The 62,965-nt window shown below is 44.2% G+C and overlaps 3 protein-coding genes across 4 annotated transcripts; all 3 read right to left on the bottom strand.

The window, feature by feature from the left end:
* Nucleotides 1–13,678: 13,678 nt before the first annotated feature.
* On the bottom strand, nucleotides 13,679–15,109 carry si:dkey-6n21.13 (P2Y purinoceptor 3). The gene has a single exon (XM_056443091.1). It carries the CDS (start codon nucleotides 15,089–15,091, stop codon nucleotides 13,679–13,681), a length of 1,413 nt encoding a protein of 470 aa, XP_056299066.1. The 5' UTR covers nucleotides 15,092–15,109.
* Nucleotides 15,110–19,744: 4,635 nt separating this feature from the next.
* On the bottom strand, nucleotides 19,745–25,449 carry si:dkey-6n21.12 (schwannomin-interacting protein 1). 2 transcript variants are annotated; one of them, XM_056442694.1, is made up of 7 exons: nucleotides 25,142–25,449; nucleotides 23,880–24,187; nucleotides 23,656–23,780; nucleotides 22,949–23,036; nucleotides 22,182–22,292; nucleotides 21,341–21,455; nucleotides 19,745–21,206 (listed from the first exon to the last, which is right to left on the bottom strand). In XM_056442694.1, exons 2-7 carry the CDS (start codon nucleotides 24,135–24,137, stop codon nucleotides 21,106–21,108), a joined length of 798 nt encoding a protein of 265 aa, XP_056298669.1. In that variant the 5' UTR covers nucleotides 24,138–24,187; nucleotides 25,142–25,449; the 3' UTR covers nucleotides 19,745–21,105. The 2 variants fall into 2 exon arrangements, with proteins under 2 accessions (XP_056298669.1, XP_056298670.1); XM_056442695.1 differs by having other exon boundaries at nucleotides 25,216–25,449.
* Nucleotides 25,450–28,578: 3,129 nt separating this feature from the next.
* Nucleotides 28,579–54,053, bottom strand: ache (acetylcholinesterase). Its single transcript, XM_056442992.1, has 9 exons — nucleotides 53,418–54,053; nucleotides 36,554–37,071; nucleotides 35,131–35,354; nucleotides 34,778–35,038; nucleotides 33,910–34,132; nucleotides 33,458–33,661; nucleotides 32,336–32,528; nucleotides 31,483–31,661; nucleotides 28,579–30,739 (listed from the first exon to the last, which is right to left on the bottom strand). Exons 2-9 carry the CDS (start codon nucleotides 36,987–36,989, stop codon nucleotides 30,618–30,620), a joined length of 1,842 nt encoding a protein of 613 aa, XP_056298967.1. The 5' UTR covers nucleotides 36,990–37,071; nucleotides 53,418–54,053; the 3' UTR covers nucleotides 28,579–30,617.
* Nucleotides 54,054–62,965: the final 8,912 nt, after the last annotated feature.

The following is a 62,965-nucleotide window of genomic DNA, read 5'->3' as shown; positions in this document are numbered from 1 at the left end:
GTGTGCGCGCACATACTTATGTGACTATTTATACATGTCAAGAAAAAACGTTTTACATATTAATACTGTAATATCATAGTGATATTGAACAAAAAGTCCTTCTAACATGACGTTTTAAGTTGATCTCAGAAGATATTCAACCTCTATTAACCATGTATTAACAGGGTCATTGCCAAGATTTGAGCACTACTGTAAGTAATGAGTACCGTAAGTAATGTAATGAAGCGAGACAGAGACAGATGTGAAGAAAGCAGGATGATGTACACAATGTCCATTTTATTTTATTCATCAAATATGTCACAGCCCTATTCTGCCTCGTCGGCCTAATACTTGAGCAAGACCTCACAGCATCCTCAGTGATTGCTACAGCCTTGATCGTAAAGTGTGGTAACTCTAGTCTACACAGTATCAGTACAGCAAAAAGAAAAGTATTTTAATGACCCTATTAAGACAAATGATGCAACAAACCCACTTTTTTTTACACAAGTTAAATGTTGAATCTCAGTCAAAGAATAGGCCATGTCACATTTCTCAAATACACAATAACATGTTGTGTTTTCTTTATTGTAAAAGTTGAAAATCAGATATGTTATACTGTTTTGTACAGTGTTCTGTTATATCAGTATGTTAAACTAGATAAAAGCCCTCTCTTCATATATTGTGCACCAGCAGGGGGCGCCAGAAACACCACCAACAAATAAATAATGGTCAAAGGGAGTTTAACGCTAACTGACTGTGTTAACCTGAGTCTAACAGGTGAATGCCATTGTTGTATTTAGCACTCATTGGCTCCGGCCCACAGCTGGCATTAGTCCCGCTTCTGGTGTTGATTGGTTAATTCTTAGTCTAAATCCTTTGCGTATTGGTCGAATACTTTTAAATAAGGGGACCGCTGTTTCATGTCATGATTGCAGACGGTGGAGTGGGCTGATTTAAAAGTCATGACCCAGGCAAGCAAAATACATACGATGTAAAACCCATACACACAAAATCATAAATTACAAATGTTTCAACCAGAAACTGAACTTAAAGCGAAAATCACACTCTTAACTCTCAATAAATACAATGATAGCACCCGGTAAATAGTACCTGGCAATGAGCTGTACATCTGTACATTACTATCCTTCATTGGAACTACAGAGGTAAAAAACCAATGTGCACTATATTACATTATAGAACTACCATCTATTACCAATATCTACTAATTTGGTAGAATCATCTTTTATTAATTCAGAAAACCATATGACTAGTTAGTTCACACAACACGCCTAGTCTCTCTGAATCCATACATGAATTTTCTGCCCCGGTGATTTTTTTTGATGCAACCACCGTATATATTCTCCATTTTAGTCTGTCATCTTAGTTTGTGTCATACATTTATATCTACTGGTTTCAATCTTGGAAACATTCAGAATTCATCACTGATCTCCAATAGTTCCAGTAACAGAACAATAATCTTTAACTTGAGTTTTAGTACAGAATGTTGAAATGTATGGTGAGCATTATTGTATCGTTAAAATGCTCTTAAAGGACTTTTAATTTGAGACATTCAGAGCCATAATATAGTGGAGTCATGTCTACCTGAGCAGGGAATGCAGTCCCCCCCCCCCCCCTCTCTGTCTTCTCACAGAAAGACCAGGATCGGGATTCACCGGGGTGCACTTCCCGTGTTCATGTACTGTCGGTTCCCTCCTGGTAGTTTGGAGACTTCCTCTTTGCCGGTACAATTTCCATTCGTCCTACAATTCAGTGTGAGTCAAGTCCAGATTCATTTGAGTGCATTATCACACAAAGGTGACTCATATTTACAAAAAGAAGAACACATTAGAATAACTACTAAAACCGCCACATTAGTAGATCAATAAGAGTAAATAGTAACAGGTAGAACAAGTAAGTGATACAGTAATAACAGAAATAGTAGGTAAAACCACTGAATTAATGAAGAGTAGTTACAGACATGTCATGAAGCAGCCACAGATGATGCTGTGGGCTACATGTGTTGAGTTTCAATTAGTAGCAAACAACCACAGTGATAAACAACTATAAGCTGTTACCGCTGATAATGGCATCCCGAACCATAGACCGTATGTAAGAAGTGGGCGTAGTCATCATGACGTTACAGGTTGGTTTGTGAACCACGACTTTGAAGCCTTCGAGTTCGGCAATTTTGCTGTCGCCATCTTGAATTGCAGCCGTCGCCATGTTGTTGTTGTTGTTGTTTTGCATCCATGCATGAACACATGTTTGCAATGTTTAAGGAGGGAATTAATTAAGAGAGAAGTAGTCATTTTCCCATAGACTTTTATACAATCAGACTTATTTTTGCAACCAGAGGAGTCGCTCCCTGATGGCCATTAGAGAGAATGTAGTGTTTAAGACACTTTGGCTTCACTCAGCAGAACTGGAGGTTGCAACCTGGTTCCGACCCCTGGTTAACACCGTTAGCTCTCTCAGCACCAATGCCATTGTTTGCACTGTTCGCATTGTTTGCGCTGTTTGCATTGTATGCGCTGTTTGCATTGTTTGTAATGTTGGAATTGTTTGCACTGTTTGCGCTGTTTGCACTATTTACATTGTTTGCACTCTTTACATTGTTTGCGCTGTTTGCACTATTTGCGCTGTTAGTACTGTTTGCACTGTTTGCATTGTTAGGTTCTAGATGCCGACTCAGCCGTCACCTTGTTGAGATTCATTTGGAGGCAATCTTAGAATTATAGATATGGTCTGAATTTTGAATTTAGTGTGAGCGATGTGGGTGTGTGCGCAGGAATAACTCAGTCCAAGCCGTTCTGGGTTTTACTCATAACTTTAGTTCTCACTCCACTTCCAACTGTACCCCCAAGTTCCCCTCCTCTCTTCTTCTCTCCTTCTACCCTCACCCCTGCCGGCGCCTGAACAGCGCTGACTAGTGGTCATAACTCCTACATGTAATTAGGTTTATATCATAGAATCTACTCTTACACATCTCCCCCCCTTACAAAAGAAGCGTCCTTGCTTCAACATAGCTGAATGGATACTTTAGGCACACATACCAACCTATACTAAATATGAATATAAACAGGTGATGGTAATAAACAGGAGTAACAGTGAGGACTATAACAAGTAGTAGAACAGCATACTTTCCCCATTCATGTTAACATGCTCGTTAATCCAACAGAAGAAAAGAAAAAACAACAGTTCAGACAACAGTTCCATAGCGTACTGGGGGACGCACACAGCGACCAGACTTGGTCCTTACTCCATCAAAAACTGGATACAGTTCACCGGCAGATCCTGTGGCAGCACTGTGTCCTACAGGTGTGAGGGCAGTGGCAGCCCCTTGCGTTGGAGGACAACCATTAGTCTGACCCCTATCTGGAGTAGGGTTGGGTACCGAAACCCGGTGCCAATATGGTACCGGTTCCAATACAACCGGTATTACCCGGACCGAAACGCAACGCACATTTCGATGCTTCTTTCCGGTGCCTGAGCCGATTAAAATTGAAAAAAACTATTGTTGTGAACTTCTCTGGTGACTCCGCCCTGTCAGCAGGTTATGATAGCCTATCATTTAACTTTGACAGCGGAGGCTGCGCCGTGTGCAGTGTTGCCAGGTCCGCGGTTTTCCCGCGGAATTGGGCTACTTTTGAAGTGTTGCCGCAGGTTGATTTTTTTGTCCGCTGGTTCGGGTAGACCTATTTTGCATGCAAATTACATGGATATCTTTAAATAAAAATCCATATTTTAAATGAAATAATTTATTTATACCCAAATCCTACCAAACTGACTCCAGATCAGCACGTACACGCCGACACATACGCGCAGTGCCTTCGATCTCCGCGACCTTGTCCGTCACCATGGAAACATTGTCACGTGACATCTAATCAGAATCAGAATCAGAATCAGAAACAGTTTTATTGCCAGGAATGTTTACACAAACGAGGAATTTTTTTTGGTGGAAGGTGCAACATTTGGACATGACAAACAAACAACAATCAACACGACAGAAAGACAACAAATAATGTGAAAGTGTTTGGGTGTGTGCTTCAAGTGGTGTGTTTTAGTTAAAAGTGTATGCAAATAAAGTGGCATGTGTGTGGAGGAGGCCTCAAGTTAAAGTGCATGTTAAAGTGACGTGTGTGGAGGAGGGAAGAAGAAGGAGGAGGGAGGAGGGGTGGGAGGAAGAGGGAGGAGGAGGAAGAGGAAGGAGCGGGAAGAAGGAGGAGAGAGGAAGGTGGAAGAAGAGGTGGTAGTCCTGGGGGTGACAGTCAGTCAGTCCCGGGTTCCATTGATGAGCCCGACTGCCGACGGGAAAACACTTTTGGTGTGGCGGGTGGTCTTTGTCATGATGGACGCAGCCTCCTCCCGAGGAGGGACTCGAACAGGAGTGTCCAGGGTGGGAGGGTCAGCGACAATCTTTCTGGCCCGCTTGAGTGACCTGGAAGTGAACAGGACCTGGAGGGAAGGCAGATTGCAGCCGATAACCCTCTCGGCCGAGCGGATGATGCTCTGCAGCCTGCACTTGTCTTTGGCCGTGGCTGCAGGGTGCCAGACGGTGATGGAGGAGCAGATGATGGACTCAACGATGGCCGTGTAGAATTGTACCATCATTCTCCCTGGCAGGTTGAATTTCCTCAGCTGCCTCAGGAAGAACATCCTCTGCTGGGCCTTCTTGGTGATGGAGCCGATGTTCAGCTCCCACTTGAGGTCCTGGGTGATGATGGAGCCCAGGAAGCGGAAGGACTCCACAGCGTCGACGGGGGAGTCACACAGGATGAGAGGGGCGGGTGGGGCTGCATTCCTCCTGAAATCCACAACCATCTCCACTGTCTTTAGAGCGTTGAGCTCCAGGTTGTTCTGGCTGCACCAGGTCACCAGGTGGTCAGTCTCCCACCTGTGGCGGTCTCGTCCCCACCAGAGATGAGCCCAATGAGGGTGGTGTCATCCATGAACTTTAGGAGCTTGACGGACTGGTGACTGGAGGTGCAGCTGTTGGTGTACAGGGAGAACAGCAGAGGGAAAGAACACAGCCTTGGCGGGAACCTGTGCTGGTGGTCCGGGAGCCTGAGACGTGTTTCCCCAGCCTCACGTGCTGCTTCCTGTCGGTCAGGAAGTCTGTGATCCACCTGCAGGTGGAGTCGGGCACGTGCAGCTGGGAGAGCTTGTCCTGCAGCAGGGACGGGATGATTGTATTGAAAGCAGAGCTGAAGTCCACAAACAGGATCCTGGCGTAGGTTCCTCGGGAGTCCAGATGCTGGAGGATGTAGTGAAGGGCCATGTTGACTGCATCGTCTACAGACCTGTTGGCTCTGTAGGCGAACTGCAGGGGGTCCAGGAGTGGGTCTGTGATGGTCTTAAGGTGTGACAGGACCAAGCGTTCAAAGGACTTCATGACCACAGAGGTCAGGGCGACGGGCCTGTAGTCATTGAGTCCTGTGATCTTGGAATTTTTTGGGGACGGGGATGATGGTGGAGGCCTTGAAGCAGGCTGGAACGTGGCATGTCTCCAGGGAGGTGTTGAAGATGTCGGTGAACACCGGAGACAGCTGGTCAGCACAGTGCTTCAGGGTGGAGGGGGAGACGGAGTCCGGGCCCGCTGCTTTGCGGGGGTTCTGCTTTTTGAACAGCCTTTGGTGCTAGTGACGTCACGGAGCCCCGAACCAGAGTCTGTAAGTAGAAGTGATTTCCAGCAAAGCAGCAGGGATTTGTGAATCTCACAGGAGCGGTGGGCGATAGGCGGTTCAGAACCGCCTACACGGGAGGAGCGATTCATAGGCGAGTATGATTATGAATCGCCTACCTCCCCAACGGGGTGGGACGGTTTGGCGAGAATCACCTCGTGTGATTACTCCTACACCCCATCCCGGGGTGGGTTTGGTTCTGTGGGATTCACAAATGGGGCCCTTTTAACCCCTTAGTTTAGTTTAGTTTATTTCGATCAGCAAAATATACAACAATCAGAATTCAACAAAAGAAGAAAGTGGCTGACCGAAAGGGTCGAGGCTGAAGCTATCTAGCTTATAAGTGCCCTAACCTATGATTTCTCAAAAAAACTTATTTCAAAGAACCATATATATATATATATTAGTGCTGTGAAAAATAACGCGTTAACGCGTTATGATTAAATTACAGGATTAATTAGTTACTTTTTTTTAACGCATTTAACGCATGTGCAGAATGAGCTTCCAATCCGTCTGTTGTTAGTCGTCTCTACAGCAGCATGTCATTCTGTCTCTACGTGTCGCGTTAACACGACTCCGATCTCCGTCTCGCGCGCGCCGCAGAGATCCGGTGCCGGCGCCTGACGAAAAAAAGTCACTTGCGCCCCCCCTGCCCCCCCCCCCCCATCATGAAGGAGTTATGCTTAGGACACCAACATGGTTAGCAGCGGTACTGGACATGGACTTTAAAAGCAGTGTATATGGTTTGGCACGGGCATATTTTGAGTTCTGATATTGGGCTGGTTTTTGGGCTGGTTTTGTCACACAGACCTGGCAACCCTGGCCGTGTGTGACTACGTGAGCCCGTGTCGAGCACACCAGCGTCAGGCTGGGCGCGATGGGGAGACCGTCACCGGTCCCCCTGAACACGTGGAGACCGATTATGACGAGCAGCCTGAACTCAGATTAGTACCGTAACGTTGACTGCAAGTCTTGCATTCATAAAAGTAGGCCAAGAAATAATAAATTAGCCATTATAACCATGCTTAAGCTAGCTCGTAGCTAGCGCTAGCTCGTAGCTAGCACGAGCTACCAGCGTGACAGTCTGCTAGCAGATGTGTTGATGTCCAGCGGTCCCGGCTGTATACCCGGTGTTACCGGGAATATAATGACGGAGGAATAAAGACCGTGGGGAGTCACTTTGTTTCAGTGGAACTCTCTCTGTCAGAAGCAAAACTTTATTTGTCACGTGTCATCTTCAGTACCTCTGATTGGTTGTTCTCTTTGCCCATCAAAACAGTGACAGGATTAACCCTATAATGTCTGCACATGACAATACATATCACATCATATAATGGAGAACATATATTGTGTATGTTAACAGTCTGATATCTGTTGTTTGTCAGTGCTCCATGATAACGGCTTCTACAGGGAATATGGCCAAAGAGGTTTTTAATGTCCTCATTGTGCGTTTAAAAAAAAGAAGTATCGGTTCAGGCACCGTTTTGGCACCGGTATCGTTTTAAAAGTACCGGTTTAGCACTGGTATCGGAAAAAACCCAAACTATACCCATCCCTAATCTGGAGGCACAGAGCATCTCGGTGTGGCTGGGCTCTTGTAAACATACGGCCTGGAGCCTGAGAGTGCAGTAGGCCGTGAGGCAGCTGGACTGTTTGTTGTTGCAGCGCCTCCCACAGGTAAAGGCGTATCTTTTCCAGTTGACCAGGCAGAGCGATAAGGTTTCAGGCGGTTGTAGTGAATGACCTTAGGCTTTGCTCTCGGATCCCGCTGGTCCAGCAGTTTATAGTCCACTCCAATGTCACCCCCGTCTGAGCCCAACCGTTGCAGTATTTTGAACGGGCCCGACCACTTTGGTGACAACTTTTGTCGAGCAAGGGCTGGAAGGTCAACCCACACCAAGTCACCTGGCTCATAGGCTGTGTGTTTCATCCGACGATCGTAGTAGTGCTTTTGTTGAGCACCTGCTGCTTCAATGTTGTGTGCAACAGAGTGAAACGCACCACATAGTCTCCTTAATACAGAATTGGCATATTCACTCGACGTACCTCGAGTGGCATTTGAAACTGTTGGGGAGTCTCCAAGTCGGACATCAGCAGGTAGACGGGCTTCTCTACCATGTGCCAGGGAGAACGGTGTGTGTTTGGTGGACGAGTGAACACTTGTGTTATATGCAAATTCAACCTGTCTCAGGTGGTCGTCCCATTCACCTCCTCTAGTGTACAGGTATTTTGCCAACTGGTCCTTGATGGTCCTGTTTGCCCGTTCCACCATGCCATCTGACATAGCATGATAGGGGGATGTCCGTGTCTTGTGTATTCCCAAGCGGGAACATAGGTCTTTGACAAGATCCGAGTCAAACTGACGGCCTTGATCAGTATGCAAACTTTGAGGGACACCGTGGTGGCTGATGTAATCTTCAAACAAACATTTAGCTACAGTGGTTGCTCGTTGATCAGGAAGTGCATACAAGTTGAGGTACTTAGTGAAATAGTCCATTACCACAAGCACAAAGCGATTATTACGGCGAGTAAGTGGCAACTCAGTCAAGTCCGCTGCAATCTTCTCAAAAGGCCTGGATGTGATTCTGTTCTGCATTGGGGCCCGTTGGTGTGGCGTTTGTGGTCACCGTGCTTCACAGGCTGTACATTCGAGACACCATTGAGTTATGTCACGCGTTATGTGAGGCCAATAGTATCTGGCGTGTGCCCCTTGCAATGTCTTCTGCGCACTGAAGTGTACAGAGATTGAATGACCATGTAATGTTTGAAATACCTCTTTCTGCACACTACTGGGGACTACAGTCTGTAAAACAGGGTCACCTGGTGGGGGTCTGACCCTGCGACATAACAGACCATCAACAAGATGAAGTTTCGGAAACTCTCTCCAATACTCTCTCATTTCAGATGAGGCTGCTTTAATCTTTGAAAATGGCGGCCGACTGTCAGTCAACACCCAGTTCATGATTATTTGCAACACAGGATCCGCTTCTTGAGCCTGGATGAGGTACTGTCTGTTCACATTCAGGAGTGAAGTGTCCGTTGATTCCACAGCAATACCTGGTGAAGCAGACTGCACATGTGATATTATATCTGCAGCAGGTGAGATCATGTGGGCAGACTGAGCGCAATGCCAGATCAGTGGTTGAAAGGTGTGACTCTGCTGAGTCGGTTTGAGTGTGAATGGAAACACATCTCACTTGATCGGCTGTATCTACAAGGGTCTCTGCGGCTGTCATAGGACGACGGGACATAGAATCAGCATTGGCATGTTTAGTTCCTTGTCTGTATTCCACTGTCCAGTCGTAGGGGTCAATCTCCAGAGCCCACCTAGCCCTGCGTCCCGTAGGATCACAATCCAGAGGCATCTTCCTCAAGGAAAGAAGAGGCTTGTGGTCTGTGATGATGCGAAAAGGCTGACCTGTCAAATACTGGCGAAAATGCCGGATGGACCATACAATAGCCCACAGTTCCCTGTCATATGTAGACCAACGTTTCTCTGTCTTTGTTAACACACGACTGCCATAAGCAATGACATTTTCCATGTTTTCCGCATTCACCTGAGACAGAACGCATCCAATGGCTGTGCTGGATGCATCTGTGAAAAGTAGAAACTCATGTGAGAAATCTGGATAGGAGAGGATGGGTGTGTCACACAGAGTATGACGGAGGCTTTCAAATGTGCTCTGTTCAACCTCAGTCCATAGGAATACTTTTCCTTTCTGAGTGAGAGCATGCAGGGGCTCTGACATTTTTGCAAACTCATAAATGAAATGGCGATAATAAGAGCACAGCCCAAGGAACGCTCTGACTTCAGTAGGGTTTTTGGGAGCAGGCCAGTTTCTCACTTTTTCAATGTTCTTTGGGTCAGGTTTTAGTCCTGCAGGTGAGACAACGTGTCCCAAGAATGTCACTTCCTGTCCTGCAAAACTGCATTTTGAGGGTTTGAGTTTGAGATTAGCGGCTCTGAGGCGATCAAACACCTCTCTCAAATGCTGAAGGTGGACAGCAAAACTGGGGCTATACACAATAATGTCATCAAGGACATGTTTTCCATGAGAGACCTTGTAACACCAGTTGCATTAGATGTTGGAAAGTGGGGGGTGCATTTACCAAGCCCATGGGCATCATACAGAACTGGTAAAGTCCTCGGCCTGTGGTGAAAGCTGTCTTGGCTATGTCCTGTTCCTCGAGCTGCACTTGCCAATAGCCCGATGAGAGATCCATCGTGCTGAACACCGAAGAGCCTCTGAGTGCATCCAAGGTGTCGTCTGTCCTGGGCAAAGGGTGTGCATCTTTTACTGTGACTGCATTCAAGCCTCTGTAGTCGACACAAAACCGCCATGTGCCATCCTTTTTCCTGACCATAACCACAGGTGCTGCCCAGGGGCTGTGACTCATTTCCACGATTCCTTTTTCCAACATCTCATCGACATGTGATTGAATCAATGTTTGCATTTTTGGAGAAGTACGATATGCACGCTTCCTAACTGGGGGTGCACCTTGTGTGTGGATGCTATGTTTGACAATGTCTGTATTACCAAAGTCTGTGCTGGTTTTACTGAAGACATCATGGTAAGACGAGAGCAAGTTGTGTTGGTCGGAATTCTCTGCTTTTGTCAGATTTCCACACTTGACATCAATAGGCAGCTTGGTCGACTGGATGACATTAGTTGGCCGACTGGATGACTGTACTGGGCAGGTGGAAACATTACATACAGGAGCTGAATCCTCACTTATGTCAGTGTCTGACACTGGAGTAAAATGTCCCAACTGCAAACCTGAATGCAGTACCATAGGAGTGTGTGTGGGGTTGATGATACGTGCAACAGTACATCCATTTTCAGCAGTAGACAGCGTTCGGGCAACCGCCATACCATCCATCTCTGGTTGCCGGGGTTCAAGGCAGCCGCTGTAACTGCCTGGGATGCCTGCATTGATTACAGGGGGAATTAGGGCAACTTTACAAATCATTTCACAGCGTGGGGGGACAGTCATGTTCTCCATTATTTGTGCTGTACACCTAGCAGGTGCTAGATCCCTTTTTCTAAGAAGGGGCAGGACCTCATCACCTAAATAGCACAGCCCACTCCCCATATCTAAAATAACACTGTGAGGAATGAGAAAGTCACACCCTAATATGAAGCCTTGATTTACATTTCTGATGACTTGTACTTCATGTTGCAGAGTTTGTGACCCTAGCCTAAAGGTGACATCTACCATACCTAATGTATCTAAGCTTTGGCCAGTCACAGCTTGTGACATGACAAATTTCTTTTTTATGGGTCTTCTTGCCAGAGAAGGTATTGACATTTTGGTCTGCTCACTTATAAATGAGATTGTAGAGCCTGTATCTAGCATGATGTGCATATCAGTGCCCTCAACAATTCCATTTACATAGGAGGTGACATCTTTACTTACAGTGGCGTAATTTTTTTGCATTTCAGCCGGGGGAATTTTCATATCTTTAACACCACTAGGGGTTGCCTGTTGACGGACGTTGTCTGGTATTTCAGTGAGGCCAACCTCTGGGACTTCCAGGGGAGTAGCTGATGATTGCCCCGCATCATCAGCTAGTGTCCGTTTCCCTGTTCAAATCTGCCACGATCTTTGTACTCAGCGTTGGTGGAGCTCCGCTGACCTTTGTCCTCATACTCTTGGAATGACACATATTTGGGACTTGGGCTTCGGTGACGTGAATCATAGCGGTGTCTTCTGGGAGAAGGTTGTCTCCATCTTCTCTCTTTGTGGGGGTCCCAGGCATGGGCTGAGTAGTGAGTATCTCTGTCAGGCTGTCAGTACCTGTCAGATTCTCTGTGGGCGAAATCCTGATTGTGATGCTTTACATGAGGGAAGCGTTCTGGAGAGACATTATGGGAATGTGAATATCTGGATGGGGAATGCCCATAACCTGAGCTCCATGCCTTTGTGGGTCTATCTGGACTCCTCCCATGAGGTGAGGGAGATCGACCAGGACGCACCTGCATGCTCCTTTCACGGTGGTGCCCACTACTCTGATCATCAAGCTTCAGTTTCAGAGCACCCAGATCATTACTTAAATATTGTACAGTAGTAGTCAGATTCTGGACAGCTTTTCTGAGTTCAGAGTCATTTTCCCGTACTGAATTTACGGACTGTGTTTGATCAACATCTCTGAGAGTGACATTAGCTGGGGAAACTGGCATTACCAATCTTGCTGCTTGGCGAGCCCTCTCAGCTTGGGTAGCAACTTCGCAAGCTTCGGTGAAAGTTTTCACTCCTCTTTCATGACACTTCACTTGAAGTTCTTGATCCAGACCAGCAATGAAGCGAGACATTTTCATATATTCAGAAGCGTTATGCTCAAACTCGGGGAACGCTTCTTTGACCAGCCTGCAAACATCAGCAGCATAAACTTCCATTGCTTCATGAGGCAATCTTGGACGGGCATTAGGGAATGCTTGAAATGATGCAATTATATCTTTCTGTCCAAAAGCTGTCTGCAAATGTCTTTTTGTTTCAGCATAGGAGCTCTGAGTTTCCCGAGGCAGATTATCCCAAACAATGAACAGTTCTGCCGGTAGTCTAGTGGGTAGCTCCGCTGCAAACACGGTGCTCAAGTCCACACCAGTGTCCTTGTAATGGGCTTCTTGAATTACCTCGTAGCGGCGAACCCACAGTTGAAAAGACTCACGGCCATCGTTGTTGATAAATAACACAAGAAGTAACACACACCAAGGGAATCACTGTGTAAAGTAGGCGGGAATGTTACAAGACTTGTCTGACACGGTGAAGTGATCCATATCAACGTCATCGGGTCATAGCACCAAGTCAAAGAAACATAACTGAGGAAACCAGAAACATCTTAGTCGTGGATTCCATTAACTGTGAATCATAATTTGAGTAATTTGCTTTTATTTCTACATACCGTATCTTCATGATATAAATGGAGAGTCAGATCTATATATACAGGACTGTCTCAGAAAATTAGAATATTGTGATAAAGTTCTTTATTTTCTGTAATGCAATTAAAAAAACAAAAATGTCATGCATTCTGGATTCATTACAAATCAACTGAAATATTGCAAGCCTTTTATTCTTTTAATATTGCTGATTATGGCTTACAGCTTAAGAAAACTCAAATATCCTATCTCTAAATATTAGAATATCATGAAAAAGTATACTAGTAGGGTATTAAACAAATCACTTGAATCGTCTAATTAACTCGAAACACCTGGAAACACATTTTCAAATGTTTGATTTTGTTTTGCTGTTATAAATCTTTTTTTTTACTTGGTTTGAGGAAATATTCAAATTTTATGAGATAGGATTTTAGAGTTTTCTTAAGCTGTAAGCCATAATCAGCAATATTAAAAGAATAAAAGGCTTGCAATATTTCAGTTGATTTGTAATGAATCCAGAATGCATGACATTTTTGTTTTTTTAATTGCATTACAGAAAATAAAGAACTTTATCACAATATTCTAATTTTCTGAGACAGTCCTGTATATGTATCCTTGCAGACTAAAATGCATTTTATTTTGCCATCTCTGGTTCTCCAAAAGTAGTGTAAGTCAAAAGTAACCAGCACAGTCAACAGCTGGTTCCTAAACACGTACATATGGAATGTCACACCACAACCCCCTTACCAAACACCCTGCTGACTTCCTAAAACCTGCAAGCCGACTTACAAACACACTTTACAGTAATTGGTGAGGTGTGAAAAGGTGTGAAGGTAGGCCTTCATGGAGAGGCGTTTTTTGCTGGGTTTAATCTGAAATACATTGTACATATAAACCCCTTAAAACAAGATAACAGATTATCACCGCCATGAGCCGTCACATTCAGTGGGTCACTTTCAAAGCATGTCTGGTAGCAGACCAGCAATAAGACACATGCAATTAGAAATTAAAGGCATATTAGAATTCTTTAATCATTGCTTTTGTTACAGTGATCATATTATATAACATATATTTAGTTATCCAGTAAAAGTCAACCTACAGTTCATTTCAAATGATTTACTTAATTCCTTGTGGAAACATTCATTCAACTATATATTTGACTTTAGCTCTCTTCGTGTATGACGGACTGTGAAACGCTCTATTCTCCTTAATGTCCATTCTGTCCTCCAGCCCTCCCTCCTCTGCGTCCTCTCCTTTTCCCACCATTCTCAGAGGCAATAGAAGCCCAGCGTGTGGTTGGGTGGAGGTGTTCACCGCCTGGCAGCAGTGGGCTCCCCCCTTGTCTTTAGTCAGGAAGTAAAGGAGGGCGTTGAGCCACGCGTTGAATGACGCCAACGGCCTCGTGATCTTATAGCACATGGAGACCATGGTCATCGTGTGGCAGGGGACGCCCTTGGTCACTTTGAGCAGGAGGAAGATGGTTCTGGTAACATGGAAGGGGAAGAAGCACAGGGCAAAGAGAAGGGTGATGGTGATGATGGTCTTGATAGATTTACGTCTGCGGTTGGCGTACGGTGAGTGGGCACCAAGGAAGATGGACATCCCTTTATCTCTTCTCAATGTCCTCGACAGTCCATTGCTTCCTCTCGCAACTATTGCAGGGCTACTTCTCTCGCTCCTTGCTAGTCCTTCGCGCCCCCCCTCTCGCTGACCTCTGCGGGATGAGGGCTGAGAATGCAAAGTCCTAAATATGGTCAGAACAACGTGAGAGTAACACCAAGCAATGATAGAAAAAGGCAGAAAAAATCCCAGCAAATGGAGTATGATGCCGTAGGGTACGTAATCAGGGAACTCTTTGTCTATCGCATCGTCCCAACAGTTCTGGTACACTTCAATGACCCCTACCATGTTACCGTAGCTGGCGTTACCATTTATCGACGACACCTCATGTCTCAGGTGGTCGATACCGCTTGCGTTGCCGCCAAGCCCTCCCAATCTCGTCATGTGACCAGTCTGAGCAAACCGGAAGATGGGGCAGGTCAAAGCAAACACTACGATCCAAACCACGACGCAAGTGCTCTTGACAGCCTTCTTAGTCTCTAGGGTGATAACTTTCATCGGGTGGCAGATCCCGAGGTACCTGTGGACGGAGATGCACGTGAGGAAGAAGATGGAACAGTAGAGGTTAAAGTAGAAGAGGAAACGGACAAGGCGGCACATGAAGTCCCCGAAGACCCAGCGGTCACGCATGACGTAGCTCGCCACCAGGAACGGCAGAGACAGGCCGTACATGAAGTCCGTCGAGGCCAGGTTCACCATGTAGATCAGCGAGGAGTTCCAGCGCCTGGTTTGGCGAAAGGAGCGGTAGAGGATGACCGAGTTCAGGGAGATGCTGAAGAGGAACGTGAACGAGTAGCAGATGGGCAGGAAAATGTACTTGTAGGACTCGTCTATGCTGCAGGACGGAGATGGAGTGGCGGCGGAGGGAGAGGAGGAGCTGAGCAAGTCGTGGAGTACGCTGATGTTGGGAGGAACTCCACGTCTGGACGACATTGCGAGGGACGAAGCGACTTTCACGTGAGGGAGAAGTTGAACGAGGCGTGGACGTTTGCGGATCTGTCGAGCTTCCTCTCGGTCATCCTCGTACTCTTGGTACCGTTTAATGTCGTTTTGTATGATGCCGTTCGGTAGAGTATCAGACGGTCAGATCCATGAGTAGTTCACCTAGAGATAAAGACACAAAGCAGTCAGCCATCCACACTCGTATAGAATCAAAAATGATCTGATAGACTTCCTGCGCTTCCCTTACAAGTCTAGAAATGGTTGATGCGTCCTTCGGTGGTCCCTTAACTTCTTTTAGGTCCAAATTGAAATTGTCCAGTACTTGTGCTTTACTTTTCACGTAGCTAAGCGTAGAATGCGAAAAGGCGGGAATAAGATTGCACACAAGGTGAAGGTTGCCTCGTAAACAGCAGCGTGTCAACACTGAGAGCATGTTGGCACGATGATGGTAGTATTGTCTCGGATCGTATTAAAGAACCCTGCGACGGTTTGGGGGGCGTTTGCGTAATCACCTTGACCTCCTGTCCAATGCTGCTGATTCTTAGTGCTTGTTTGCCTTCCTGTGTACAAGGGTATGCTGCTGATTCAGGCCCTTCTCACCCCATTAACTCAGCAATAAGTAACCACACTTCCCCTCGGTGTCTCCGTGCACCCTTCTGTATCTCGGTCTTCTGCTCTCACTCCATTGGCTACACCTCGTCTTCACGATCCTAAATGTTTTTGTTTTTCTGTGCCACATATAGACGGGGGCTGCGGCATCATCAAAGTCAACACGACTAGATTCAGTCAGGCGACGCTCCAGCTCTCAGCTGAAAGCCTCACGGGCAAGAAGTGGACGTGTTAAGTGAGCCATCTGCAGGTTGCACCGCCACTTCAGAGTTCAACTAAATACGGGTAATGTGTCAGCTAGTGTCGTGACATATTAACTGTACGGCACGAATAGGATGTAAAAGGTCCACGGGCTGCCACCTAAACATGAAATTACATCCTGGGCTCGTCAATGTGCTCACGTTTAGCCATTATGAAAACAAAAATAAAGTCACCTTATTAATGCAGCGAACCATTCAGACAATCATTAGCCTCAGGCCTCCTTTTAAATGACTAATACTGTGAGGGATTATGTAAGTCAAGCAACTTACTTGTGGTTATACATTTTATAATGTATATAAATGACATGAATGAAATTCGCAAACTATTAAAAGATAATGCATGGATTACATTACAGCGGACTATTTAGTAAACAATGGTGCAGGGCTTTGGAGATGTAAATATTTGTTTCCATTCATTTTTTATGCAATTAAAAAAAAAATTCAGGACAGGCAATGTAGAGACATATATGTGAACTTCACAAATACTATAAATAACTTATTTAGACAAGTTGAAGTTTTTTGTCTGACTTTTAATTAAATGATTTTGAATATAAATAAGCACTGCTGTGTGTGACGATCCCTCCTCCCACCTTATTTTCCCCGTGATAGGTCTTTGTGATGCTCATGTGAGTTAAGAAACCGCTTTACAATCTTTACATATTTTATAAGCTTCCTCTGGGTTTGGAGCCATTGAAGAAAAACACACAACCGTAACCTAGTTGCATCTACACACACTGATTATCATAAATGAATGCAGACTTGATGTATACTGTGATGATTGCATGACTCAAACAAGAGTCTGCTAATAGATTTGATCCCGCACAGAAATAAATGAAAATCAACCGGCTCCCTGAAATGGTAGAAAACCCATTTAGACATTTATTTATTTGACTTTGAGAGATTTTCTCTCTTCAGTTTGCTGAGTTTATAAAAGACGAAGATTTTAAGAGCAGAACATGTGAAGTTCAGAAGAGATGTCCATTCAGCGGAGAGGTTAGCGCTAGATTTAAACAAATGAGATGCAACTGTATTGTTAAAATGTGTCTTAAATACAGTTTAAAGACATTCTGAGGATTTCTTTCCTGGGCTTATGTTTGTGAAACTGGATTGAAGAGTTTTTAAGGATGTACCTTGTTTTTCTTGACAAAATAACAACAAGTCACAATTGCCGCGTTGCTAAAAGTCCTATCGGCTGGCTATCGGTTGGAGTGCACATGTTCTTGAAGAGGTTGTTTTCCAGGAGCAGCTAATAGCTTCTGAGAAAACCCACTCCAGCCTGATGTATCGCGGGCCTCTGAATTCATAATCCATCTCATTAACAAATGTCCTTGTGCAGGTTTTTTTTCTTTTAACTCAATTAAAGTGAGTTACAAAAATGGATCTGGATGTACGCTAGATGATTTACTGCTCCGGCAAATCCCCTGGACTAAAAATAACCCCTCGGTGGTGCATTAGGAGGTCAGTGTTTGTGCATCCAACTCATAAATACCTGCATCGCTGCAATCTGACGCCACACAGAGAGCTTACCTGTGCCGGCGATGACTCCATATGGCTCCTGTTCCGTCAGCCATCAGAATAATCACAAGAAAATAGGAAAACATCCAAAAGGCTTCGTGCAGCTGTATGAAAACTGAGAAGCTTCAAAATAAACCTTTTTTTTCTTCTTCTCGTGGTTATATTTAAAGCTCGGAAACATCAGCGTGGACCGGCGTGGCGGCGGTGTGGTCGACCGGTGACCTTGGCGGGTTGGCGGTTGGAGCTTTCACCTTTTTCTGCCGCTTCTCTGAACAGTACCGGCGGTTTCTATGGTGATTGAGTCCCTCCCTCTGTCCCTCTGCTGTGTGTCATCGAAAGTCTTCTTCCCCCTTTTGTGAGTGTGAGTGTGTGTGTGTGTGTGTGTGTGTGAGAGAGAGAGAGAGAGACACCCTCTCTTCTCACCTGTCGAGCTGCATGATGGGCAATAGATCACATGACGGATGAACTGTGTACGTTCAGTCTGTGCTCCTCAATGAGACTCTCCGGTTTCATCGTGGTGCTGCAGCAACTTTCCTCCCGATTAGCGGCGTGAACGTAGACGGCTGCCCTGCAGTCCGTCAGGATGAAGGTCAACAACAATTTAAATTTAATTCAGTTTATTTTGTATAGCCCAATATCACAAATTACATCCTCCCCTCAGAGGGCTTTACAATCTGTACACATATATACGACATCCCTGACCTTTGACCTCACATCGGATCTGGAAAAGAATCCCAAATAAACAGAAAAAACCCTTTCAGGGGAAAAAAGGGTAAGAACCCTTCAGGAGAGCAACAGAGGAGGATCCCTCTCCATGATGGACAGGTGAACAGATGTCATGTGACCAGATGAGCAGCGTTACAGAGTTACAACGCATGAATATGAATATGACATCAATGTATGAATAGTTGGTCGTAGGCATGGACCACGATCCAGACCTCCAACATCAATATGTTGAGACCTTTCATCACGACTCAGAACGCCACTTTGTAAACGCCACTTTGTAAACGCCACTTTGGAAACGCCACTTTGGAAAAGCCACTTTGTAAAAGCCACTTTGGAAACACTCTCCCGTGATGTTTAATGCGCTTTGCTTGACAAGGGGAGACCATCTATATCATAGTTTCCATTTCTTGGAAGGTAACAGGGTCAGTAGCTGTCTTTCACCAATTGTTGTGCTTTTTCTGCGTGAACTAGAAGAACTATAAATCAACAAAAAATACCAATTAGATTATTAACTTTTTACTGTCTTTTGTAATTGTTGGCAGATAGAGAGGTTAAGCCCCTTCTCTTCTGGTGTTTGCCTTACTTTTATATGTGTTTTATATATGCAGAGACAAATATTTAGTTTTTTTCCGATCCCGTCTAAATTGGGCCATAAATTACATATACTGTATGATCTACATGTTTTCGTGAAAAGTCATTTGTGAACTACATCGACATAGCCGTTTGCTAGGGAAATAGTTCGCCTAGACATTAGCTAGCTAGCTAGGCGACTTAGCTATGGTCCGCGCACAAATAGTGTTATCTTACGTTACCTTACGTTATCTTATGTTATCTTACGTTATCTTACGTTATCTTATGTTATCTTATGTGATGCGTTTCATCAGCCAGGAAGTGAGAGAAGGAGAACAGCTCTCTCATGCGTTATTGATGTGAGAACATTTCGGTATCGAACACACAGGCGAGACGTCACTTACGCAACTTTTAGCTGCGCGGGCTATCCGATCTTCATATTTTCATTCTTATTGGTTTTACACCATTATGCAACTTTATTGACGTAGGAGATCCTCTTTGACAAACGTTCGTGTAATTCAAACAGCATTCCATTATCACGGCGGGAAATCAGTGTGAGCTTCACGACTTGAAACTGGCGTACACTACGACATGCTAGCGCCCACCATAACCACTGTGAGCCACGTCGAGAACAGGTCGCCTAACACTCGGAAGTTCACCGGCTCGATCCCCAAATAGCTCCTTCCATGTGAGTCTATGAATGAGTGAATGTTGATTTTGAATGCAGTGTTATTATGAGTGGTCAAAATACGACAAAGACCCAATAGAAATGTATAAATGTGAATATAAACTATATAAATCTATTAACCGTTTACTGCTCCCAATGAAACCTAATCGATATACCGTGGCCAATGTTAGCAAAAATATCCTAATGTCTTGGATACAATAATATGAAATCCCCCTGTATATACATCTATAATATATATATATAATATATATATAAATATACAAACACACAAACCTCTGACTGTACTAATGCTTTATTCATTTAAAGGCACAATCTGATATCCAATGTAAACTAAATGGTTGAACCACCACCAAAAATAAAAAACACAGTATTGTAGTGTGCAGTCAAGTGAATTAATTAATCCACACATTAATACAAGAGTTACTTTTGAAACAAGACGATTAGATAAACAGTTCTTACTCACGTGTGAGCTCATAAACATGTTAATCATGTGGAGGCACCAACAACAACAACAACAACGTAAAGGAGTTTGTCTTTATGAAGATGAATCCGTGTTCTGTCATCGCGTATCAAATAATTAACTGTTTCAACGCCATGACAACGAACTGCACTAGAACACTTTAAATGGTCAATTCAACATCATTAAAATGTTTCCCTTTTTTAATATTCACTGTTAAACTCCTGTGGATGGAAGTCCTCACTTCCTGAAGTCTTTTAACCGTGAGAACAGGAAGTGATGACAGGAAGGCAAAGCAGCCACATTTGTATTTGAATTGTGTGAAAGGCAAATGATGAATAACTTGTGTTAAAACTTTCCCAACTGGTCGAATACAAATATTAACATTTCTTCTCTTTCTTATAAAAGAAACAGCACTTTGGTGAAGGAACATTTAAAAGGGTTGTACGTAAGAAAAGCTACACAGAGATAAATGTGAATTACAACATGATAATATTAATAAAAAAACATCAGAGAAGGACACAGAGTATAAAACAAAGACCGATAGCAGCTTCGTAGCAGGAGGAAGACCCTTCAAGTTTCAGTTAGAAGAGAACTGAAGACTTTACAGGTCGGGATCTCTGCTGTGGTCACAAAGTACAAGGACTTACACTCGAGTATAATAATTACTCTCTTGCTAACATTTCCTGGTACAGACGAGAGCGTAGCTCTTCGCGGTAGGGTTTGTTAATAATTAACCACGCTATGAGTACAAAGAAGTATTACAAAAATAATAAAACAGAGAACAATAGCGCCGGTCCACCTTAAATGTGCCGGAGAGGCTGAACATCGGCCTGTTGTTGTTTTCTTTGTAGTAACATCACAAGACTCTCCAGAAGCAGGACGATAGCCCGCCGGTGGAAACGTCTCAGCGCTCCTAGTGGTCAGAAGGCGCCGCAGAGCGGACCAATCCTGTCACTGGACACTCGGAGGCGTGTTCCTTTAAGGTCACCGTCTACTTCCTGGATGCCTCACTTAGTTTCAGTGCTTCACCGTGACTAACGAAGCCCGATGTGCTGGTGGACACGGTCCTGTCGACTAAATGTCCCTCATAAATATACAGTTACTTTAAAACTGAATGTCCACGTCTCCCTTGCAGGCTTCACAGTGATTGGCTGGTGAGATGTTGGAGGAGGCGGCTTCACAGCGACGTCAGGTCCTGGACCTCCAGCAGCATGGCGTCCTGCTCCGTCCGCAGCTGGTCTCGCACCTGCAGGCGGCCAACCAGGTCGGAGCTCAGCTCTGACGGGGGGGGGGGGGGGGGGCAGCGTTGAGGTTTAGATGTACACAAAGTACTCCAGACTCCGTGTACTCAGAGTACACGGAGTCTGGAGTACTCTGTGTACTCAGAGTACCTGCGTGTGGTTCTGCAGTACCTTGTGTGTTCCGGCTCAGTGACGTTCTCAGAGCCGTCAGGTCCTTCATGCTGAAGTTCTGTAAGTCACTTCTCTCCACATGTCTCTGGACCACAGGCTCACTGTGAGATGCAGCCTGGAGGAGGAGAGGAGAGGAGGGGAGGAGGAGGAGAGGAGGGGAGGAGGAGGAGAGGGGAGGAGGAGGAGGAGGAGGAGAGGGGAGGAGGAGGAGAGGAGGAAAGGACGAGAGGAGAGGAGGAGAGAGGAGAGGTGGAGAGTACAAGAGGAGAGGAGAAGAGGAGGAGGAGAGTAGGAGAGGAGGAAAGGACGAGAGGAGAGGAGGATGGGAGATGACGAGAGGAGAGGATGAAAGAGGAGAGGAGGAGAGTCCAAGTGTACGAGAGGAGAGGAGGGGAGGAGAGTACGAGTGGACAAGAGGAGAGCAATGAGGAGGAGAGGAGAGGACAAGAGGAGAGGAATAAGGAGGAGAAGAGGACGAGAGGAGAGGAGGAGTGGACAAGAGGAGAGCAATGAGGAGGAGAGGAGTGGACAAGAGGAGAGCAATGAGGAGGAGAGGAGAGGAAAGAGGATGAGAGGAAAGAGGATTAGAGGAGAGGACAAGAGGAGAGGAATAAGGAGAAGAGGACGAGAGGAGAGGAGGAGAGGACGAGAGGGCGAGAGGAAAGGATGAGAGGAGAGAGGACAAGAGGAGATAGGAGGGAAAGACAAGAGAAAAGGGAAGGACGAGAGGAGGGGAAAGAGGATGAGAGGAGAGTTGAGGTAAGAGACAAGGAGAAGAGAACTGTGATGAGCTGTGTTTGGGAGCGAGAGAGAACAAGATGGCTGCCTCTCCGCCTCTCACCAGGGTCCTGTGGTCGGCCCTCAGCCGGTCCCTCAGGTTCCTCAGAGTGTTCCGGAAGCCTCTGGACTTGAGCTTCTCCGGCTTGGCGGGCGGCTGCGGATCCTTCTGGACCTGACGGGGCGACACCCCGTTAGTCCACCGAGCCTCGGCTCGCCTGACGGAACTCGTGTTGCCGCTAGTTACCTTCGCATTGAAAATGCCGGAAGGTTATGTTTTGATCGCCGTGTATTTATTTATTTATTTATTTGTATGCATGTTATTCGCAAAACTCAAAAAGTATTGAACCGAATCGCATGAAATTTGGTGGGATGATTGTTTATTATCCGGGGACCAGTTGATTAGATTTTGGGATCGATCGGGTCAAAGGTCATGAACAGGTCAAAATCTTTCGCAGAACTCAAAAAGTATTGAACCGAATCGCATGAAATTTGGTGGGATGATTGTTTATTATCCGAGGACCAGTTGACTAGATTTTGGGATCGATCGGGTCAAAGGTCAAGGTCAAAGGTCATGAACAGGTCAAAATGTTCTTGAATCGCATGAAATTTGGTGGGATGATTGGTTATTATCCGGGGACCATTTGATTAGATTTTGGGATCAATCGGGTCAAAGGTCAAGGTCATGGAAAGGTCAAACTCTTTTTTTTACCATAGCACGATACATTTTTGTCCAATTGGCATGCAACTAATGCCAAAATGTTCATAATTCAATGCCCAATCTTGTGATATGCGAAGGTATGCGCTCTACCGAGTGCCCATTCTAGTTACCCGTGTGCTGCTGCTCTCCCTCTCCTCCTCTTCCTCACTTTCACTGTTGTTGATGAAGCACAGCTGGAGGTTCATCTGGGTCTGCAGGCTGCGGGACGCAAACAGACGGCGCCGCGTTACACTGCAGCTGGGACTTTGTCATTTTGGGCTCCACAAAATAAACTAAATGTAATCATTTGAGTGGAATGAGGGGAACGCGTCTCGGGGCTTCGTTGCCACAGCGCCGCCCGGTGGTCGGGAAAGAGTACTGCACTCTGATGTCTGTGTGCAATAGAGCGTCACTAAAGTGTGTGTGTGCATTCACTCATTGAGGTTTCACGAAAAACAGTTGGAACATTGGACAAGAAGCCCGCCATGCAAAGCCGTACACATCATCACTTCAAGAGAAAAGAACTACAAATCCCACAAAGCAGTGCGACTGGTGACTGGAACACTCTGAAAGTACAACCCTGGTGCTTCACTCTAGACGTGCTGCATTCAAAAGATATTATTAATATGTGACAATAAAATCTGTCAAAAAGGCATCGATGTAAAAAAACGTTACTGCGAGTAAAAAGGTTTGTGAGCCGGTGACTTTTATTACTTTAAATCTTGGAATACCAGGTGGGAATGTTCTTATACTTGATTGTCCACAAGTCGGAGGCTGAGAACTACATCCAAATGACATGACACGCATGCGTACCAGGTCAGTGTGTGTGTGTGTGTACCGGGAGGTGAGTGCCAGCACGTGGCTGTTGCAGGCGTCGTCTCCGTCCCCCCAGCTCTCCGTCCTCCTCCCTCTCTCCTCTGACCAGCTGACCGGAGCTCTGCCTCGCTCCAGGGAAACGCCACTCTGGCAAAACAAACGACAACAAAAAGAAGAGTGGTGAGAGTGTGTGTGAGCGCGCGCTCGTGTATATTTTGATCTGACCTCATTTCCCAGACCACTGACCTTTGCCCTCTTCTCCTTGTTCTCCTCCTCCTGCTTCTCGAGCTCGGCGATGCGCAGGCTCAGTGCCTCCCAGTGCATGATGGGAAGTCCCAGGTTGTCCTCGCCATAGCCCTCCTGCCAGACCAGGGCCGCTCCCTCCGAATCTTCTTCTTCTTCTTCATCCTCTTCTTCTTCTTCCTCCTCATCCTCCTCGTCCTCTGCCTCGTTGCTCTCCTTCTCCTCTCGCTGCTGCCTCTGCCTCTCCTTCTCTCCCTCCATCTCGGCCCGGCCGGAAGTTCACAGGTTCAAATCCCCGACAGGACGGAGCTCTACGTTTAGAACAAGAGAGAGAGATAGTAACGACGACGCGTTAGAGAAGCCGAGGGGACGACCTGGGTTTTATGTTTGTTAGCCATCTGGACAACACCAGATACAAAGGATTCAGTATTTATCCACCAACTGGGTTTCTTATTGCTAAAACATCAATTTAAAACATTTTGTTGGACATTTCCTCAGGTTCGACTTGATGAAAACATGAAATATCAGAAAGCTACCGGGCAACAAAACTCAATTATTTTCAGGCTGACTGAAATGTGACCGCAGTGGGGTCGCACACATATATATATAAATATATATTTTGAATTTCAATGTCAGCTTGTAAAAGAAAGCGATATTGCACTGTTAGTTAGAGCGAAAAACAATAATTATTATGGGTTTTTTTGGTGCCTTTTGTGACTTCAATATTCAATTCGTTGAATAAAAGAATGATCGAAAAATATATGTTTAAATTTATTTTAGCAGCAGAAAGCTGCTAAAATAAATATGTATAAAAACATCTATTACTGCTTTATTGTCAGTAATATATGGTGCATATATTACATTGATGCACATTCCATACAGAAAGATGAACGTCCCTCTGAGACCATAAAGTCTCTCATTTAAATCAAAGTTAGACTTTATTTACTTCAGCTAAAGTTCTTGGAGGACTTCTTTGGTCAAATGAAGCGCGCAGCTTAAAGAAAACGCATATTTCTAAAAGCTTTAGCGGTAAGCTACCGGATCAGTAGAGACCCCCGGTAACCGGTAATGAATTCAAATAGATCAAAGAAGCGGACCGGGTCCCGGTCGCGTGCAGGTCCGGGACTCGGACTCGAGTCCTCATAGGTGTTAAACTGTTAAACTCACGGGCCTAAAATCAAAGTTAGACTCTCCGGCGTGTTTTAAAACCTCGGGGTGTAACTTTAGTTCGTCATTTGTTGTCCAAGAAGCGGAGAATAACTTACCGCGTTGCCCAAAACAAAAAGACGCAACTCTTTGTCGCTTCGTTGTCAGAGGAGTTGAGAGTTTTGCCACATACCCGCCGCTCCTTGCTCAACTCCTCCTCGGCGTCTTCCCTTCCTTCCCTCCCTTCCTTCCCATCAGGAGTTGCACTCCTCTGCCCTCGTTCTCAGACCAGCCGACAGAAGAAGAAGAAGAAGAAGAAGAAGAAGAAGTGCGCGAGCGTCTGAGTCTGCGCACTAACGCGCAGCTTTACGGCGGTTGGCCGTAACAACGTGAGGGTCCTCTCGCTCTTCTTCCCCAGACACGCAAACAAAAGACCACTTGAGGAATGCACAGGAAAAAAAGAAGAAGAAAAGAGTTCGCGATTGGAAATTCCGTGACTTCCTGTCAGTGGCTTCAAAATAAAAGTATTGTTGTTATAGTTCGTTTCCGAAAGGTGGCAAGCTGATTCCCTGATTTTAGTTTGTGTGTATATATATATATATATATATATATAATGTATGTGTTTCGTTGAGGATGGGCTCGCAGCGGTACTACAGTTTTAGCACTGGAGGTATTTAGCCGCTAGATGGCGCCAAATCCCACATTCTATCTTAAAAAGGAAAAAAAAAAAAATCAGGATCAATCCAAGGCTGGTTTCTGATCAATATGAGGCTTTTATCTGTTATGTACTCACTGAAAGCAGTGAGTAGATAACAGAACAACACATGATTCGTGCAATACTAATACTAATATTAATAATAGTAATGATTCCTTCTGTACACATGACATCTATTCTTCTGTCCATCCTGGAGAGGGATCCTGCTCTGTTGCTCTCCTGAAGGTTTCTTACCTTTTTTTCCCCTTGAAAGTTTATTTTCTAGTTCTTGGAAGTTGTTCCTTATCCGATGTGAGGTCAAAGGTCAGGGATGTCGTATGTGTACAGATTGTAAAGCTTTCTGAGGCAAATTCGTAATTTGTGATATTGGGCTAGACAACATAAATTGAATTGAATTTTGATTTATATAATAATAAATCTTATTTACAAATGGGTTGATGACTCAGAAAATGAGATCATCATGGTTTTATCAAATATAAAGTTACTAGTCCCAGCTGTGGAGACACTGGTACAGGTGTTTATTTATAAAGCATGTGTAGTTCTTTGTTTTTTACTTGTGGTTTTGTATGTATTTTATTATATTTTAATGTGTTGTACTATCTGGACCTTGAGTCTGTAATAAAAGTTTGATTGAAACACCTTCAGTTGGTCTGTAGCTACACAGAACGGACACTAGGGGGCGACATGAAACCATTGGACACAATTAATGGACACTTCTTATATTACCTCTGGACACATACATTTATTTGTTTTCCTCTTTTGCACGTGTCCCTTGGAGTCTACAAATCTGCTTCACTATTCATGACAGAAATAAATGCACATAAATATGACATCACTCAGTGTGTCATGGTGTGGACATGGGGCCTCGTCTTGTGTGTGGATGGGTGGTGCGTGTGGAGACTCAAGAACAGCTCGCCGTGGACAGAAGCAGCAGGGTGTCTTTATTTCTGTTGCTATAGCTTAACCAAGTCAGCATTCATGATACACAGAGACATACGGGGAAGCTACAGAAGCCTTCAACACGTACAGAACCAGTGACCGGAACAAACAACGACGAGGCAGAGGACCGGAACCAAAGGTCAAACCAACGGAACACAAGAAGAAACAAGATTTCTGGCACTAATTTTAAAGTTAACACTTAGAATAATATTGCTTTTTAAAAACACAACCTCTATCCGTCAACATTGTTGTTGCGTCACGTTATATTTGCACTGCATTTAAATATCAAATATATTCCTTTACTGATGTATTTACGTTATTGCTAACATTAAAACGTACATAACATTATATATATATACATAAATATATATACACATACTGTATATATAAACATATTCATATATATATATACACATATATATACACACATATATAAATATATACATATATAAATGTATACATATATATATATATACACGTACATATATATAAATATACTCATATATATACACATATATATGTGTATATATATATATATATTAAGTGACTTTGATAATAGTTTTGTTCAAAAGTACACATTTTTACAGAAAATAACAGTCCATGTTTGGAGGGATTTACTGGGGGACATGCACAAGGATCTGATAGGAGGGCGAGGGAGGGAGGGCGTAAGCAGGGCCTCCCATTGGATGAGAGGAGCTGTCACTCACACAGCCTGTCACATGCATTCTCCACTGGTATGTTAGACATCAGGTACAACCCGTTATTCATAATCAGTTCTTTTTAAAGCTAGACTACTTCTACTCCGATCCATAAATAGGAGCAAGACATGCCGACAGAGACGGGACGGCCGTCAGCCAATCACAGCGCGGATCCAGTTCCCTCCCAGTGTTAGTAAATAACAATAACAGACAGGTACAGTGAGTATACATTGCACGCACACACACACACACACACACACACACACAATAATAAAAAGGGTGATACATGGACAGATGAGTGGAGTGAGAAGGCAGCCAAAGTCAAAAGTCTCTTTAAGCAGATATAGTTTAAAAAAATAATATTTGAATGCAATAAATGACAGCATTATGATTCTTTAAGCTATCCCACGAAACCGTAAGGTGCACACGACACATGACCGCTTGCGCGGTCAGGTTCTGGCCCAAATGGTTTTCTACACACCTCATTTATTATTACTTTGTGCAAACAAGATCCAGATGTGCTGCCGGCTGATTACCTGAGCAACACCTGGTTCTTCTCACACTGTATTAATGTGCTAACAGGATAACTCGTTATACATATATATGGAACTTTAAAGCACATGAAATACTGTGTTTCGGGACTTTCTGGGCTTTTAAAAAGAAACAAAAAAACCCAGCATTCCCCAGTTTTCTTTTTAGCAAATTCAAACGCTGTCGAATAGAAAGGTCAATAAATATGTCTATGCAAATGTTTTAGGCGTGTCATCTTCCAACATCAGTTCTAATGGGAGCAGCCATGTTTTTCGTGGGGGGGGGGGGGGGGGGTCGCACCGCAGCTCATTGATACTTTAGAGTGTGAAGTCTGAAATGATCACATCTCACCATCAAGACTAAATGACGGGGGAAGCTGAAACTCTCTCAGCGCTTTGAGTTATGCAACGATGCGTTCCTCCGACTGTCTTTTCATCTCTCCATCACATCTCCTTCTCTCCTCCTCTGTCCCTTTCTCCTTGCCTCACCACTGTACCTTTCCATCCCTCCCTCCCTCCATCCATCCATCCATTGTGTCCCGGTTGGCTGGCAGGCCAGAGGCTGAGCAAGCGCCCTGTCACTTTATCCTGCCGCTGAGTGAATTACTCTGCCCCCCATTAGACTAACGAGAAAGCGGGAAGACGCAGAGAGATGGAGGGGGGTATGCCACTGAGAGGAAAGGAGGAGAGATGATGGAGAGGGGGGGGGGGGGGGGAAGTTTGATGAGGTGGAAGAAGAAAGATACAAGAGTGGGTATGAAGAAAGAGTGGGAGAGGTGGGAGGAGGGAGTGAAGGATGGAAGCAAGGGAGTAGGAGAGACCGGAGGGCGGGTGGAGGATGATGAGATGAAGAGGAAAGAGGAGGAAGACCGAGAGGGCGGAAAGGAGGGCAGTGGGAGCAGTGATGGAGGGAGGGAGGGGGGGGGCAGAGTGGTGGGCAGGAGGTCGAACAACAACAACAAATGAAATGAGGGAAAGGGAGAGGAAGGATAAGAAGGGAGGGAGACGAAGGACACACGTAGAAAAAGAAGTGGAAAGGTAACCGGCAGAGAGGATGAGGGGAGGAGGGGAGAAGGGAGATGCTGATGACATCATCACAGCTGCACACGACACTAAGTCAACAGAAAGGCAGAGGACACACACAAATATATATATATATATATATATATATATACACTCAATTCTTTAAATTAATCTCTTCAGATTTGAGAGCCAAGATCATTTTGATGATTCATAATCTTCTCAAGCTTCGGTTATTCTCCCAAACATGTTCCACACAGGCTCAGTACACACACATATATATATATATATATATATATATATATGCTCAGTACATCGCTGCGCTAGCACAAGCTGCAGGTACACTACAGCTTGTGCTAGCGCAAGCTGTAGTGTACCGGTGCGGTTCTCAAAGAGGGGTTCTAGTACCCCCTAGGGGTACGTTGGAGAACAGCAGGGGCAATGAGAGGACTTTAAAAAAATAAATAAAAAATTAAAACAATATCAGTCAGGGCATAATTCCTAAATAATAAATCCCATTTGATATTCAATATTTCTATTTTCAATGCAATGGTGAACCGTCACAAACAATAAACTGTTGCATCAAATGCAATTTTACATTATGAAAAAAAAAAGACAAAGGTTTGGGAACCACTGGTATACGTTTCTTTAAATTAAATTCTATGTATTTTCTATCGCCCCAAAATCCCATCTTCAGTGCTTTACGATCGGTTCACTCCATTCATGATTATCCCGCAGTTCCCCTTCCGACCACAGGGGCCGCTGTTCAGCCAGTTACACTGGAGGGCAGCAACCCGTTATCACACTTTGACATTAAAACCCATTCTGAGTACTGTAAACATGTTCAGTTCCTCTGCTCGCTGCTGATAGGCTGAGACACCGTCTGGCACGACAATACGACAAAGCAACGAAAACAACAACAACAACACAACTTGTTCTGTTTCACGTCGAGCTGATTCAAAGAGAACCTTGAAATGTGACGGATGTTAAACACCTGAAGTCAACTGGCATGGAGTGGTGTTCCAATACACACACACACACACACACACACAACACACACAAGATGAACAAGTGATGAAGAAGTGATGAACAAGAGATGAAGAAGTGATGAACATGAGATGAACAAGTGATGAAGAAGTGATGAACAAGAGATGAAGAAGTGATGAACAAGAGACGAAGAAGTGATGAACAAGAGATGAAGAAGTGATGAACAAGACTAAAATGTCCCCCACTAAAAAACCCTGATATGTCAGAAAGAAAGGAATCGTCCAGAAAACAAAAGATGTGTTTATGAGACACAAAGAGAAGTCAACAGTTAACCAGCAGCGGTGCAGTGAGATTTGAGTCACAAACACAAACAGACACACACACACACACACACACACGAGGTAATGACAACGTCTTTGACATTTCTAATATTCCTCCATATCGATGACGATGTTCCTCCACAGCCCTTCTTCACTTCATCAGAGACACACACACACGCACACACACACACACAACAAATATAAATAAATAGTATAAATAACACAACTGAAAAGATGAACAGTGCCAGTGTTTGTGTGTGGACTGAAACGGAGAACAAAAAAATAAAAAATAAAAACAAAGTTTGACTGAAGTTAGACTTGGTGGAGGGCTGTGGAGGAAGATGGCCACGTGGTGTTGTCTCCTCATCTCCTCATCCCCTCTTCCCTTAGAGGTCGGTGCAGCGCTCCTGCTTGCTGTAGTGGTCAAACTGACTCTTCCAGTGCATCATGTAGGAGGACCAGCGGTGGAACTCCACCTTCCACTGGCGCTCCGCCTCGTCTATGTTGTCTGAGAGGAGGGACACAGAGGGATCGGTGGTTAGCAGAGACGCCACGTACAGGCAGGAGGGGTCCTGTCAATCACGAGGTAGCCCCGCCCCTAAAGCATACTTCATGCATGTTTGACTCTAAATGAACCAGAACGTATGAAGCTAGAGATTCAGACATAAACTCAAGTTTACAATGTTCACTGAGGGAATAAATCAAGAGAGAAGTAGAGTCACTATATAGACTTCTATACAACCAGAGGAGTCGCCCCCTGGTGGTTAGGAGAGAGAATGCAGCTTTAACACATGAAGCATAGACTTCTATACAACAAGAGGAGTCACCCCCTGGTGGTTAGGAGAGAGAATGCAAGTTGAAGTTCCTGCCTGGTCCAAACCAAGACAGCAAACATTAATCCTTTCACCAGACACACTCCTCCGGTTAATACCTTTCAAAATAAAAGCCATAGTAATATAATATATATATATTTTTTCTTTCTTACTCATTCTATAACTAGATCAGGTTTTGTATCCAAATTATTTGTGTCTGTTATCCATACATGTTGAAAATAAATATTATAAATGTATGCAATAGGATTTCTTGAGCACTCAAATATCAATATTGGCAACAAACATCCAGCATCAGTTCAGGAAACGCACTTTGAGAGTTTACCCAAACACATTCAGGCCTGTGATGCAGCGTTACCGTCTGCTACGGCAGTGATGGCCTGTATTCAGTCCAGATGCCGTGTGTAGAAGCACTACTCACCAGTGATGTTGAGGAGGCGTGGCAGGAAGCGGTTCCAGAACGCGCACATCTGGTTCCTCAGACCTTTGTGGACCTTCAGTGGTTCGGTATTGAGCCCGACGTGCTTCTGCTCGCTGACGGTGAACTGAGGCCAGCGCCTCTTGTTGTCCGCCGTCCCGTCATTGTTCACGTTGGGATTTCTGACAGAGGGGAATGTAGAAGAGTCAAAATCATCCCTCTGTTTCCAGTTACTCAGGTCCACTCCGTTAGTTTAGGGCAGTTTAACAGCCAAGCAACGCCAGTCCTGGAAAATCCTTTATTAATGTATTGTGTAATGTAGGTGACTGTATGGGTGCACATAGTTCTTACTAAATATTCACACCAGTTGCAGTCCAATCAGGTGTAAAACCAAATGATACCCCCTGAATCCGAGGGTATGCAATATGTACTTACTACCTTCTTAGTATTATTATTCATATGATGATAGAATAAAAGCAAAATCAGGGGTAATATAAATGTTACATCTGCTGTTTCTGACCGCTCCAGATTCATTAATATGTTCATTGATCATAGAGAATTGAGAGCCTGTACATCTGGGTCTGAATGACAGTTTCTATAGTTCATGTTTTTAAAAGGGGAAAGTTAAAGTTATCGCTATCGGTAGTATAGCCCTCATGCAGCGATGACAATATCAACTTGCATGTTTAGCATCCTAGTTCGATGGTTAGCACGAAACCCAAAGTTGAGCTGAGAGTTCAGGCGTTTTTGCAGGTTTTTGGTAATAAAATATTTTTAAAAAAAACAAATTATTACGCAAATTAAAATTTAGATCCGATGATGGCCTGAAGATAAAATGTCCCTCCGATCGACTCACCCAGTTCGTGCAAAGTTGGCCCAGAATCTCATCATGCGTTTGCTCAGCTTCTCCTCCTCCAGGGTGTAGTTGAGTCTCTTCTCCAGCGGGAGGCCGAACACAAACTCGATCTCGTAGCCGTGGATCACGCCCATCCACTCCGGCCAGGCCAGGTTGGATGCCCGGTGGTCGAAGAGGTAGAGGAAGACGGCTCCTGGGGGAGGAGAAGAGCGTTATCTGGTTTCCACTGCAGTGTCTTCCATGTGGGTGAAACCGGCTGCAATACTTCATCTATCCACTAGGTGGAGCTACAATGTGACGAACTGTGACAATGTTGTTTACGCAAGGAGATGGATAATTACAGGATATACAAAGTATTATAATTATACAAATATTTATAGAACAAATACAATTTAATGCCAAATTGACCAGAATGAATTAATGAACTAAATATTGGACTAAATATTGAACTCCGTTACAGAACCTTTGTGGTTGCGAGGTCAGAGGTCCAAACAAGATGTTATTATTATATAGTATCAGCGACTTCTTTTAAATCATTTCTTAAAACCCATTTTTATAGAACTGCTTTAAAGTGACGTCGTCGTTTTATGCAGTTCTTTGGTTCCCCTAATTTAGTTTGTCTGTTGTTCTTTATTTAGTTTTGTCCTCTTCCATTTGTTTTGTTTTGATTCTCTTGAGCACTTTGTGAACCCTGTTTTTAAAGGTGCTATATAAATAAATAAAGTTATTGTATACAAAACGGGCCAAACACCAAATTGAGTCTCTTCGTGCAGAATTTTGCGAATCCATCCTCTGAAAACCCGAAATAATGCACGCGAAGCAGAATAATGAAGATAACCCTCGAATGATCAAAACGTCATACGGCCCGAGAGGCTCTTTTGTCGTTTAGATGGAGCTGGACGTGTGTGTCAAATTTATAAAAAGTCCATTGCATTTCGGTGCTTAAAAATAACAGCGCCGCCGTGTGGCCGATTGGGGTACTACCTCCCGAGAAGCACGGGGACATCCTTTCCAGATATTGTTCCAGGTTTCCATGAGTCAACAAATAAAAATAACAATAACAGCTCAAACTCTCTTAATTAATGTAAATAGGTGAGCCCTAATTGGAGTAATAAATCTTACCTTGCGAGTTGGCCTTCAGGGCGCTGTGCTGCGCGTAGGAGCGAGCGAAGTGGGCCAGCGGGCAGATGACATTGTGGTCGCCCACGACGTCGTCCATGGCGTCGCGGTTCTTCACCCCGTTGTTCTCGTCCATCCAGTCGGTGTACTGCAGCACCACCGCCTCCAGGCCAATGTCGTTAGCGTGCGGCACGCTCAGCTTCACACCTGGCACAGTGAGGTTGGAGGTGTTTTAGGTGTATAAAAAAGAAAAGAAAAAAAAGAAGCATTTTAGAGGCGTCACTGTGGCTGTGACGCGGTGAACGAGAATCACGGCTGGAATTGTGTTGGTGATTTCTACAATCCTCAGAATGATTATGGAGAACTGTCAAATTCTGCAATCATATTACCAGTGTGGAGAATAATTGTGCAGTATTCTTTGTGTCTCTATCCTCTCTTTCCACAGTGAGCTTCACCTTCCAGGAAGTCCTCTCTGGAGATCAGGCTCTCGTTGTCCTTGCTGAAGCCCGGGGCGCCGTACAGCAGGAAGTAGGAGCCCTCGTCCTGGTTGACCCCGAGCAGGATCTGAGTGTCTTTGAAGTTGCCTGAGCTGAGCATGGCCTCGGGGTTGTCGGGCAGAACGTCTCCGTCCACGACGGGGACGAAGGAAAACCGGAAGAGGGCCGACAATGGCAGGACCTGCTCCGGACAGGAAGACAAGCTCAATGTACCTCACGGATCTGACAAACCCATAAGACCAAACGGACAATTTGCTTATCTCTTCCACTAGGCCGAGCAGTCTGGCTATGTGCCACGGGTCTTACATCAATCTGCATGGTGTCATGTGTGAACGGGAGCAGGGGGTGGATATTCAGAGGATTTGCTCCTCCCATTTTCCCACCTCGAGACCTCGAACCCTTTCAAAGAGAATGTCGCCGCGGCTGTGTGTGAATGAAAGCGTTCACATTGCAGCGAGAAGCACGAAACGGGTTTTCCCGCCTTTCGAGTAGACGTTGGGTCGTGGCGGGTTCAAGTCCTTACATGTGTATTTACACACAGTGATGCATAATTTAAAAGGAATTGTCAATATTCTAGTATTTCTAATAAGCCAATTCCCATGAAAAGACCCAGAACAATAATGTGTTAGTCCGTCTCTCAATATGGACCTATTCTGTCTTTTATTTTGAAAAGCAGCCAGTCACTGCAGTTAGAACCATTACTCTGCATTTGGTGGGGACTACTTCTCACGGCGGATTAATCCACATTTGGTGCTCCAGCTCATTGGACTCAGTGAGCGTGTCAAGGCCTAAAAGAGGACTAAGAGATCTTCACTGACTGCGTTACCTGCCACTCCTGGTCGATGAGCTCCTGGGGGCTTTTACCGCGCAGACAGTCCACCATCTCGGTGTCGTTGCATCCGGTGCAGCCGACCAGTTTGCCCAGCAGCGTGGCCCGTCTGCGCGCCTCGGCGGGGCTGACGGAGGACCAGGGGCAGTTGGGGACCCCGCTCTGCAAGATGGCCCTAGTGAAGGTGGGCCGACTGTCTGGAGACAAGATGTGGAACCCCACCGAAGCGCCACCGGCACTCTCGCCAAAGATAGTCACCTGATTGGTTCAAAGACAGCAAACAGAGAGGCGGGGGTCAAAATAAGCTGGCGGAAGAACACGAGAGACAAATGAAACGGCAAGACACTAACCTGTTTGGGGTTTCCGCCAAAGGAGTGGATGTTGTCCTGGACCCACTGCAGCGCCATCCTCTGGTCCAGCAGACCCACGTTGCCGGGAGCCTCAGAGGAGCCGTGCAGAGCCAGGAAGCCGAAGGCACCGATCCGGTAGTTCATGGAGACCACAATGACCGTCTCGCTGTGAGCGAGGTAGCGGCCATCGTACACGTCCAGAGAAGAGGAGCCACTGTAGAACCCTGGACGTGTGAAGAATCACAGCACGTCAATAATCTCCCTCAAACAGACGGGAACTTTAATGTCTAAACATTAAACTCACACAGTTTGAGAGTTCACTATCATATTACCCCACTAGAGAGCTCATAGTACCGTATTACCCCACCAGAGAGCTCATAGTACCGTATTACCCCACCAGAGAGCTCATAGTACCGTATTACCCCACTAGAGAGCTCATAGTACCGTATTACCCCACTAGAGAGCTCATAGTACTATATTACCCCACTAGAGAGCTCATAGTACCGTATTACCCCACTAGAGAGCTCATAGTACCGTATTACCCCACTAGAGAGCTCATAGTACCGTATTACCCCACTAGAGAGCTTATAGTACCGTATTACCCCACTAGAGGCTCATAGTACCGTATTACCCCACCAGAGGCTCATAGTACCGTATTGCCCACTAGAGGCTCATAGTGCCGTGTTACCCCACTAGAGGCTCATGGTACTATATTACCCCACTAGAGAGCTCATAGTACCGTATTACCCCACTAGAGGCTCATGGTACCGTATTACCCACTAGAGAGCTCATGGTACTATATTACCCCACTAGAGGCTCATAGTACCGTATACCCCACTAGAGAGCTCATGGTACTATATTACCCCACTAGAGGCTCATAGTACCGTATTACCCCACTAGAGGCTCATAGTACCGTATTGCCCCACCAGAGGCTCATGGTGCCGTGTGCCCCACTAGAGAGCTCATAGTACCGTATTACCCCACTAGAGAGCTTATAGTACCGTATTACCCCACTAGAGAGCTCATAGTACTATATTACCCCACTAGAGCTCATAGTACCGTATTACCCCACTAGAGAGCTCATAGTACCGTATTACCCCACTAGAGAGCTCATAGTACCGTATTACCCCACTAGAGAGCTCATTGTAACATATGCCTCTTGATTGATCGTATTATAGTTAGGGCTGAATCAGGTTCACCTGGTCCAGACCCTAGAGATGCTGCTATAGGCTGAGAGGCTGCTGGGGGACGTTTTAGGATACACTGAGCTCCTATCTCCTCTTCTCCATCTCCTGTATAAATTCATGTCTCTTCACACACACGACCGGTAATAAATGACTTCTCTGAATGCTGCTGAGCTGACGTCTCCACTGGGAGAATGACTCATGTCTAATCTCATTCAGAATAAGTCGTGACCGAGTACCTCCGCCGTAGATCCACACCATGACTGTGAGACTGTGCGGCCTGGGCGAGGAGGGCACCCAGACATTGAGGTACAGGCAGTCCTCGTTCATCTCTCTGTTGGGGTTCCACATCTCGCTGCCCTGGAAGCCGGGGAACGACGTGTCCACGAACTGGTAGCAGGCGTTGGGGTAGGCGTTGGCCTCGTACACCCCCGACCACCCGCGCTTGGGCTCGGCGGGGCGGAAACGCCGCTTTCCTACCGGCGGCTCGCCGAAGGGGATGCCCAGGAAGGCGGTGACGTAGCTTCGGTCCGGCACCGGCATGCGGATGCCTCGGACTCGACCGGCGCGCGTCTGAACAGTGAGGTCCGGCTCGCTCTGGGAGGAGCAGGTGGGGGCGAGAAGGGACAGGAGGAGGATTTGGGACAGGAGGAGGAGGAGGACGGAGGTCTGCATGACGGAACCCGAAAGCGGTCGCTATGGTCGTGACTCCCTCTCCGATCAGACAGGGCTGGGTCTGCTCTGCTTCCCCTCAGCTCTACACACACCGAGACGGAGAGAGAGAGAAATGTGATTAGGGTAAAGCAGAGTGATGGAGAACAGAGGGAGATGGAACTCGGATGAGGAAAGAGATGAGAGGATAGAGGAAGGAGGAAGTGTCATCAAGGTAGCTTCAAAGATTCTTTAAGACAGGCAGACAACTCAAATCCAAATGATCATTTTCACTTATGTAATATTGGACTCACATGAAACCTGTTGAATCGTACCATCTTTGTAAAGACTCACAACTCTTTCTCTGACAGTTCATTTCAGGTGAGGTGTGAGCCCTCCGCTCTGAAACCCGATCCCAGGCGTTACATCTTGAAGTGAATGAGAAGTCCATATGTAGGTCAAGAGGGAACGCTCGCTTTCAAAACAGCATTTTTCATCGTGACGTAACATCTCAGACTCACTTGTCAAAAGTAAAATCTTAAAAAGGTACAAAATATCGAATGTTCAAACCAACACAATGACACTAAAACAGGTGTTGTGGTCAAGGCTGTGTGGAATGTCACTTCGACATTTGAAAAGAGCAAAATATGAATCAAAAAACACATTTTTCCAGCGGATCTGTAAAACCATAACACAGTAAGATCACATCACCAAATGTCTCGTCAAATGAATATCTGAAGGCTGGAGCGTCAGTCTTCACGTCTCGGATTGAGGCAGTCAGTTAAAACACATGCAAGAGCTTCTTCAGGTTATCAATGTATAGCTGTGGCTTCCCAGAAAAGACTCATTAAATATTCAACACAACTGCTGCCTGATAGCTCAGAGAAAAACCCACTCAGGTGCTCTCTATGAACAGATGCTGCACACCAACGGAGTTGAGGAATGAAGTTGTATTCACCGATCAGGTTGGAGCGGGATTCGCCAGCTTCACATTTGCAACCGGTGAACAGAAGTGACCATGTTTGGACTGCAGAGGAGTGACTTACTCCTCTTTATGGTCTTTATGGGACCATCATTTACTAAATTAACATCATGCTGTCTTGCAATTGCGAGAAAATACAATTGTAGATGTTGTGTTTCAACTTCCAACTTATCTTTCTGGCCTTGTGATCACAGATTCATTGTGTGTTTACAATCAGCTGAACTGGTATATATATATAGATATATATATATATATAAATATAAAATATTATTGTATAAATATAAATAATATTATTATATATATATATATTATTTTATAGATATTATATTATTTTATATATAATGTATTCAATATATATAACTTATAATATATATAATAATAGATATCATATTATAGAAATATATATATTACATTATTATATATATATATATATTATATGTATACAATATATAACTTATAATACAGGACTGTCTCCGAAAATTAGAATATTGTGATAAAGTTCTTTATTTTCTGTAATGCAATTAAAAAAACAAAAATGTCATGCATTCTGGATTCATTACAAATCAACTGAAATATTGCAAGCCTTTTATTTTTTTAAATATTGCTGATTATGGCTTACAGCTTAAGAAAACTCTAAAATCCTATCTCATAAAATTTTAATATTTCCTCAGACCAAGTAAAAAAAAAGATTTATAACAGCTGAGTGTTTGTCAAGGCTCAGGAAACCCTTGCAGGTGTTTCGAGTTAATTAGACAATTCAAGTGATTTGTTTAATACCCTACTAGTATACTTTTTCATGATATTCTAATATTTAGAGATAGGATATTTGAGTTTTCTTAAGCTGTAAGCCATAATCAGCAATAAATCAGAATAAAAGGCTTGCAATATTTCAGTTGATTTGTAATGAATCCAGAATGCATGACATTTTTGTTTTTTTAATTGCATTACAGAAAATAAAGAACTTCATCACAATATTCTAATTTTCTGAGACAGTCCTGTATATATAATATTATTTTATACATATATATATAGCATTTTTAGATTGCTAGAATATAAATAATAATATATAATTCTATATAATATATATATAGTGGCCTAATGTCTACATGATGTTAGGACAGTTTATTGGCTTAAACGCTGCCTTTTTCCGAAGGAGCTGTCAAGTTTGAGCACACATTTTGGAACAGGAAGAGGAATGAGGGCTTCTCATCGCAAAAGACAAGGGCCGTAAAAAACAACTGTCAAAATGAAACCAAACCCTGTAAAGTGGCATCAGTGGCGTGTGGAGCTCCCTTGGAGTAAACCAGCACACCGATGTTGAGCCTGAAGAAATAACTTTTCCATGTTGCTCGACTCACACGGCTCACATAACCCCGACTGATCAGATTACTGGATATCGTGATGTCATTTCCATCTCCATTACGCTGTGTGTATTTCCAAAACATTCGCTGGGTTGTCTTGATACACCACCAGTATCTCATATCTCATATGTTTTAAGAATAGCTGCAGGCTTGGGACTCTGAATCAATCCACAGATAACATTTTATTCACATGTTGGAGTGAATACTTCAGGTTATGGATGGGAATGTGAGGAGAGCCCATGGCGTCTATAATAAACGTTGGCACATGGAAAGTATTTTGCTGGATTTACTACTTTGTGTTCACTTTTGGAGGAACATCTATATGCAGTAATGAAACTCGTGTGCTGACATCTCCATTACCAAGTTTCCACTGTGAAGGAGGGAAAGTTATTTTCTTTCAGCGGGCCGACGTGTTAAAAGCCACTCGGCACTGAACAACAAAGGCTGAGACAGGTGTGTGGTCACGGGGGGACTATAAAAAGGCATCCGAGTTAAACCCCAGTAAGTACCGTCCCTTCTGATGGATTAATGGGGCGGCAGAGATACATCCGAGGAAGAAACTTAATAACACGGAGACACTTGTTGGGCATCATCCTCGTTATTTATACATATTTAGCCAAAAGGAACGTGTCAAAACAAGTAAAATAAGATAATCCGTTATTAGTCCCTCAGTGGGGACGTTGCAGGATTACAGCAGCAGGTGATCAGCAGCGAGTAGTAATAGAAATAAAAAGAAAATAAAAAGTTTAAAAAACAGTAAGAAAAATACAATAGCGATATTAAATATACAGACGGAATATAAAAATATATAAAAGGTAATAATTAAGTGTATTTGCATTGCACCAAAATGAAAGTGTCCAAAGTGATAAAGTGATCCAGAGTGCTATATAGATAAAGTTATTATTATTATTACTTATATATATATAAATATATATATATAATATTATTTTATATATATGACATTATTATATATCTATATTTATATGTATACAAGATATATAACATATAATTAGGGCTGTGAAACGATTAAAACTTTTAATCGGATTAATCACAGGTTTTTGTGGATTAATCATGATTAATCACATATTACCGTTATTCTCGGTATATTTTGTGAGAACATAGAGATTTATGACAAAAGACGGATATATACATTTATACATTCTTCTATACAATGGTGCTGCAACTCAGCAGTTATTTAGCAGTTTTCTTCCATATGGAACATTAATACATCTTCATCCTAAACAGAATGTTTAACCCTCCTGTTACCTTTCGGGTCAATTTGACCCCATTCAATGTTTAACGTCGGTGTTCTTTGGGGTCAATTTGACCCCAGGCTGTTTTTCACTGTGTCAAACATATCAGAAATATCAACTTTTTTATTTATTTAAAGGGCTATTTAGGTAGTCAACAAACAAACATAAAGTACCTCACACTTAAACTTGGGAAGCAATATTAATTCTAATAATTTTCTGGAGGTTTTAATTGCTGGGGTCAAATTGACCCCGAGGGTAAAATATGTTCGTAAATGTAAAGGTAACAGGAGGGTTAAACAGAACATTTTCTCTTGTTTGTCAACCATTAACTCCACCATGATACAATCTAAAGGTGGACAGATTGACAAGTGACTTTTTTGCTCGGTCGATGCGCGCACGGAGCTCTGTGGCGCGCCAGACGGAGATCGATAAGTGTTAACGCAACGCGAAGAGACAGAAATGACATGCTGCTGTGGAATCGATCAACAACAGACGTTTAGTTTAATAAAAGAACAAAGACGTGCTCTAGAGAACATGTCAGCGGGCGGGCCAATCTCTTTAATGTCATGCGATCTTCCGACACTACGCCGCGATCGACAGGCAGGTCGCGATCGACGTGTTGAGACCCTGATCTACAGGAAGTAAAGGTTTCCGTAGGTGAACCTGCGGAAGGATCATTACCGATGAACAGACCGTCTGCATGAGAGCGGACAGAGTTCAGATTGAAGTGGTGTATTGGAAGCTCATTCTGCAAGTGACATTTTTTTTGCTCGGTCCCGATGCGCGCGCACGGAGCTCTGTGGCGCGCGAGATGGAGATCGATAAGTGTTAACGCAACGCGTAGAGACAGAGATGACATGCTGCTGTGGAGATACGATCAACAACAGACGTTTAGTTTAATAAAAGAACAAAGACGTGCTCTAGAGAACATGTCAGGGGGCGGGCCAATCTTTTTAATGTCATGCGATCTACCGACACTACGCCACGATCGACTGGCAGGTCGCGATCGACGTGTTGAGACCCCTGATCTACAGGAAGTAAAAGTCGTAACAAGGTTTCCGTAGGTGAACCTGCGGAAGGATCATTACCGATGAACAGACCGTCTGCATGAGAGCGGACAGAGTTCAGATTGAAGTGGTGTATTGGAAGCTCATTCTGCAAGTGACATTTTTTTCGTCCCGACGACCAACAACAGACGGATTGGAAGCTCATTCTGCGCATGCGTTAAATGCGTTTAAAAAAAAAAACTAGTTAAACCTGTAATTGAATTAACTGAGTTAACGCGTTATTTTTCACAGCACTACATATACTATATATATAATTCTATATACTATGTATATAAAATAATATATATATATACACATACATACATACACATATATATATACAGGACTGTCTCAGAAAATTAGAATATTGTGATAAAGTTCTTTATTTTCTGTAATGCAATTAAAAAAACAAAAATGTCATGCATTCTGGATTCATGACAAATCAACTGAAATATTGCAAGCCTTTTATTCTTTTAATATTGCTGATTATGGCTTACAGCTTAAGAAAACTCTAAAATCCTATCTCATAAAATTTGAATATTTCCTCAGACCAAGTTAAAAAAAAGATTTATAACAGCAAAACAAAATCAAACATTTGAAAATGTGTTTCCAGGTGTTTCGAGTTAATTAGACGATTCAAGTGATTTGTTTAATACCCTACTAGTATACTTTTTCATGATATTCTAATATTTAGAGATAGGATATTTGAGTTTTCTTAAGCTGTAAGCCATAATCAGCAATATTAAAGAATAAAGCTGCAATATTTCAGTTGATTTGTAATGAATCCAGAATGCATGACATTTTTGTTTTTTTAATTGCATTACAGAAAATAAAGAACTTCATCACAATATTCTAATTTTCTGAGACAGTCCTGTATATATATATTCCCGCTTTATGAAAACAGTTTAGGGTACTGCAGCAATGATTTGGATCAATAATCTATCAATGTCAATAATATTTGAGCTATGAAAATAACCATCTGTAATTTGTTTGTGGTATCATCCCAGATAGACAAAACAAGATCTATATGTATATATATATATTTAAAAAAACATTTAATTGAATGCAAGCTACACTTAGACGCCCAGTTCAATGATGTATTATCTGCATGATGTTTGCTGTGCACAGTGAGGTTGATACTGAGAGGCATTTGATTTGGTGAGGCGGCGTGATGGAGAGGCATTCAGGGCTTCCCCGTGGAACGTGACTTGTTGGAAGTCCATTCACGATACCGCCACCCTGTTTGTTTGTTTGTTTGAATGTGTGTGAGCGGCAGAGAAAGGTGACATCACCAAAATAGATTCTCTATACAAGCGAGAGGGAGTGTGTTAAAAAATACTATCGATGCACACACACACACACACACAGCTGCCCCGTGTCCCTTACAGCACCTCCGAGCTAATCCCGTCACCATGACAACCATACATCGCCAAACATAAACAGGAGCCTCCAACCTGACAGGTGGGAGACAACTGCCTCCGGCCATTGTTGAGCCTTCAGCAGCAGACACTCAGCGAGCAACGGGACGCTCGACTCCTCTACGCACCTCCCTAAAGTGCTGGTTGTTGTTTCAGGTTCAGATTATAATCGTATAATACGGCTACATTATGGAGAAGAACCTGACGGAGCAAGCTCTGGTGCACATTGACGGTGTGGTTTGCCTAACCAGCTGTGTTTCATGTCGCATCTCAATAGTTCCCACCTTATAATTATTCATTCAATCCGTGATAGAGTCAAGAGTCCTGCCCCTCAGATCTGTGTGGAGCGGCCAGAAGAAACATTTCCAGTGTTTCCCCTAGGTTTACAGCTTCAGGGGGGCGGGACTAGTGCCGCTGCTAGTCATGTTGGTGCCCTAAGCATAACTCCTTCACGATGCCCCCGTTGAGATAGGAAAGGGACCCACGGCGAGCGTTGTCGACGGGGGCGGGGGGGGGGGGGGGGGGGGTGCTAGTGAGCGGATGTGTCTAATAGAGAAAATTACAGGGTGGCGGGCGGAGATTTCAGGGTGGCGGGGCATATAATATATATATATATCATATATACATTATACATATTATTTTACATATATTATATATATATATAACATATATATAATATATATAATATCTATAAAATATTATATATATATATATATAAACTCACACACAACCACGATACTATACTTTATCCGTGCAGCTGCAACTCCCCACGGACACAAACCCTGGAAGAGGAGCCACGTCAGCTGGAGGCGGCAGCGTAGTGGTGGGCATGTGGACTCAGATGCCCCTTGGTTGTGTTTCTTACAGCACACTAGTAACTTGCCACATGGGAGCTCAACATCAGTGGTTTGAAGTGTTTGTTTCAATCCCGTTGTCTTGTTCATCTAATAAACAGCAGCTTCACTTTTCTGTTTTCCTCATTTCTTCAATTGTAAAAAAAAAAAATTATTACTTTTTTATATTTCAATGGGTGACATCCCAGACATGGGCTCCATGTTGTAGGAAATCAACAGTAATGTAAGAGAGGAGAGGAAGGAAGAGGGGAATGCAGGAATGGAAGCAGGAAAGATGTTTTATGAGGGGGGGGGGGAGGGTTTACCCATCGCAATTATTTATAGCAGTGGGCGGGAACAACGGGGAGGAGGCAACAGAGAGGAGGGAGCGTGCTGGGAAGGAGAGAAGAAGGATGCTGGAAAAGGGTTGGATGATACTGGTGATGAGAAGTGAAGTTAAAACATGTTTTTTGGAGAGCAGCTTCACGCCGTACCTCCGTTTGACTGATGTCCACAAGGTTTGTTTTTTAAGCTAATGTATGCCAAATAGTGAGACGTCTTTAGGTGAGAGAATACACATGTGGACGTCTCACAGTGAGCTCGGGATGTCTGGAGGATTCTCTGATGCTCGTATGCAGCTTTTTCCTTCATGTGTTAAAACACGAGGTGTGAACTTTAGGTTTAATGAACACAAATCTGACTCAACTGGATCACTGCATCACAACGTCTGGGTCCCAAATGACTCCATGCACAGAACATCAGTCTCACAGTGTCGTCTCCGTTACTCAGATTACGCTTGTGGTGCCTGCCGGTCATGTGGTTTCTTGTAGGCCTGTGTGTGTGTATATATATATGTATATATATTAGGGCTGTCAATCGATTTAAAAAAATTAACTAATTAATCGCACATTTTGAAATTCATTAATCGCGATTAATCGCAATTAAAAGTTAAAAGTTAAAAGTTCATTCTTTTTAAAGACCAAACTTCACACATAGCTGTGTTTTCAAAGAGGCTCCTACCTATAAAGTGCCAGCGAGGTATTTAATATTGTGGATGATAAATTGTTTCTTCAGTGAAACATCAGATTAGTAAAAAAAAGAAGGATATTGAGACCCCATTGGTCCTGTCATCTTTAACACTGAACAGCAGCAGAACCAGTGGCCTTGGTAAACTAACTGACATTCAAATATGTCCTGTTCACCCTCTGGAGGCTGGGCTCATTTTCTCCATTTTACAAAAAAATGTAAATTCACCTATAAAAGGCATTTTCATATGACACATACCCATGTGTTATACATCAAACATTCCAGAACAATCTCAGCTCTCTATATATTGAGGCACATTGTCCTCGCGCCGTGTTCTCTGTCTTCTCTGACTGACAGGCTGCTAATGAGCATCACCTGCAGGGTTGCCAGGTCTGTCTGACAAAACCAGCCCAATGGCCAATCAAAACCAGCCCAAAAACCAGCCCAATATCAGAACTCAAAATATGCCTGTGCCAAACCATATACACTGCTTTTAAAGTCCAACAGCATTGCTATCATTGCCAAATGTATTGTAATATCTACAAAGTAACACCAAATGTTTAGTATGCCAGCATTAAAAGCAGTTTTCCCGATACAGTTATTTCACCTAGGTCCTAAAATGGCCTTGTGTAATTAGATACAGTATATTATCATAAATAAAATGTGTGTACGTGCTGATCTGGAGTCAGTTTGGTAGGATTTGGGTATAAATAAATTATTTCATTTAAAATATGGATTTTTATTTAAAGATATTCATGTAATTTGCATGCAAAATAGGTCTACCCGAACCAGCGGACAACAAATTCAACCTGCGGCAACACTTCAAAAGTAGCCCAATTCCGCGGGAAAACCGCGGACCTGGCAACACTGCTCACCTGTGAGGTGGGAGGTCCTTTGTGATTTACTGAGTGTTCATTGGTTGTTTTTTTTCGCAAAATGTTGACAGACAAACGGATTGACAAATCACGTTGAAGGTTTCGTGTGACAAGTTATTTCCACGCCGCGTCACCCGACACGTCGCCCCTCCGTTCCTCTGTGTATCAGAGGGGGAGACCAGTGTTGCCAGGTCTACACTGGGCTACTTTTGAAGTGTTGCCGCGGGTTGAATTTTTTGTCCGCTGGTTCGGGTCGACCTATTTTGCAGGCAAATTACATGAATATCTTGAAATAAAAATCCATATTTTAAATGAAATAATTTATTTATACCTAAATCCTACCAAACGGACTCCAGATCAGCACGTACACACATGGACATGGACTTTAAAAGCAGTGTATATGGTTTGGCACGGGCATATTTTGAGTTCTGATATTGGGCTGGTTTTGATTAGCCATTGGGCTGGTTTTGGGCTGGTTTTGATTGGCCATTGGGCTGGTTTTGTCACACAGATCTGGCAACCCTGGGGGAGACGGGAGGAAGGAGGAGCAGGAGGAAACCCGACTGATTCATCCACGAGTTTAAACCGATTTCTGCTCCTTATTTTCGCGGAGAAATAATTGTTTTAAAAACGGAAACAGTGTCAAACTGTACTGCCGCGGTTTGACACTCAGAGGAGTGTAAAAACTTCAAGGCACACCGGAAGTAAACAAAGTTGCGTTAAAATATTTTAGTGCGTTAACGCGGCCAAATTAATCGCATAGATTAACGCGTTAACGCTGACAGCCCTAATTATTTTATAGATATATCTATTCTTTCATAAATAATAAATATAATATATAAAAAATAATATATATATATAGAACATAATATATATTTTAATATATATATAATATTCTATAGATAATGTATCTATTATTTTATATATAATATATATAGAAATACAAATATAATATATATAGAAAATAATATATATGTATATATACACACATATATATATATATATACAAATTAATATTTGTACAGTGTCGTCTTCTGTTCACAAACATTCTAACAGCCACAATCAATATTTTAATTAACAGAATAAACGAGTTTGTTTATCGATTTGCCGTCGCTCTCAGCTCCTCTCAGCTCTACTCAGCTCCACTCCATAATCTTCTTTAAAATGTTTTTTTTTGGTGGTTTAACAGACACGAAAAAACTCCACTCTAATCCACTTTATATCCAGCAGCGGTTTTAAAGAGGAAGAACAGACACTGTTCATGGTGCTGTGTCGGTGTGTGAATAGGTGTGTGCAGTTTCCCCTACCATTATAACAGAGCTCACTCTCACTAGCACCCCCCCTAGGGGAAACACTGGTGTGGTTTTACGGGGGCATACATGCCGGGGCTGTTACATGAAGAGCTAAAGTACACAACCTCCCCCCATAAATTATTAATTGCTGCCGATACATTTTTGTCCGTGTACAGATCGAGACATGTGTTAATTGATGAGCTTTAGACCCTGTTTACAAATACAGATACTTTTGCAAACAAATATAGAGGGAAATAGACACACTGAGACCTCGCCTAAATTTTCTCGACTCAAACCTCTCTAACTTTGTTCTGCTTCACTTTTTCAAACTTCGCAGAGAGAAACTTCACATATTTTAATATGATTTGTGAGAGCTTTAAACCTTTCAACTGCCTCAATCCAAACTTATAATCATCCTGGAAGTGCTTTTTTAAATTCGGAACTGACATTTTTATATTTCTGTGTGCCATCTTCATTTACTCTTACTCAGTGACATATAGACTGATATGGACACATCTGAACAAAATATATATATATTTTTAAAGGTAAAAATGTAAAAATGATTAAAGTAGCCCTAGTGGTTGCAGAGATACAGCCTTTTTAGTTTGGGTATGCACTTTTCGGAGCAGAGGCCTAAAAAAAGCTTGGTGCTGAAAAGTGAAAATGAAATCTGTCCACATGACACGATGTGTGTCCAGTATGTCCGTCCACACTGAAGGCTGCGACGTCCAGACGTCACGATGCCAGAGAAGAGCAACCGAATTGTGACAATGTAAACAAACCAGGGGTCCGCCATTGTTGTTGTGGGCATGCGTGTTGAGGGGAGATGATGTAACCGTTTTGCAGTCCGTGGGTCCATGTGGACAGTGACAGGTGGACCTCAGATGGCTTTTTTCCAAAGAAAATCTACATTTTAGTGGCTTAAAACTCACGTTTGGATGTCGATGAGAGGCCAATATCAAAAACATCTGTAAACCAGCGGCGAAAACACACGACGGCAAAACTGCCCCGAAGAAATATAATGTTGCCCCTGAAATCATGAGGAGAGGCAACGAATGCCCCATATTTAGGTAATTTAATCGTGTTTTGTTTTAGTTGTGTGTCCTATCTGTACTGCCTGTACTTGTGATAGGTACACAACCAAAAATCAATCAATATAATTTTGAATTATAAAAAAACAAAGAATTAAGTTATAATTGTCAAAAGTTGTTTAAAATGTTTTAATAACAACAAATAACCACAAAGAAATAAGAATAACGGAATATAATTGTCTGAGTTATGTTTTCTGTTTGTTTTTAGAAAACACTTTGAATCTGTAGACTACTGTCTAATAGTCTTATTACCTAATAGTCTTATTATTGCCTAATAGTCTTATTATTGCCTAATAGTCTTATTATTGCCGAATAGTCTTATTACTGCCTAATAGTCTTATTATTACCTAATAGTCTTATTATTACCTAATAGGCGTATTACTGCCTAATAGTCGTATTATTACCTAATAGTCTTATTATTACCTAATAGTCTTATTACTGCCTAATAGTCTTATTATTACCTAATAGTCTTATTATTGCCGAAGTTTATTAATGCCTAATAGTCTTATTATGAATAATAGTCTTATTACTGCCTAATAGTCTTATTATTGCCTAATAGTCTTATTATTGACTAATAGTCGTATTATAGCCATTTTTATGACAATTGCTCAGAAAGTCTCTACATCTTCCGCCGGAGACTGAAAACACACCTTTTCCGACTATATCTGGATTAAAACACAGATTTGCACTTCAGTGGCACTTAAATAGCTCTTATTATGGTACTTTTGTAGTTCGACTATGTTGAGGAAATGTTACTTCCTGTATTCTTGTTGTTCTCAGTTTATACTCTAGGTTGAAATGCACTTCTTGTAAGTCGCTTTGGATAAATCGTCTGCTAAATGACATGTCATGTAATGTACTGTACGCCTAAATAAATATTTATTATTTTTTCAAAAATTAAAGAAAATTAAAATTTATTTTTAAATGCTCCCTGATGTCAGTCGGGGCAAAAAAATGCCGCCTAAAAAAGATGTACATTTCCCACTCTGCTGTAAATGTTTAGCCAGGAGCTCAGAGCGGCTGCAGGTGAACACCTTCATGCTAAGCTACGCTAACCCCTCACTGACCCCAGCTCTGTGCCGACAACAGACACTCAATAGTCTTCTTAGTAGTGAGCACGCCATGATGGACGTGGACTTTGTTCCACTGCGGAGGGAAGGAGTCCCAGAGGGTGATGATGAAACAAGAGAGGGGGACACTGAGTGGAGGGGGCAGGGTGGGAGAAAGTGTGTCACTCCTCAAATTAGAATCAGGAATTTTACAGGAGGATTGGTTTCACTGGGGGCCGGTGCAAGACTGTACGTGTGTGTGTGTGTGTCTCCAGACAGATAAGTCAATGTCATAGTGTGAAAGACATGACATATTTATCAATGAATTTTTAAAATCAGCCCTTTTCTGGAAGTATTACACGGCCGGTGGAACGTCAGGTCGCACAGAAAGACGAGCGAACGCAGCGCAGGTGTAGCCGAAGGCAAAAAATTATTATATATATATATGTCTATTTATCGTAACAGCATTCGAATCACATGGAAAAGACCAAAAGGAAAAACAAGAAGGAAATGGGACAGATGAATGAAGGTGGTCAGTGTACATAGACTCAGGGAAGATGGGATGATGCAACCCCACAAACCTATTTTATCATTCAAATGATTTTCCAGAAAATGTACGATATTACATATGTGCACTTTGGCATTTGGCGATATTATGTTTTACTACAGTGTAACGATACAAAACTGATATACACAACAAACTAATCTGATTTTATGCATAGGCAAGTTTTCCTAAAATGTAAGAAAATTGCAATTTATTGAATTGTGCAATCGTGATAATGATATGAGACATGTGTCATACGCCTTGAGAGAAGATTAAAGATATTATTCACACTGCCTCATGTGCTTTGATCATCTGCGCTGCAACGCTTTGCATTCCAGCCGTAGTCACAACGTTAGGCGATATACTGTACGTCGGTATTAGAAGTAACTGCTGTGTTAAAAATAAAGAAAAGTAACAGCGGGCGTCATATATAACAGCGCCCTGGAGCAGCTCTGTGGCAGACAGCTGGCAGCAGGGAAATCACTGGAACTTTCCATGTCGGCCACATGACGTTTCACACGTCGCCGGCGATCCCCGTGCACACGTACGTGCACGCACGCACGCAGCGAGAGGAAAGTACCGAGTGGGGATGGACCGGAATATAAGAGAGTAAACAAAACAAACCTCAGTGTTTACAATCATCACGGCTGTGTCTTCTCTACTATTATTCGGCCTGATATATTATATTTATATATATATAATATTTTATATATATACTATATAACATATAGTATATATATTATACATATATATATATATATTATATATATATATACATAATATATATAATATTATATATATGTCACACTGCTTGTGTGGGGAACACTGAACAATGGCCCGGTAGCTCCAGAGGGTAAAACCACTCAGAAACATGGGGGTGTTCCATCTCTAATCTGTTTAAGTAGACATAAGAGATATCCTGCATTTTTTCATGAGACCCCGTTACACGAAAGTTACAAATGTCCAATAAGTTTCTGTCCATTACTATAGTAAGCGAGGCACTTCACGTCTGTCCATTCGACTGGATCCAATGCTCCATCATATATGTCAAAGTTGCATTGTCGTTAAGATATTAGCAATAACAACTTCACAACCCGATACTCGTACATACCAACTCATAAATATATAGTAAAAAAAAAATTACAAAAAAGTTCTTCAACAGCTGGTCCCTGTAGGGTTCACTCAAACAGGAGGAAGTCGTGTTTTTGTCTATTTACAGCAGCGAAATAATCCACAGTTGGTGTATTTGAGGTGATGGAGTCAGAATTAACTAAAACATGGGCGTTGATGGTAATGAAGGAGCGTGTAACCCAGAGCAACGGATGCGTTCCAGGACATCGATGGAGCTCCACGACACAAGAGGAAGAAGAGACATCACACGCGACGCCGTGTAACCCGACGTCCTCTTGGTGATTTAAAGGTCGTCGTTAGCGTGGAGCGAGAGTGGAAACAAGAGTCTCTTGTTCTGCCCACTCCAACACGGCTTTCTGACACTTACACCACCCACAGGCGGCGGGGGTCACAGGTCAAGCTGCACATCAAACACAGCCTGCAGTGCAGCGTGGAAGCCATCCAAGTGTGTGTGTGTGGCAGCAGCTACCGTGTAAAAAAATCACCGGCTAACGGAACCGCGTGCTAAAATATTGACGAGACTTAACATCGACGTCTCGTTGGTGTCGGTGTCGCATTTCATGAGCCCCATCAGCAGATGCTGCGTATACGCCAAGGAGCGCTGTGTTGTCGTTAGATTGAGCCCTCCAGGCCCCCGTAGTTCTCCAACACGCCCGTGAAGTTGCGGTGACGCGGCACCACCAGCCGCCCTCTTGACTTTCCTCCTTCCTAAAGTATCGTTATCGTGGTATTATGTATACAGTCGATGAGTAAGCGCGGCCTTCCAGCGTAACCATGGTGTTTTTGCACTTCACATTACCGCAGTCTTTGGAGGGGAGGAGTGAGATGAGGAGGGGTATAGTGAGATGAGGAGGGGTATAGTGAGATGAGGGGGGGTATAGTGAGATGAGGAGGGGTATAGTGAGATGATGGGTATAGTGAGATGATGGGGGGGTATTCAGCCAACACTGTCCATTTAAAAAGGGAGTGGGGTGAATCTGTGAGACAGGTCCATGTACCAGAGACATGATGCAACATTCTCTCTCTCTCCCTCACTTCACACTCTCACTCTCTCCCCAAACAAATAACATGATTGACACATGAACAACAGCGCTGCTGCCAGGAGACTCTGAGGGTCCGCCCGCTGCTTTAAATTCACCTTTCCCTCCGTCTCAGTGACATCGTCTGTGAGGAGACGAGTGACAGGAGGGACCCGGGGGCTCGGGCTGCGTGGTGACAGACGGACTGTTCTTGCCTTTTCATGGGGTTTATTATTATTATTATTACAATAATAATTTGTATTATTGTTGAGAATAATAAAGATGTAGAATCCCATCCTTTAATCACTCCCGCAGTGGGCCGGCGACAAAAAAGAAAGAAAATGCTGAGTCAGAATTCACTTAACTCCTGTCCAGAAATTGCAGATTGCAACTTCTAATAAATGAGAGAAAAGCTGCAGATGAGCTGCTGGCAGGCTGGAAGAATGCAAATGGAGAGCCGTGCACGGCCGGCTGCCAGCGCTGCATTCACTGTTATGACTTACGGAGGCGATAGATTCTGGCTACAGTGAACCGCAGCAGCGGTGAGGGGGGGGGGGGGGGGACCAGCTCCGTCTCAGACCGCCGATCCGATGCAATATGGATGAATATATTATTTGGGAGAAGCGTCTGTAATGGGATAGTTGTTGCCACTATGTACTGCATCTTACTTACAGCTTACACACGCCAGTAAATAATGTTATTATGCCCTCAAATATTTACGTGATTAAAGAAACGTGCATTTAATAATTCCAAATATGGGCTGTTGAGTTAAGATAATGTGAAGGGAACCAAGACACGTGTTAGAAAGGCCTCCGTGTTACTTATTATTCAAGGTTCAAGGTTTTTTTATTTGCCATCTGTGCCTAGACCAGCAGTCCAGACACATCGGTATTGTTATTAGTAGTAGTATTAGCTGTGGTTACAGCATTTATAGGGGAGGGGGAGTCAGTCTGAGCCCTCTGCAAAACCCAAAACACCAGCATATCCGATCCTGTGTGTCTGCGTGCGTGTGCGTGTGTGTGTGTGTGTGTGTGTGTGAGAGAGAGACATGGAGACAGACAGGGGGAGCGAAATCAGACACCAACACAGAACCCGGTCAGACACGCGCGTCTCGCCATCGAGGCGCGTCAGACGTCGGAGAGACACACACGCGCGCGCACACGCACACGCGAAACTAAATGCAAATTTCGCAGGACGTTCACCCCGGCTATATCCCTCCAGGCGCGCGCACTGTCGCGCGCTGTCGCGCGCGGCGTCAATCAAGTTACAATACAGATGAGACTCAGCACTCTCCTGTTGATTTCCCGCTCCGTTTCACGAGCTACGGAGATTATGTGAACAGGTTTCTTTAACAATAGACTCGCACGGACACAGTGCGACCCGGTACCGGTTCCGTGGAGCCGTTAATGTAGCAAAAAGATCAAAAGGGGATCAGTCACGCGCGAGAGAAACCTTGTTTCAAAACTGCACGCGCTACATTGAAGACATGGACGCAAACACAGAGATTTACCGACAGGCATAGTGTCTCTTACCTGAGCCCGCGGCGTGCTGCCCGATTCTCTTAATGTGGGTTCTGCTTCGCTTGGACAGCGACGCCGGTCCGAGGTCTGCAGCCGCACGAGAGGCGTCTCCGGTCGGCTGTCAAAGGGCGAGATGTCGGTGATACCTCCTCCTCCCAGCAGCGGAGCGGCGACTGAACATCCGCGGCTCGGTGGGTCCGTGATGCGGCGTCGGTAGGGGGAGACTGCTGCTAATAAGCACTGCTAGTAAACATAGTGGGGACGGCTGCTCTCGCGAGAACACGTGGTTGTCGGGTTAAAAAACACAACACGGATGTGGCGGTGTGACCGACAGCCTGAAGCTGTGGGTGTGACAGCCGCTGGGCGCGATGCGTGAATACAGACACACCGGGCGCCCTGTTGTTGTAAAGCATGAAGTACACATGGAAACAGCCAATATAGAGTCAACAATAAACAACATGCTGTGTTTCATTTGAGTTTAAAAAGCACATCAATAACATCTGCCACCGTGATGATTCCACATAACACATATGCACAATACACGCTTATTATTACCTCTATTGCCTCCATACAAGCACAATTAAATTATGTTGGCAGCTTCCATATTGATGCACAAATAAATATTAAAGGTAGCAACTGGAAATAAGTTAAAATAGATAATAATAATAATATAAACATATAGCGCTGTTGGCATATACTTTACTCCAACCATGACATCAAACACTGGATTAGTATTATGTAATAACATACACACACACACGCCAACACACACACGCACACACACATACTCACACAAACACATGCACACACACACACATACGCATGCGCACACACACTCGCACACGCACACACACATGCACACCCACACACACACACACTAACGCACGCACACACCAACACACACACACACGCACACTCACACACACACTCACACATACACACACACACACACACACACAGCCATGGCCAGGCCTGTAGAAGGACAACTGTTGGCTTTTATTGGCGGTGGAGACACACCTGTTGTGCAGACAGCAGCAGGCTGTTTATGACGGAGTCACTCAGAGTTGTGGGATGTTCATGTCTCTTTCTCTTTATGTCTTCTATAGCCACAACAAATATGTTTTTTTAAATGTACACACCTTTAAATCAACCACATTGCAAGTTCAAGTAGCTTCAAGAATGGAAAAGTCATCTTATTCCGCAGCATCACATATGGTCTTCATCATCTTCTTCTCTTCATTGATATGATGTGTCTTGTCTCGTCGTTTATGTTAAGTTTTAAGTTTTAGTTCTGTTTTCCATGTCCGCTTTTATTTTGTAGTAACTGTCCTCTCTTGTTTCAGAAACTTTATTTCCTGCCCCGGTGTTTCCTCGTTAGTGTGATTGTCTGCTCCACCCCTTGTGTCCACCTGTTCCCCATTTCCTCATGTATTTAAGCATGTGTCTACCTGTGTCTTGTGTCAGATCGTCTTGTCTCTTGTCTCTTCCTGATCGTTCTTGATAGTGTAGTTTTTTGTCCTGGTTTGCTTTTCCAACATAGTTGTGATTTTGTTTTGTACTTTGTTCAAGTCTTTTTCCAGCATAGCTGTGATTTTCTGTTTTCTTATAAACCCTTTTGATTCCCCTGAACTTTGGAGTCGTGCTTTTGGGTCCTGTTTTTTGAGTTGTGACATGATGTCACTTGCATACTTTTGATATGGCACCTTTCCACCTAATTTCCACTATATTCAGCTAACTTTTCCAATCTTTGCAAAAACTAGAATTTAGAGCACATTGTTTGGGGGTTTGAACTGGAGCTGTTTGTAAGGACTGGACCCCACATGCAGAGTAAAAAACCCAAGGTGATGTCATGAAAGGTGTAAATGTTAAAGTAGGAGAAGGTCGTCAGGGTAAAACAACACTACATGTTTGTTTGCTAACGGTTAGCTTTCTAAAGACTGTGGGGTCTTCTTCCTTTGTGAACGAGTCAACGGTTAGCACAAACTCGCCCGATAAATTATTGATGATGTCACCGAGTTGTCAGACTACAATAAAATTGTCTTTTTTTTAACTATAAGACTAACTAGTGTTGGCATGACCTGCCGATACTGGATCATACTAAAAACACTGACATGTCTCATTTTGATAGGATCATTCATGTAGTTATAGGCGCCTATGAGTGTAATGGAACCTGATATACGCATGTATTAAATGTATTGAGAACCTTAAGAGACTTAAGTCTTCCTGATTAATTCATGCACTTTTCTAATGAGTTGCAGCTGTGTTGGATCCTCAGTTTCTTAGATTTATCTGGCGGGCTGACGCTCCGTCGTGGCCTAAGGGGAGAATTGCAGAGTGGGTTAATTTTCTGAGTTCATTACTTTTTAAAGCACAAGATGTCATCTGGACCAATTGGTACAAAAATTAAAAAAGAGTTCAGCTGGAATCACCCTTTATATATTCTTTAGCTCGAATGATTGAACACAAATCAGTTCTTCGAGTCGCCGCGTGGCCGCGAGGCGGAGGCCGGCGTGTACGACCACGCCTGAAGGCATCGGGCCCTTCTCCCCCTCTGCCTTTAACAAGATTGGTGTATTGCAGCATTCGCTGGAAAGGAGGAGGGAAGAGGAGAGTAGAGAAGGAAGGAGAGGAGAAAAGGGGAGATAAGAGATGGAGGAGAAGAGGTACTGCAGTAGAGAGAGAGAGAGAGAGAGATTTTAATCAATGTAAGTGCCTCAAATCTGACCTGTCCCACCTCCCTTCTCTCCTCAGGGTACATTAAAACACACACTCACACACACACACCATGCTGCCATGCAGTTGTTACAGAGGCGAAACAGGACCAACGTTGTGCCTTCATAAGTCGACTCCGACAGACGACTGATGTTCCACTCCTGCTTTATTCCTTCTCACTTGGTTTTTGTTTCTCAATTTAACTTTGCCACGAGATTCGTTCTTAATTGATATCTGTGAAGCAATACTCGGTCAACTATATCTTCTCTTTTGTGTGTTGGTACCAGCTACCCTCCAGGTGGTTGCTTTTTTAATTTGACAGTAAACATACTGCGTGGAATAGTGTCCAGACACATCATTATACGTTTCCCTGGAGGCCAGAGGCCTGTGCTTGTGTTTCTTGAGAGTGTCTTTTCAGTTTGTATTGTTAAAGGTTGTCTATCATGTTTTAATGTGTTGTGTTTGTGTGTGTCTCTTGATCCAAACAGGAATTGCTAGCAAAACAAAAGGCACAATACATTAATTATGGTACCAGGTTGGTGGCGGTCACCAGTGGGTTTCTTCCCCCAAGCACCGAAGGATAGGCACACGAAGATGGAAATTTGGGAATGTCGTTTATTGTTGTTGCAGACTGTGCCTCTGCTCCCCACCTCCTGCTCCTCCGTCCCTACTGCTCCTTTATCGAGCCAGACTCACAGATACACAAACACACACTGATTGTCCTCAGCTGGGCTGATTACCAATCAGCCGAGGACAATCAGCCACCGTTCCCTGAACCCCTCCCCCCGCTCCACCCACTCTGCAGCCGAGCCTAAACACACCCCACTGCCACGTTATATTAATCTTTCTCTAGTTTTACGGTTGCCCTGTTATAGTCTGCAACATGAGAAACACCTTCCACTTCCAGAAAAGGCTTCTTCCGTATTGCACAATGTCAGTCCGACTACCTGCAGACCGCTCCGTCTGCTACCGACTGAGTTGTTACCCTTCACTAAATCCATCGCTGCCACATCCAGTCAACCCCGGGAAGGCCAATGACAAGTGTGCACCAGTCGGCATTGAAGAGCCAACAAAAAGTGCAGTCTGGCTCTTTCCCAATGGACATAAATTATGATTTCACTGAGTAGCTGCTCCTCTCTGATTAAAGCTGGGTTAGAACTGGAGCCAGCAGCAGCAGCAAGATTTGACATTGTGAACACACACATATGAATTTGCAGCCGGTTGCTCCTCCCTCGTCGAAGTAATCTCATTCTGCCCCTCTCTCTTCTTTTTCTTCTTCTTTATCCCCATCCCTCTCTCCTCTCGTTCCCTCCATTACAGTGTCTGTCTCAGCGTAATGGCAAACAGCTCTCAGAAAATTAAGGAGTCATTGCAGAGCCACTGGTTGTATATTACATAATCAATATGGTCTGCCTTAAAAGTGCAGACAGTGTTCGTTGTCGTCCGCGCTGCTGCACGCAGCCATCCATCCACCGGCTGAATGGCTGAACCACACATTTATCTAGCTGTTGAAGGTGGAGTAGAAACCCGATCCATCTGTTTTACGTCTTTGCTTTTAATTACCGTGAAGACAGACTGTGAACTCTTAACATGGCAGTGTTCAAGATTCAAGATGTTTTATTTGTCACATACACACACAGGGTGTGCAGTGAAATGAAAGTGGCAATGCTCAGCAGGAATGTGCAAGGGCAACAAGTACACACTATTTACAATAAAAAACAACACAATATTTACAGTAAGTGTGTGTGTGTGTGTGTGTGTGTGTGTGTGTGTGTGTGCCTAAGAGGGGCAGTTGTGTGGGTCTATGTGGGGGTCCTGGTGAGGTCGAGTTCACAGTCCTGATGGCCTGAGGAAAGAAACTCCGTCTCAGTCTCTCTGTTCTTGCAGCGTGACTACGGGCGCCTGCCTGACCGCAGCAGCTGAAACAGTCTGTTGTTGGGGTGGTGAGGATCCTTCATGATCCTGCGGCTCTGGTTCTGCACCTCCTGGTGTACAAGTCCTGCAGGGTGGGAGTGTAGTTCCAATAGTGCGTTCAGCCGAGCACTACTCTCTGCAGAGCCTTCCTGTCCTGAGCGGAGCAGTTGCCAAACCAGGCTGTGATGCTTCCTGTCAGGATGCTCTCTACAGCTCCAGAGTAGAAGGACTGAAGGATCCTCTGGGAAACTTTAAATTTCCTCAGCTGCCTGAGGTGGTAGGCGCTGCCTTGCCTTTCTCACCAGAGTGTCTGTGTTTGTTGACCATGTCAGATCCTCGGTGATGTGGACTCCCAGGTATTTATACCCGCTCACCCTCTCCACAGTAGTCCCGTTAATCCCCAGTGGTGAGTACGTCCTCTGTTGTTGTACCCTCCTAAAGTCCACAATCAGCTCCTTAGTTTTGGTGACATTCATGATGAGGCTGTTGTCCTGGCACCAGAGTGACAGATCAGCAACTTCCTCCAGGTAGGCCTTCTCGTCGTTGTGGAGATCAGGCCCACCACCACTGTGTCATCCGCAAACTTGATGATGGTGTTGGAGCTGAACCTGGCCACACAGTCATGTGTGTACAGGAGTACAGTAGGGGCTGAGGACGCAACCCTGGGGGATCCTGTGTTCAGGGTGAGGGATTTGGAGGTGTGTCTGCCCACCCTGACCACCTGTGGCCTGGCGGTCAGGAAGTCCAGGATCCAAGCACACAATGGGGTGTTCTGTGCCAGTTCGATCAGCTTGCCCGCCAGACTGGAGGGCACTATGGTGTTGAAAGCTGAACTATAATCAATGAACAGCAGTCTCACATAGCCCCCCTCTGGCTGTCCAGATGAGAGAGTGTGGTGTGCAGTACCTGGGAGACAGCATCATCCGTGGATCTGTTTGGGCGATAAGCAAACTGCAGCGGGTCCATGGAGGAAGGGAGGAAGGCGCAGATGTAGTCCTTTATCAGCCTCTCAAAGCATTTCATGACCACCGAGGTGAGGGCCACGGTCGGTAGTCATTCATACATGCTGGAGAAGCATTCTTGGGCACAGGGACAATAGTGGATCTCTTGAAGCAGGCGGGGACCACGGACTCAGCCAGGGAGAGGTTGAATATTGTGGTGAACACTGGAGCTAGCTGGTTAGCACAGGTCTTCAGTACTCGCCCAGATATGCCATCTGGACCTGCAGCTTTCCTGGTGTTCACCCTCAACAGAGCCCTCCTCACACTGTGCTCGGTCACAGAGAGTGTGTGTTCATCCCAGCGGTAGAACTCACCTCGGCTACGCTAACGTGTTGTTGTTAGCGGCGAGCTAGCGCTGTTGTTGCTAGCCTCAAACCGTGCATAAAATGAGTTCAGGTCGTCCGCTAGGGATGCGTCGGCACTCATGACCTTACAGGGTCTGCTCTGGTAGTCTGTGATAGTCCGTAGCCCCTGCCATAGGCGCCTGGTGTCGCGCTGCTCCATCTGTGATTCCACTCTGTCTCGGTACCTCCTCTTGGCTTCCTTCACCGCCCTCCTCAGTCCATAGACCGCTGCCTTGTACTCGTCCATGTTGCGGATACAAGACCGGAGTTATAGGCAGCAGTACAGGCGTTCACAGCTTCACGGATGGATCTATCAACCCACGGCTTTTGGTTAGGAAAGACCCTAACTTTACCGTGGGGACGATGGTGTCCGCTAGCGTTGCTATGAGGCTCATTGCTACTTCCACAAACTCGCTGACGTCACTGGAACTGGATTGGATCATGTCCCAGTCGACGACACGCAGAGCGTCCTGTAGCTCAGCCTCTGATTGGTCAGACCACCGCTTCACGTTCCTCGTCACTACCGCTTCCCGCGCGATCTTTTGCCGGTACTCCGGAAGCAGAAAAATGGCGGCATGGTCTGATTTGCCGAGCGGAGGGAGAGAGACAGCCTTGTAGCCTCTCTTGAATGGCGTATAGCAGTGGTCCAACGTTCTTTCCCCTCTGGTAGCACACGTAATGTGCTGGTGAAAGTTCGGCATGACTTTTTTTAGGTTTGCCCTATTAAAGTCCCCAGCCACCACCACAGCCGCGTCGGGATACTTGTTCTGATGCCGACATAACACATCATGTAGGTTCGATAGTGCTACGTCGGTGTCCGCTTGTGGTGGAATGTAGACGGCTGTGGTGATGACCGAGCTGAACTCCCGGGGAAGGTAGAATGGACGGCATGAGATCGTCAGATGTTCCAGGTTCGGCGAGCAGGAACGAGAAAGAGTCTTAATGTTCTTGGGGTCGCACCACTTGTTGTTAGTCATGAAGCAAACCCCTCCACCCTTAGATTTACCAGACTCTTCCGTTCTGTCTGCACGGAAAACAGAGAAGGACTCGGTTGGGCATATGACTCGATCCGGCACCAGCGGGGTCAGCCATGTTTCCGTCAGACAAAAGATGTTACAGTCCCTCATGTCCCGTTGGAATCTGATCCTTGCCCTAACATCATCCATCTTATTTTCCAGAGACTGGACGTTAGCAAGAAGGATGCTGGGCAGAGGTGGACGGTGGGCTTAAATGTGAAATATATGATACGTGAGCTACGAGCACGCTTTGAAAAGTAACTGCAGTGATGCCGTGGTAGCGGGTTGGTCGGAGGGGTTCCTGTAAATGTTCTTTGCTCTTGAAGTATATTGACATAAAAGTTGTTTTTAATCGTCTGACAGACCCATCATTTTTGTGGTGATTTTACAGAGAGGTCGGATGGGAGCCAGAGCCTTCAGGTATCAAGCTCCTTTCACGGTCACGGTCACGGTTTGGGGTTTCTGATTCAGTTTGTTTCTTGTTTTATATTTAATTCTCCTGGCTTGGTATGTTTTCTCCGACCTGGTCTCGTCCCTCCTCCTGGCTCCTCATCCCCTCCACTGGTCCAGTCCACCATGCTGTCTTCCATTAAAGCCTTGATTGGTGATGCACCATCATATCTTAAGGAGTTTGTAGTACCATATTGCCCCACTAGAGAGCTACGCTCACTAAATGCGGGACTACTTGTGGTTCCTAGAGTTTTAACAAGTAGGATGGGAGCCAGAGCCTTTAGTTATCAAGCTCCTCTTTTATGGAACCAGCTTCACCTTCAGTCCGGGAGGCAGACACAGTCACCTCATGTAGACTGAAGACTTTCCTCTTGATGGTCTTATAGTTCGGGCTGAATCAGGTTCACCTGGTCCAGACCTAGAGATGCTGCTATAGGCTGATTGTTTTAGGATACACTGAACACCTCTCTCCTCTTCTCTTTCTACTTATAGATAGAAGTGTGCCTGTTAGCTAGTTAGTGGGGCGCGCTCTTTAGTCTTTACTTGTATCTGTGCTAAGCTGGACAGACTTTACCACTTCCACTTTGAAGCAGGTCCATGTCGATGGTGCCAGTGGTGATGCTGCACACAGGGTTGAAGTGAGCCTGATTGAGACTGCCAAAACAACTAAACAATGAGCTTTTATATAAGTCAAAAAGCTCTGCACAGTACAGGTAATTCAAAATGAATCAATTCAGTTTAGGGAGGTTTGGCCCGGTCCTCCTCCTCCTCCTCCGCCAGACGGCCTGCCAACCTCATTTCCAAACCTCCGTTTAGTTCACCAAAGGATTCAGATCTCAATTTGCCACTCAGAGAGAATCAGAGAGCGTGAGGCAATCCGGCTTGTAAAGGTACCACATCTACAACCTGTGTGTGCGAGCTATGTATGAGGACCCTCATACGCAAACGCATTAGTTATGTCTTGATAGCCACCACGGTCGAGGGGCGCTGCTTCTTAAGGCGTTGAGAACATTTCATTAATAATACTAATACCACCCTATTAGCAGCTGTGTGACGTCCAGATGTACCAAGTGTGCTACTTAGTGTCCCGTAGCTTTAAGTCCCTTAAACATTGGGCTCATTCAAGATGAACTGGCCTCTCCAGGACGGCAGCAGGGGCAGTAGAAACAAGCCTTCAAAGAATAAACAGGAAGTCAAAGAAAGAGGTACATCCTGTTGGATCCGATCCGTAGGCTACTTGTAGTTTACAGATCTGCTCCGGATTTATTCATATGTTATCCTTTGTTCTTTTTACAGCCGTTCTTGGACTGTGGCACAATTTCTCTTATTTTCGTCTTTAGACGTGTTTACGCAGATTTGAAATGACACAGTCAATATGTGGTTGAAGTGTTGGATGGGTATAATACAATTAGTGCATTAACCGTTTAGGAATTACAATAACTTGTACACAGTCTTCCACGTTTTCAGAGGCTCAGCAGGAATTGGATGTTGTTTGACAAATGTGTGGCCTGTTTCCTGGTATTTTATGTCACATTAAGCAGATAAAAAGCTCTAGACAAGATTCAAAAGGTTAGGTTTCATTTGGTAGCTGATCTCTCAGCATGTGACCAGAGAGAAGTCAACAAGGGAAGGAGACAATTAAGAGGATGATAATATATGAACCTCATGGCAGAGAGCAGAAACTTTAGACCAGGTCAACAGTTTGGTACATTCCTAAAAATAAGGAATATTCTGGAAAGCCCACCAACACCAACACGAAGACATGTAAAGACTGAGCGGAATTCTAACTTTGGTGAAAAAAACCCCGTCATAACATGAATACCGTGTTCAAGAATACTCTGGAGGAGGCGTATCTTTGTCAGATCTGGCATGTTTGTTTTTTCAATCCCTGCATGCAAAAAAGATATCTGAAGTGGAGGAGGGCTGAGCGTGAGATGGCAGACTTCAACCCACAGTTTACACCCACAAGTCAGGGATGAAGAGCTCGCTGCATACCTACAGAGACGGGAGGGAGAGGCCTGCAGAGCGTTCAGCGCTGCAGAAGCTCACATGTCAAACAAGCCAGGATTTGATCTAACTTGTCGTTTTGTTGGCTAGGCATACCTTAAAGCCCCATAATGGAG

Source organism: Pseudoliparis swirei, chromosome 21 (genome assembly GCF_029220125.1).
Source record: "Pseudoliparis swirei isolate HS2019 ecotype Mariana Trench chromosome 21, NWPU_hadal_v1, whole genome shotgun sequence".
NCBI classification, from domain to species: domain Eukaryota; kingdom Metazoa; phylum Chordata; class Actinopteri; order Perciformes; family Liparidae; genus Pseudoliparis; species Pseudoliparis swirei.
Note: the sequence above shows the minus strand (reverse complement) of the source record. Positions and strands in the feature narration are given on the sequence as shown.

Excerpts from the sequence above, each read along its gene's own strand:
- si:dkey-6n21.13 (XM_056443091.1), bottom strand. The coding sequence starts at position 15,091 with ATGTCGTCCAGACGTGGAGTTCCTCCCAACATCAGCGTACTCCACGAC.
- si:dkey-6n21.12 (XM_056442694.1), bottom strand. The coding sequence starts at position 24,137 with ATGGAGGGAGAGAAGGAGAGGCAGAGGCAGCAGCGAGAGGAGAAGGAG. Across the intron at positions 23,781-23,879 it reads ACAAGGAGAAGAGGGCAAAG|AGTGGCGTTTCCCTGGAGCG; the intron begins GTCAGTGGTCTG and ends TTGTTTTGCCAG. Across the intron at positions 22,293-22,948 it reads GGGAGAGCAGCAGCACACGG|GTCCAGAAGGATCCGCAGCC; the intron begins GTAACTAGAATG and ends TCGCCCCGTCAG.
- ache (XM_056442992.1), bottom strand. The coding sequence starts at position 36,989 with ATGCAGACCTCCGTCCTCCTCCTCCTCCTGTCCCAAATCCTCCTCCTG. Across the intron at positions 35,355-36,553 it reads GGTGTGGATCTACGGCGGAG|GGTTCTACAGTGGCTCCTCT; the intron begins GTACTCGGTCAC and ends TCACACGTCCAG. Across the intron at positions 35,039-35,130 it reads TTGGCGGAAACCCCAAACAG|GTGACTATCTTTGGCGAGAG; the intron begins GTTAGTGTCTTG and ends TGAACCAATCAG.